The sequence below is a fragment of the Coffea arabica genome, chromosome 8c, assembly GCF_036785885.1.
Source record: "Coffea arabica cultivar ET-39 chromosome 8c, Coffea Arabica ET-39 HiFi, whole genome shotgun sequence".
NCBI classification, from domain to species: Eukaryota; Viridiplantae; Streptophyta; class Magnoliopsida; order Gentianales; family Rubiaceae; genus Coffea; species Coffea arabica.
In genome coordinates, this window is record NC_092325.1 from 33,017,129 (window position 1) to 33,083,012 (window position 65,884).

Here is a 65,884-nt window from a genome sequence, read left to right on the forward strand (position 1 = left end):
ATAACCTGTTTATTAGCGAATAATTGAAATAATTATTGCATGGATGATCAGTTGTTTGAACTACTCCTGGAGTTATTCACTTGGCTAGAGTTCGTTTATCCTTGAATTAAGTTTAATTTACTTTAGTTTAATTGTTTTTAATTTGCATTGATTGTTTATTTTTATTTTCAATTGTCCAAACTCCTCGGATTAAGTCTTACTTGGAAAGAAACAAATTTTCCTCCTAATCCCTGCAGAGATGACTCTACTTGCCATTGTACTCGTTTACATATTTGAGAGTAGAAATTTATTATTGCATAGGCCCGACACCCGTCAGTAAGAGACAGTAATTCTTTTGGCTCTTTAAACAAGTCTTCATAATTTTTCAAAAGAGCATCTATTTCATTAGGTGGAGAAGAGACTGTTCATAACTCCCTTTACATGAAAATACAATGGCTTTTGATGTTCTATGAAGAAGACAAAGATGTGCAGATTCTACAACTACACGTTTCCTCAAGATCTATTGCGTCTTCTTTCTTGACACCATCTGAATTGTTGATTGTTTGGACCCTCTCAGCACCATTTTTCTTCCTTCTTGCACAAATTCCATCCTCAAATCTACAAAATTCCAATTCACATTTCCCAAAGTGGAGAGCCACTATATTCCAAGCACTATCTCACAGCCTCCAATAGGCAGTACCATTGCTTCAACAGCAAAAGATTGGCCTTGTATTTTCCATGTGAGCTGGGAACATAGTTTCCCGTATCAGCTACTTCCATAGCCAAAAGACTCACTTCTTTAACTTGCAACCCGAAATCCTTTACAACACTTGGATGAACAAAATTGTTGAGAGCTGCCACAGTCAATGAAAATATTAATTGTTATTTTTCCCACATGACCGTTAATCCTCATAGTCTTGAAATTTGGCCTTACAGTACTGGTCATAGCACAAACAGATATATGTGTTATATTTCTTCTTCTGCATACATGTCTCTCCCTTCCTCATCTTCCACCACTTCAATTCTATATAGTTGCCTTTTCTTGTATATGTGGCCTCTTTCAAACTTCTCATCACACCAAAAACAAAGTCCCTTTGCATGTTTTTCATCCAATTTAGCAGTGCTCAGAGTTCTTGCAGATTTCTTGGTTGAATTCCCCTAAGTATCTCTAGGAGTAGGTAATGGTGGAGCTGAACTTCTCATGGAAGGTCTTCCATAAAGAGGTCCACTAGATGTAGAGGCATGAGATATGGAAGTATGGTTCAAAGTCTTGGCCAAGATCGAGAGGACTTGGCCGAGTCATCATTGGAATGGGGCTTCTCATTCTAATACCGGGACGAAATAGTTTCGAAATATTTGAATCACCGAGAACTCGGCCGAGAAGTTGTCGATAAGGATAGAAACACTCGAGTCACATCAAGTCATTCAGAGTCAACTTGAATGCAACCAAAAAAACAACAAAAAGAAAAAGCAAGAGACAAAAAAGGATGAACTGGGTGATATTGATTCTTGATTTGAACCGTTTCACAAGAACAAGTCCAAAAACCCGAAAGAAACATCAGAAAACATGTTATTCAAATCATAGACAATAAGCGAGGTATGGTTATTATCTGTGCGTGCATATGCAAGCTGAGGGAAAACAGCAAAAGATTGCACAAACCATGAAGAAAATATCATAGTTACTTGTGCTTGTTATGAGAAAATATTATGTTTGTGCATATGAAATAAAATAACTTTTCTGGAATATGATCCACGTAATGCATGTTACTTTGAGTCTTAGATGATGTTCTATCTTGATCAGTGATTTCATGAAAGCTGTGACTGCTAGGTACTGTTGTGGTCTCGATAACACTTATCAAGGATTATAGGCTGGGTATTTCGTATGTATTAAATTTTTTTTTGGATTTTCTAAATTTATTAAGGGACGCAGATAGGGTAATCTTTCTTATTCTGCAAAGTAGTTGCCAGAAGTTGTTTGTTATGATGAACTTCCAATGGAATTGTGTGAAGCTAATATTTTTGAAATATGTTAGCATAGTACTGATTCATTAAGGAACTATGTGCTCTTGTCAATTTGCTACTTCAAATTTTCATAGAGGAAGGCCTTCTGAGATTGCTGTTACTTCAACTACTACAAGTTTGAACAGGGGAAATGCAAGTGCTTCTATTGCTTCACAACCAAACCCCACTGTGCAAAATGAAGGAAGAGCAGTTGTTAGCCATGCCAATTCTCAGACTTAAGAAACTGTAAGCATCAATGCAACTACAAATGTGGACTCTCATATTCTCAATAGGTATGAATATAACAGCATGTAGCAATGTTTATTATGGCTCACCTTTCAATGTTTGTAGGTTGAACTAGTCTTTGTACAGATGAACACAAAATACTAAACTTTCATCCAATAACCTCTGCTACTACATTAAAAAAGAATATGAAACTGTGTTATGTGTTATCTTGATTTTGCAATTATTAGTTTTAAAATTGTATTATACGTTATCTTGATTTTGTTTGTGATGCCATTATATTAAATGATTAAAGATACTTATTGTGTTTAATATGTATAAAAAATAGTACATTTTACAGATTTTGTTTTGCTAAGTTTTTATTATTTTTGTTTAGCATTTTTTTTATATTATTCACAATTTTTAGAATATTAAATACTTCAAAATTTGCGTCTCGCTGATATCGCGACTGATTTGTTGAAACCGATGTGAAATGGTTTAAGTCATGACCGCGATCGCGACCGTGGCTTTGAACCATGTATGGAAGGCCTTGAAGTAGACCCTTGAAGTTGGCCTATTTTTTGAAAGTTCCTTCCAGCACCCATTATCTTGGATTCCTCCAATTTGGCTAAACCAACTGCATGTTGCAGGGTTCCAGGCATGAAGATTCTAACCCCCATCTGAATATCATCCCTTAAAGTACTTAAGAAACAACTTATTGCATATTCCTCAGATAAGTCCATCCTGTTGAGTAACTCCTCAAATCGTTCTTGGCACTCAAGCACACTTTCATTCTGCTTCAGTCTCTTCAAATCTCCCATAGGATTATCAGATAGGACATTAACAAATCGAGCTGCAATTGCCTTCACATATTCTTCCCATGAGGGTATATCTCTGGTGAACTGAGATTTCATAAAAGTTTGATGCCATTGTAAAGCTTTACCCTCCATGTGAATAGTTGCTAGTTTGACCTCAGCATTGGAAGGAGTATCATCAATCTCAAAGAATTGTTCGCACCTGTAGAGCCACCCCTTTAAATCTTCTCCTGAGAATCTGAGAAACTCCACCCTTGAAAGTTTGGTGGAGGCTTGATACCCTTGATGGGATTGAGATTCCTGATTTTATGAATTGAAGGAATTCTAATTATTGGGAATCCTCTGTGTATTTGCTTCGAGAATCAGATTCTTGAGAGCAGAAAATTCTCTGTCAACTACTCCTTTTGATCCTTGAGAATATTCTTTAGATTCTCCTTCAAGCATTTGTTGTCCTAAGACCTTGTATCTTCAGCCATTTCCAGAATTGAGCTGGTATAATCCAACTCTGATACCAGTGATGCAAAAGGTAGGAAAGTCTCAAATTCCAATCCAGAAGGATAGGGATGATGAAGAAGAATATGTTAAACTAACTATGTACATGTGAATGTACTATGCAGCGGAAATTTAAATACACTTACCTCTAACTATTGTTGTCAAGCACAAGTTGATCTCTTCTTGTGTCTTTCACTCTTTCTTGTTTATTCTAATAAAACAAAATATGTAGAAGAAGGAAAAGTAGAAGGAGAATTTAGAGTAAGAATTTTCTAACCTATGCCTAATCCAAAAGTGTACAATTGATGAAATACTACAGGCTATTTATAGGCTAGACTAGGGACCCTTACTGGCAAAACAAAAATCCCTAGGGTTTCCTTCCATTAAGGAAATCTTACCAAAATTCATAATTGAAATAATATTTTCTGACTAATTTGATTGATTGAATAAGACATCAACTAACAGATATCAATCAATCATTGACAAATGAAAGATATTAATTAATTATTGGCAAAATGTTAATCAATTAATCAGGATGTCAATCACCAATCATTATATAATGGGAGGTACTAATTAATTATTGACAAAATGTCGATCAATTAATTATGATATCATTCACTTTAAAATCAATCATGTGGATTATAATTGCCTCAAAAAGAGGCAAGTCTTACAGAATATCCCTCAAGGAGTTGGAACTGATGTTGTATTGATGACGAAAGATTACAGAAGATTGTTACAATGAAGATGAAAAAAATACATGCAGCCCTTTTTCACTACTATTCTCCTTTTATTTATTGGTTATAGGAAGTTAACTAACTAACTAAATTGCCAGCTCAACACCTTATTCCTTCCTCTGTAACTAACTAACTGCTTCTTGATCATCAATCATCTATGCTGCCCCATCAATCACCCTACATCCCACGGTCTAGATTACTTCATAAATCTTCATAATGCAGTAGAAGGGAGATTAGAATCCAAAATCTTCCTCAGCATTTGAGCGCTTTTGTTTCATGGAAAAAATGATTCTTTTTTGTTTCATAAAAATACCTAAAAATCATTTTTGCTAATAAATTTTATTTTTTTAGTAGTGTTTAGTTTCCAAGTTTGTAATCATTGAGTCTTTCTAGATTGTTCCTATGAAATTTAGGTTTCAATTGATTCAATTTTTCTATTTATCATACTGAATCTGGCTAGAGTATGTTGGTGAATTTCCTTTATTTTTCTTGAGAAATATTACAAGGTGAATTGGATGAAATGTTTGATTTGATTAATTTTGCATAACTGAAGGTCATGAAATGTTAATTTGTCCGTGTGCGTGAATTTTTTTAAATAAAATTTGCAGTAGGTCACTAAACTTTTTTGAGGTTCTCATTTCACCCACAAAACTATTTTTCATGAGCCAGCTTAACTCCTAAAAGTATTTTATTTTGAACATTCTATTAACTCTTGTTGTGAAAATGGGTGGGAGTTAACTCATGTGAGAGACGTCTATTAGAAATGGACAATTTGGATGTTTTGTACGAAATGTATCAACTTATTATATCTTATTTACATTTATTGAGTTTAAGTATTAGTTGTATAAGAGTGCAATATTTTCAAAACTAAAAGCTATGCAAATCTTAGTGTTAATTCGCGTCATTAGTACGAAAATTAATCCCAAAGAACGAAATCTCTTGTTGATTATTCAATGCAATTGGTTGAAAGAATATCTAGAAATCAACAGATTGGATTCAAAAGAAAATTCTCAAATCTTGACAATCAAACTGATAATGAGGGGGGAGGGAGTGTAAGCAAAAGGTCTCGGGTTCGAGTCCTCCTACTTACACTAAAAAAAAAAAACCTGATAATGAGCACAGAAATTCTCAATGGTTTCCTTTTCAAAGACCCCCAAAAGAAAAAGGATAACCTAGTAAGTTTCCCTAATCTAATTAGTATTTACACGGGGAAAAATGAAAATGCAAAAGAAACGATTAAGACATTGACAGAATGAGTGATATGAAGAAAAAAATGCTAAAAAGGAAACCATATCAACAAATCAGGAGCTGAAGCCTCAAAGACTGATGGTTTCATGCGAAATGTCCAAATTGTCCTTTTAGAATATGAGTTGGTAGGCTAACTTTTGTCCATCTTAACAGTGAGAGTTAATAGAACCGTCAAAATAAAATACTTTTAAAAGTTTAGTAAGCTATTTAGCATGAAAATCACTTGGTAGGTGAAAGAAGAATCTCGGGAGGTTTAGCAATTTACTACGCAATTTGCCTCTTCTTTGGGAATAAATGGTAAACATCATATCCTTCATCTTAATGAAATTTGTACTAATGGCAACCACATTTTTTTGCTACCAAATATAAATAAAATTCTGTTAGATTTTTGTACATAGTATGCTTTGATGGGGATTCTTTTGAACTAGTGTGATAATTTTTGTATGACCTAACAAAAAAGATTAATTATTTGTTTTGGAGAATTAAGTTTGAGCAACACATTCTCTTAATAGTGAACTTTTTTTCCTTAACATTGAACTTCAACTTTCCTTAATCCAAATTATTTGAAATAATATAATTGCAAATTGACTGACTATTAGTGCAATTAACATCTATTGAACCCTAGAAAATATTAGTGAATAATCTGAAGGCTCATTATAAATGAATAAGAACAATCAAGAAAATGGTTATTTTATCTTTAGGAAAATTTGCAATTTTAGTCCTTAAAGTTTAGGGTCTGGACCAAAATGTTTTGGCTAAAATAAATTTAGTCCCTAGAATATTCAACTTTAGCCGAATTAGCTCCTAATTTAAAATTTTTGATTCCTTTGACTTGATCACTTTGATTAGATTCCATGCAATTAAGAGATCAGTTAAGAAGATTACCTTCATTCAATGAATTTCTTCTTGTTTGATGAAGCCATGGATGCTGCGATCTACAAAAGCTGTTCAAGTGTCCAACCTCTAATGGTGATCCACACGAGCTCATGCACAAAACTTCATAGGTAAATTTGTTTGTAGTTAGATGAGTGCTATCTCTCTACCAAGAACAAACCTCACAAATGGATAGGAAAATTCAGCCAAGATGAGCAGAAGAGAGAACTAAATTTCTCTCTCTTGATGGCCAAATTTATGGACAATTTCTCTCTCTAGATTTTCTTTAAAATTTCACACACTCGTATATAAAGTTGTGTTTTGCCTGCTCAAACAATTAGGGTATGTATAGACAAATAAAGAACTTACTCTGATAGGAAACACTTAATTAGTTTCCAATAGGATTTTGTTTCCATCTTTCAATATAACTCTTGTTTTAGACTTATCTTGATTTGCATAATAAATCCCTCAATTTTAATTTATCTTATAAATTAAGTCATAAGTTTTACAAACTTATCATTCAAATACTTATTTGAATATCTTTTAATCTTGCACAAAAAACTCTTAATTGTGTGACCCATTAAATTCTCCACTGCATTGGCAATAAGTAAACATTAGAATTCTTAATAATAAGAAATAAGTAAATTAGATCACTTTAATTTATCGTTGATTAAATATAATCAACTAATTTATACTTATAGATCAAGATTGAATTCTAACAAAGCATCATGACCACCCAATTATAGAGAAGAGTCAAGTAGATGACTGCATTTTTTCATGCAAGTGTATCATATAATTACTATCCTTCATCATACTTTTCTCACATTAATCTAGAGTATGGAATATGTGCCAACTATAATGATTCATGACTTTCATGTTATAAAAATGTAACTCTTGTTGGATAGATACTTAGATACAACTATCCAAGATCTTTCCATTTTGCTAAGATTCCTTGAGTTATATTTCAACAAGTGGCCATCAATGAGATAACTCCTCTATTATTAGAGGTGGTCAATCATTATAAATTACCTGCTATCTTTTCATGTTTAATGTTATACCTAATCTCTAATGATATGGGCTCTATTCGGATTCCTCAATTTTTGAAAAACAAGTTTTTCGTATACAATGCTACAGTAATACACAAATAAAAATAACTCCAAAATATCACATCCATACAATATATCAAAAACAACTCCAAATATATATATATATATATATAAATACACCACCACAACTAACCACCAAAAAAACACACCACCACCCGCCGCTCTAACAGCCCCTCGACAATATTGTTCCATAGTTTAACACCCCGTGGGGCCGTGGGTTTTGTTCTTGGAGGTGCTGGACAACACAACGGCACCCGCAGCCCCACGGGGTGTCAAATTGTGGGACAATATTGTCGAGAGGCAGTTAGAGTGGGTATCAGAGCCGACTCTCGACCCCTGTGTGCTAGCGAGGACGCTGGGTTCCCTAAGGGGGGTGGAGTGCCATGCTCCCACATCGGCTAGGGAGAGAGCCTGGGCTGCTTTGATAAGCCTGTTGTGGTATCACCCACCTCGACGAGGCTTTTTGGTGAGGTAGTCTGCGGGTGCCTGTTGTGTTGTCCAGCACTGCCAAAAACAAAATTCATGGCCCCACGGGGTGTCAAATTGTGGGACAATATTGTCGAGGGGCTATTAGAGCCGCCCTTTCCCCTTCTCTCCTTCTCCCCCTCCTTCCTCCTCCTCTTCCCTCTTCCCTCTTCCCCTCCCCTTTCACCTCTCTTTCTTCCTCCCCCTTCTTCTTCCGCCCTTTTCCTCCCTCTTCCTTCCCTCCCCCCTCCTGCTTCCTCCCTACATCTCTACGCCTGCCCCCTCTCCCTTTTCCCCTTTCTGGTCACTGGCCATGGCGACCAATTAGATTGGTCGCTATGGCCGATGATGAGTTTCTAGTTGCGACTCGCAACCAGATCTGGTCGCCGCATTTTCTGGTCGCGACCCATGACCAGAAGGAGGGGTGGCAAGAGAGAGAGGGGAGGAGGGAGGAGGGAGAAAGGGTGGGGTGGGGTAGTGGTGGGTAGTTATGAGATTTTATAAAATTTTAAAAATATCCCAAACTATATTTTTAAAAACACCCCAAAAACACCATTAAAAACATTATAATAAAAGTTTTTCACCTATATTGCGACAATAAAATATTTCAAAAACACTCGCAAAAACTGTTAATGCAAATGGAGTTATAGTTATCCAATTACAGCATAATGATCAAAAGAGTTAACGTACAACAATCCACACTCAAGATACCATGATAGTGTTAAGTAATAGAATCACTTATACACATGGCACATAGACAATAAATCATTGGCATTTAAATAGTTATCCATATATATGATATTTTGTATGTGGATCGATCTAATAAATTTAATCACCCTGTTAAGCACCTACATAACTAGTTTTGATGTCATTACATCATAGTAAATTAGATCTTCTACTTCATTCAAAAAGAAGAAATATAGTATGTGCTAGTCTATCAATATTAATAGTGTATCATCTATTAATGCTATGACTAGAGATCTTTTAAGAATAAATTCTAGATAAATGTATCTCAATATCATAATATGTATGACTGCATTTATCTAGATATCTTTATTCTGGGAACTTCATGCATTTAATTGATAAAATGGTATAATTAATAAGATAAAATGCCATTCATTATACACAAATGGTTAATGTAAATCAACAAAACCCTAGATTTTAGGGTATACATACTAACAAAAAGTATAGAGCCCCATGCTTAACATATTTTTATTATAAAAAACCACTCAAAGTTAATAGGAAGAGCACATGCACAACACATACATTATTCTAGTTTGAGCTTTTATAATAACTTACACTTACTTTTTAGAGTTTTTAAAAATACACAAAAATCTTATGAAAATTCCATAAAATTAAAAAGTAAAAAAATTATAAGCTCTAATATTCTAAAAATTGTTTTTTAAAAGCCAAATAAAGCATGTGTTGTTCATGTACTCTATTAATTTGTTTTGTGTGATTTTTTAAAATAATATTATCATTTCTACATGTATTTTTTTGTAGTTTTTCATATAAATTATAAAATAGGCAGTTCTACCAATTATTTTCATTTGGCCAGAAGAGACAAATTTCTAATTGTTTTATACTTTTTAGAGTTTTTGAAATTTTTGTGATTTTTAATAATTTTTCTATAACTTTTCTCCAAATTTATAGAATTTTGTGTATTTTTGTTTCAAATTTATAGATTTTCTTAAATTTTATAAATATTGAGGACTAATTTGGTCAATTATTATATGGCTTTTGGTTGTAGTGGTCGATCAACTGGGGTTGGATTTTTTGTTGGCATTAGACAAATTAAGAAGACCTTGGGGTTAGGGAGTTAAAAGGACTCATTGGTGGTTGTGGTTTAGACAACAGTGGGCTATGGAAGTATATAGTAGATTGAGGGAATTTGGTTTTCAAATGGTTTTTTTTTTTGGAGGGGGGGGGGAGGACTATGTTTGGGATTAGTTTTGTTCACATATAGGAAAGTTTACCATTCAACATCTGTCAAATTCAAGGGGGTGATTGTTGTTTTTCAAAGTACAAAGGATTGTACGTACGAGTAGTTATTGGAAAATAGAACAAGTTAAGGGGGTGATTGTTGGTTATTGGAAAATAGAACAACAATCAGACCTCGATTTTTTATCTCTTTCCTGCCATGAAAATTATGAACTAGTGGGTAAATGATTCAAATATTTCTTCAACTTTTACCAATGATACTATTTGGCCTCATAATTTTCAAAAATATCTATTAGGTTTTTAAACTTTTGAATTTGTTCGAAAGACCAAATCAAACTATAAGAATTTACAATTTTCCCCACTAAAATTTAGTTTAGTGTTTGTTTGCACCTTTGAAGTTTATAAAGCAGTCAAATTTTCCCATTGTAGTGGCCTAGGTAAATATTGAATTGTTAACAAGTTCAACTAGCAGAAAAATGCGGTTTAACACAATTTTGCATGCTTCAATTATACCTTAATTTTCACTTTGATCCCTAAATTATAAATTTGGGACATTTTAGTCCCAAAACTTTGCAATCCGTCCTATTTAAGTACAATTGTTAACAAAATATGCAAAATTCATGGAATATTAGTCATCCATGGGAAGCAACTATAACCAAAAAAATTCTAAAATTAGAGAGAAGAAAGTAGTTTAGGGACCTAAAAATGAATCAATGTTATAGTTAGGGTTAAAGTGTCCTAATATAGAGTCTAAGATCCAGAATATGAATAATGGTATAGCTTAGGTGAACAATTCAAAAAGAAATATTTCATATATAATTATCATTAATTTAGTTATGTTAGATAGAAAGCATAAGATGAATTGATATATCTTTTTTATGTTTTTCTAGACATAATTTAGAAATTAAGGTGATTGTAACCCATAAGAAATTATTAGCCAATGCTATTAAAATGTAATCAAAATAAAAAAAAATATTGTATGATCATGCCTCTTTTACGTTTCCTATATAAAAATCAATGGTCTGTGGTAATTATTTATCATAAATTGTATCTAATCTCCCTGAGAATTGTTTCTAGACATGATTAAGCTGGAAAAAGTATAATTCTACATTGTTTTAGAATGTTTTCTGTTTGGATCATTCATTATCAAATTATTGGATGAATAATTTTTTTTCCTTCAAGAAATTGATGCACTATTTCACATTTTTAATATTTTTAGGTGTACAAGAATTTTGATCCAACAAAAAAAATTCTTCATGGCGAATTCTCAGAACACTATATATGGGACACTAAACTCAGGACATGGACAAAAAGAAAGCAAAGAAAGGTTATTGGAAGAATCAATAGAGCTAGTTCAACAGAAGGAGAAATATACTACCTAAGATTGTTGCTAAATCACATACATTACCCAATTTCATTTGCTGATTTGTCGAGTGTTAATGGTATATGATGCGCAAGTTTTAAACTTGCTACAGAAAAACACAAATTATTGGATTCAGATAAAAGCAATTTTGAATCTCTAAATGAAACAACAACTTTCCAAATGTCTCATGCATTACAAAGACTGTTTGCACCTATTTTGATTTATTGTACACCAACAAGTGTTTCGATTTTGCAGGAAAAATATTCTGTGGTAATGTCAAAGGGTTTAAAAGAGAAAATGAAATTTCAACACCACGTTTCTAGAGTGCATGGGAAAGAATCTAACACATTGTGATTTGTCTCTATACCTACTGAAGAAGATGATGTTGAAGCTGTCTATCCAAGAGAAATTTGTGCTGAGATATCCATAAAAGTTTTTACATGATGATTACTTTGTTGAAATAAATTGAATCTTGAGCAATAGATTGCATTTTCAGCCACATTGAACAGAGTGAATAAGGCAACACCTGGAATATTTTTGTTGACGGCCCAAAAGATATAGGTAAAATGCATTTATACAAGGTATTGCTTGCCAATCTATGTTTTAAGAGTAAGATAACATTAGCAACAGCAACATTTGGAGTTGTAGCTGCAATTATGCTAGAAGGATGGATTGCACATTTACGATTTAAGATACCAATAGTTGCTGATGAATCAAGTATGTGTAATATACCCATTCAAAGTGGTATTGCAGAATTAATATGAAATGCAAGTTTAATCATATGCGATGAGGCATCCATGGCCAAGCATTGGGCTATTGAAAAGCTTGATAGAAGTATGAAAGATATCATGGATAACACAAAATTATTTAGAGGAAAAGTTATCGTGTTCACTGATTTTAGGCAAATTCTTCCTGTAGTACCCAAGGGAACAATACAACAAATGATAGAAGCAAATTTGGTGAAATTATATCTTGACCTATACATAAAAAGATTGACCTTATCAAGTAATATGAGGGCAAGTGTAGGTCCTATTCAATGAGTTTCTACTATGATTCGCTTTAGAGAGGAACCAATGGATCATGAGGGCAATATCCAAGTTCCGAAAGAAATGGTTATTCTTAGGACAATGATGAAGAATCAGAAGATCACCATATCAATGCTATATTTTCATCTTTGCAAGCAAATGTTACTTCAGTCACATGCATCTCAAATCATGCCATCCTAGCAACAACTAATGAGAATATGGATAAGTTGACTGAAACACTAGCTTCAGTTTTTACAGGAGAAGTCAAAACCTTGCTTAGTTTTGACGAGGTAGTTGATGACACCAACAATTACTATCAAGATGAATTTCTGAACTCTTTGACATCAAATGATTTGCCTCCCCACAAGTTAAATCATAAGAAAAATTATCCAATTATTTTATTAAGAAACTTGAATCCATCTAAAGGATCATGCAATACAACAAATGTGGTATGCAGAAGATTTACAAATAAAGTTATATGTGCTGAAATCACTATAGGCCAACATGTTGGAAAGCACTTATTAACTCTATAGGTGTCACTTTCTCTAGCAGAGAATGAAAGCTACCCATTTCAATTGATTAGGATACAGTTCTCACAATAGTCTATTTTACCTAATAGTTTGTGCATATTTTAGCTCATTTATAGTTATTTTGGAACTCCTGAGATAATATGAGTGACCAAACAATTTGATGTCCTTGAGTAGCTTTGAGAGAACTTATAAATTCATCCCATTTTACTTGTTAAAGTTTATCACTTTTGGTATGAATGAAGGAGTAAAGACAATCCGGGCCCATTTATACAAGGGCAAATTACACTTTATCCCCTGTGGTTTAGCGATTTTCACATAACCACCCTATGGTTTCAAAAGCTAAACATAACCCCCTCATGATTTGGATTAAAGTGTCAAAGTGACAGAAATGATCGTTCGTAAAGGAACCTTTAAAATGTCGAAATTACCTTTATAAATACAAGGCACACTAACCTCGTATAGTTTTATATTTTACTATATAACCCCCTTATGGTTTAATACTTTACTATATACTCCCTCCATCGCATTGATAGTGTCATACTTTCCTTTTTGATCCGTCCCACAATGAGTGTCATTTACTAAAATTGGCAATGAAAACTTTCACACATTTCCGCTCCATACCCTTCAATGTGACAACCTTTTCTTATCCTTTAGTGGTCCCAATGTGACACATTTCCGCTCACTTACCAAGTACCAACCCTGCACTTAATAGTTTGTGACTCTCACGTGAAATGCAAATAGCAATCGTGCATGACACTTTCCTCTAAAGTAGTGTGGAGATATTTAAATCTTTTGGGTCCCACATGTCTTATCACAACTTGTGCCCCTTTTATCATTCACCCACGTATGAATATATTGAAAGTCAAGGGGACATTGCCGGAACTTAAACGCAAATCATTTAAAAGTCTTGCACTGTGATAATAATTGCAATTCCCGAAACGCGACACACTTTCTGGAACGGAGGGAGTAATACCCTTATGGTTTTCAAAATATACATATAACCCCCTTTGGTTAATAAATAATTTTCAACTTTACATAAGGATATTTTTTGACATTTTAGGTGACTCCATTACGAATGATCATTTTCGTCACTTTGACACTTTAATCCAAACCATGAGGAGGTTATGTATAGTTTTTGAAACTATAGGAGGGTTATGTAGAAAAACATTAAATCACAGAGGAATAAAATGTAATTTGCTATTTATAAAAAGTTATCATTGGATTAGATGAGAGTATCCGGAGTTGGTCAATACTAAACTCCGATCCAAATACCAAGCCAGATACTCGTCAAAAGGTTTTGAAAGAATAAGAGAGTTGAGTAATATACGGCGTCGGATAGAGAGAGTCAAGTCAGATAATCACGCCAGATACTCGTCAGAGAGTTTTCGAAAGAAGAGTGTTTAGTAGTATATGGCGCCAGATCTAATCACCACCATGTTAGATACTTGAGTAGAAAAATTTTCCAAGTTGCTCAACTTGCAGCCAACTTTTCAACTCTCTTTTCTATGATGGCTATGACGTTTTGACAACTTTTACAGCTGTTTTTTAGGTCCAAAACATCAACTTTTGTCACCTTTTTGTCAACTTTATATCATTGACTTGAACCTTTTTGACTCTTCAATACAAAAGAGTCTTCTTGTGAAAAATTGAAGAGTTTTGAAGATTATAATTAGAGAGGTTTTTAGTTTTAGTGAGAGCTTTTAGTTCTAGTTAGTTTAGAGAGGGAAAGAGCTTTGGAGCAAAAGAAAGACATAAGAGGGGCTGCATCTTGCCCTTTGAGGCAAGACACAAATCCACAATATTCATAACTTTTTTCACTTCTATTAGTTTGTAAGATTAATTTAGGACTTGTATTATGTATCCATTCATGTAAAAAATTGAGCAAGGAGGAAGATTGGGATAAAGAAAGGGCACGGTTGGAGGTTCTAGTGACAAGGGTTATTCTCTTCTCCAAACTCTTTACCTTGTATTTGACTCTATATTTAATGAATCTACTAATCTGGGTACTATGTTGTTAATGTTGTTTTAAAGTTTATGCCTTGGGTATTTGGTTACTATTTATGATTACTTTGTGTTAATTTCTTGATTATTTTGGACTATTATCTTGATTGAATTATTTAGCACTTTAGTTCTCATAATCATGATTAACTGGCCATTAATTGTGATCATCTCAAGGTGTTAGATTTGCAATGAAAATTGAAATTTGACACTAATTCATAGAAGTGCTAAATCTAGGGAGTACACTCATAAAAATAGAGGTGCACATTTGTGGCTTATTTTGTAGTAATTTCATAGATGTAAATGAGCTTGTGGTTAATTTCATAACCCGAAAGTAGGTGTAGAATAGGTATAGATTAGTTATAGGTATAATTGGTACACTAGTGACGTGTGCAGGATATACATATAACATTTAGTTCATCCACAATCAAGTTTTACATTTATAAACTTTTAAATAGCCCACACGCAATTTTTCACAAGTATACGAATCGTGAGCGAGTATAAGGTATTAAGGGTCAATCTCACAGGAAATATTCCAATTATCGGTGTTTTTTGAACTCCTTTATTATCTAGACTACCATAAATATATAAGTAATGAAAATAACACTAGAAAACTTCTAGAGACATGGAATTCCTTACTACTCTTGCAAATGAGATTACCGGTTAAGTGAAATCTATTATTTTGGCTAGTTATGGCGTAATTTCCTAATGTATGTGAAACCTACTATCGTAGTGAATCAACTATACTTGTAACTAAACCATACCTACTATCATGGTTATGAAATTAACTACAAACTCATTTTTTCTATGAAATTACATGAAACAAGTCATTAAAATCACATAGATGCTCCTCTACTCTCGTGAGTGAACTCCCTAAATTTATCACTTCCTTGAACTAGTGTTAAATTCCAATTCTCATTGCAAACTTAACACCTTAAGGTGATAACAATTAATGGCCGATTAATCATGATTAGAAAAGTAAAAATGATAAATAACTTGTTCAAAATAATATCATCAAATAACTAAGTAAATATCACTAACAACATATAGAAAGTTCATCCATAACTCTAGGCATAAACTTTAACTAAACATGAAGGAAAACAAATCCAAACTTGTATTATAGTTAAACATGAAATCAAATACAAAAGAGAAAGTGATAGGAGAGAAGTCACCCTTGTCACATGAGATCAACATCTCCATCTTGTTCCTTAATCTTCATCCAAATCTAACTATGAATACAAGAACGAAAAATTGTACTAACTATACTATACTACTCTAACTAATGAACTAAGGAAATTCTAGTGAAAGCTACATTTTTTGTAAATTTCTCTAACTTTCCAAAGTTGTGAAAATGTCCTCCAAAGACTTCTATTTATAGAGGATTTAAGAGCCAAATAAGTTGTTAAAGTTGTCATTTTTGACTCTTGAAACTCTCCAAGATTGCTTCTCAAAGTTTCCATAATTCATCCGATCATTTCCAGTCGAAATCTTTGCAGAAAAAGTGGTCAAAAAGCTTGTGTGAAAAGAGAACAAGTTGCAAAGTAAGTTGTAGCCGAAATCTACTAAACGCAGGTAGAAAACGCCGCCTATGCCCTCGTTTTGAGCCCCTGTTTTGCTCTTTTTGCAAGTTTCCTAACTCTGACCAGATTTCATTCTTGCTCTATTTTTTGTTCAACTTCTACTGATATTTTTTCGATGATGGAGGCCGAACTAGCTCCTTTGAAAACACACAAGTTGTAGCGCTTTGAGTTATCTTTCCAATGCATCAAGAATCATTGAATTTGGAGCTCTGTGGGCTACAAAATGACTAAATACCAAAGATTGGTCAGAGCTCTGTTTCAGCTTTCGACCCTGAATTTTCACTTTTGTATTTCAACTTTTTGACTAGGAAAATGACTGAATTGGACTTTGATGTCTTCATACCAAATGCAGATCTATCTTCAAGAATCATCTCAATCCGATTATTGTAGCTCAAGATATAGCCAAAATACGAAAATGTGTCAAAACTGTGAAAACTTGCTTCCTTTTGTTCTTGATTACATTTCCTCTTTTGCACTTCATATTCTCTTTTTATTACTTCAAACGATCATCAATCTTCCAATTATCTTCTCAATTCATGCCATTTAATGATTGAATCATTAAACCTACAAAAACAGGAAGTTTTCACCATAAAAATCCATAGAAATGCAATTTTTACCACTTAAATCATAAAATACATATTTTCACTAGAAACTTCGTTAATTAGCTATAAACTACTTAAAACACACCAAAACTAACTAATAAAGCATGCTAAAAACACGTAAGATATCTACTTGTCAACTGGCAAAAGCGGGTATCACAAACATTAGGAAATTATGCCATAGGTTAGCCGAAATTTTAGTACTCAATTCGTCAGAAAGTTGCTCTAGCATGAGCATATAAGGATTCCATTACTTAGGGAGTTTTCATTTGTATTTTTCTGCCCATTAGTAGCTTAAATTTGTTTATTTTAATTTGTTGATACTCTAAATAATAGGAAAACTTTAGTAGTGTCGGTAGTTGTCCATCCTTTTTGTGGATTTGGCCTTAATTAACCTATACTCTCCTATGACCCATATACTTGCCAAAAATCACATAGGGTAGTTTAGAAAATTATGAATTTAAAACTTGATTAATTGTAGATTGAGTTTTATTGTTGTACGCATACCCTGCACACATCAAGTTCTCGATACATTTTTGCTTTGCAATGACTATTAATAAAGCACAATAGTAAACAATTTTATGTGTTGGAATTTATCTATCTTAGCCTATATATTCACATGGATCATTGTATGTCGCTTTATTCAGAGGAATATTAATGTCTATTACAAAGGTTTTGATTAAACCCAAGGCCTCTTTAAATAGTTCGCTTAACAAGACTATAAATGTTATCTACAAACAGGTTTTAAATCTAGGTAAATATAAATATTATATTCCATATGAAAATAATACCTAATAACTAGCTTACTAATTTTTTTTCTTGATTGTTTAAAAACAATCCAGGTCAAGATACAATTGACATGGATAGTTTATTTGAATTTTTTTTTAACTAATCCCATTTTATTTCAAAGGTAGAAATTTACATCCTCTGGGCCAGGCCTGACCTCAGCAAAAGCAATTACCCTGAGGATGCTATTCTACGAATACAAGGCAAGTTTTGTGAATTTAAAGCAAGGTGAGCTCAAACTATTGGCGACAGCTGCTGCATATGATCAAACACCATCTCACCTAATGCACCAATAGCCACCACTCTATCCACAGAAGAATTGACTTCACGAAAAATATGCTGTAAAGAAACCGAGAAAATGCGCAATAATCGCTTAATTTTCCGTAAGATGTTACACAAAGGCCACTTAGCAAGCAACTCCAAACATAGCAGCTGTACCAAGACTTGAGAATCGACTTTAACAAGTGCCGGATAAAACCCTTTCAGCTCACAGAGTTGAAGACCAAGTAACAATGACAAACTCCCTGCCAACAGAACATCACACTCTCCAAACTACTTATAATATGCAAAAACCAACTTCCCCCAGTGATACCGCACCAAACCTGTGACTACCCTACCCCCTTCTAGGGTGTATCCTAAAAGTTAGCAGATCGTCTGCCTGACTCTCGCCAGGACTCACTTACTCACATTAACTTCAGAGATAACATTTGATAAACCCTCTTTAATCTTGCATATCTTACATTAACTTCAGAGATAGCATTACCATTGGACAACTGAACATTCACTCTTAAGTACAACTCCAATCAACTTGAAACATAAATTTATCTAATAAAAGAAACAAAATACATGTTCTAAATATCCATTCTTAATATCCAACCAACTCAAACAAAAGATTCAACCGTATAAAAATACAAAAGAAACTATGACTACACTATATACACACAGTAACGGATCTTCCCAAAATAACTTTTTATTTCACTCCAATCACTCTTCAATCTCCAACTCCTGTAAGAAAAACAAAGCTAAAAGATTGAGTTAAAGCTCAGTGAGGTTCCACACAAGCAACAACCAATTAAACACTTAAACAAGTAGTAAAATTAAACAACTAAGGAAACACTTCACTGAATGAATTAGAGAACACTTCACTGAACAATCATTTTTAAAAGGATATGGTACTCGCATTAGAGCCACTTCAATGCACTACACACTCCACTGAACTCCTCCTTATAACCTCCAAAATAATAAACACTTCCCTCACTTAGATGGCCATATCAATATCAGTAATCTGCTTCTCCGTGGTAATACTTGAGCATACCAATACACTTACCCAAAGCTACCGTCCTATCCGACCAAACCCTTTTGCTGGCTCAAATAGTCCGTTGAACAAAGGGTTTTGAGGCCTAGTTCAGCCGGTGTGGTAAAGTACACACACAGTTTATAGTCATAAACATTTACAATAACACTTGATCAATTATCAACCTTCAATCTCAAACTAAGTCGAGTGCGATAATGTACACTCCTGATTTAGAAGGCAAGAGACAATTGAGATAACTTTACAATGAATCACTAGCAATATTCCATAATAAACACACTTATCACATAATTTCACTTAAGTAACATAAACAGTTAAACACACAAATTCGGAAACACTCACCAAATATCCAAATAAATTACTCTTGAGCCTCGGGTTTGCTTCTTGGCTCACAGTTACTTCCTAGGACAAGTTAATAATTTCAAAGTAATATATAATTTGTAGGTGATCACTAATTATTCTTACCTTATTATTTAAACTATTAAAATCAAGTTTGACCTTAAAATATAAATATAACATACTCAGTATTTATTCATCATTTTATTTTAATATTTATTGATTTTATCATTTGTTACCTTATGCATTAAACGTATTAAAGTCATATTTTAGTTTAGAACAAGATATAACATATTCAATATTTATCGATCATTTTATCCAAGAGATATACAATTTTTTCCAAGGTTATAATATATAAAAATTTAAAGTAAGATTACACCATTCCCTACTCTGTATTCTAGGGTGAAAGTAAATAAACTTTTCATTCTTCCCTTTTTAATTCCGAACCGAATTCTAAGCTACCTATGATTTAAGTTTTGTATTAACTCATTAGTTTTTAGTTTTAAATTTCTTATTTGCTTATGAATGTAGTTTTGCAACCAAGTAGCTAGAATGTAAGATTTTATAAAAGTTCATTTTTCCCTTAAATATTTCCTTTCACTCTCATGTTCCAAATAGCCAGGTTAGTTACATTTATTAAGCTACTTTCCTTTCACTCTCATGTTCCAACTAGCCAGGTTAGTTACATTTATTAAGCTACAAAGTAGCCTTGTTCAGAACGTGGAAGATTTTGCAGCTGACTTAGAGGATAAGACTAATCACGCTTCCTTCTGTCTTTCGGTCATGAGGTAATTCATCAGCACCTTTCATAGCTTTCCTCCTCCTTTGTTTTAGTTTAACTCTACTCACGGAATTAGTTGTAGACACTAAATTACAGAGCACTTTAGTTCTACCCGTGGAAGTTCGCATAGTCAGATTTTAGAAGGGAGTTGAATGGAACCTCAGGTCTGCGCAGGACTGCTAAACTGACGCAGCCTGCATCAGATTCTTCTTCTCTTTTTTTTTGGCTCACGGTTTGGGGTTACAATTTGGGAAAATAAAGTTAGCAAGTGTTCAACTCTCTTCCTCACTCTCTTGGTTGCAAACTAGAACAAGGAGGAACCAAATTCCTTGAAGAAACCAACACTGACCTTAATTCCTTCCTTCGACTGCAACCATAATTTTGCAGCAGTGGTAGCAGCTTATCATTTGACGTTCCCGCATAGTTTCTTTTTTTTTTTAAATTTATGTTCTAGCTAAGCATGCTAGGGATATTTGTTTGGTTACAGGTTGTTCTTAACAAAACGTGAGACTAAGATTCGAGGACTACACAGAATCAGAACCTATTCTTAGTTACACAACCTGACGCATGATAGCATGCATCAAATTTTCTTACTTCATCTGCCCAACAGAATCTTTTCCTACCGAACTGAACCCGCGGCTTATCCATTCATTCATTTTCTACCACGTAAGCTGGACATTGCTACAAATTCTTAGCTTTATCATCCCAATTTTTCTTAAAACCGTTACAAATTCCAGTTCTGCTATTTTCGCAGTTTCTACTTATTATTCCCTCGTACCCGAAGCTAAGTTACTAGCTGAGCTCCAGTTATACTCATGTAAATAAGCAGAAAATTAGTGTAGATTCTTACCTCTTGCCTTAAGTGTTAGGAGTTCAGATGTAATCAGTTCCTTTCCAGCTTAATTCCCCTCAGTCCTTCGTTATTTGATGGCGATTCACTCTCACTCTCCTAGACTTGCTCTCGGTATTGATTTGAAGGAGGAGGTTTTGTAGTTTTTTTTTCTCCACTCAACTACCGCCCAGGTATCTTTATCAATGGTTTTCTCTTGGCTGCACTCTTTCGGTCTCTGTCTACGTAGCAATATTGGTAGTAATTTCTCCCCGACATCTGTCTCAATTGGTGTTATTCACCGCCCCAGGCACACAGCCAATTCCTACTCTTTTTTTTTCCTTCCACCGCTTAGATAGCAGATACTTGCCTAGCTTCCATTCGGTTCCAATTCCTCCAAGTATATTCCTCTTTTGGTTTTGTTTCATGAAGTACTGATAGCTTGTTTTCTTGGCTGCATGGTAGTTTAACCAAAACTCTAAGGTTGGTTTGGCCTTTTAATTTTAGTTCATTTGTTTGCCATGAGTCCATAATTTTATTGTCTCACGCGTTGACTCAAAATTTCGTTTGTTCTAATTTGTATGTACGTTGAAAAATTTTCCTTATATTGATCTAATAGATTTTCACGCATTTTGCTTTAAAAAAATTAATTAGGCATGTACTTATTCAACTATATAATAAATTAAAATGTCACAATTTGGAATATGTCTATCATATATTTATTTGATTCCTAAGTTATTGTAAACAAGAAAATTTATTTAATTTATTTAGTCAAGATTTATTTAAATTAAATTGATCTTGATTAAATTAAGTTAAATTATAGAAGTTCATTATGTTTTGAACTTACAGATTGGGCCAATATTATATGAGCTATTAAATCAAATTAAATTTGCAATACCCATTTAAGTTGAAGTGAATTAATTGATTTATTAATTTACAATGGACTATTTGGGTTGGCCCATTATTTAAGTCCAAGTTAAATGGATTTCTTGAGTAACAAGTGATCCAAAATGCAGAAAAATTCTGAGGGTTTTCTTGAAGACATAGCCTACATATTTTGGCTATAATAAAGGTCTTCCCTCAAGGCAAAAATACGAGAAAAATCCCTAATTTTCGGAGAAATTCTGTCAAATTTTTTCAAGAGCTTTCTTCCTGAAATCCAAGTCCAAATCAAGTCAAACAAATCCTCCTCCTATCGGTGTTGAAAACTTGAAATTTCAAGTGTTTGACGCCATCATCAAATCAATCGTTTTCTATGTCGAAATTGTAGGAAACACCCTTTCGATTGGAGAACAAATCTTTTCAACCATTCAATTGAAACTATTCGAAAAAAAGAATCAGGGGATTAATTTCTTTGATTCAAGAACTTTCAAAGATTGTAACCCGCTTATTATTTGATTTAATCAATTTGATATTTGTGCGAATTTTCTTGTCTTTTATTTTATGCAACAAAATTTGTGCTTACAAATTTCTGGCACACCCGGTGGGATCATCTCTGTCTCTCATCTCTTTTCTTCCAACAACTTACTAGTCTCAAAATTTAATGAAATTCAAGAAGATGAACTTTTCTCTTGAAGGTTTAGTTGCCAATGTCTCAACAATTCAAGAGGCGCAGTATACTGCACTTTTGACAAGGAGCAAGGCCAAAAAGTTAGCAGCCCATGATGAATCCATTGATAATCCAAGTGATTCGGCTGCCTCTGTGGTGATGCCCGTCATAATAACCAATACCACCACTGTGGAAGATCAGATTTCCAATCTAACCAAAATTATAGAAGGGCTAGTAGTGCATGCTCAAAGTCAAGATGCCAAGATAGTCAAATTAATGGCTATGGTGAAAAATATAGGCGAAAATAGCCTTAGTACGTCCAAACAAAAGTCTAAAGTACAAGATGAAGGTGACTCGTCATCAAGACAGAAGGAGAAAGAGGATGCGAAGTCACAAGTTACGAAAGAATTTTCAATCTCCCCTGATGGCACTATTCATGTTGATAATCTGAAAAAGTTTATCGAAGGCACAATCAAACACAAGATTGGTGGAAGTGCCAAATCATATAGTGGTTACACCAAACCTTACACCTCTAGAGTAAAAAGTTTGAAGATGCCTGTGGGATATCAATCTCCAAAATTTCAACAATTTGATGGCAACGGCAACCCTAAACAACATATTGCACACTTCGTGGAAACCTGCAACAATGCAGGCACTGACGGTGACTTGCTCGTTAAGCAATTTGTTCACTCGCTGAAGGGCAATACCTTTGATTGGTATACAGATGTGGAGTCTGGAACCATTGACAGTTGGGAACAGCTAGAACATGAATTTCTTAGTCGCTTCTATAGCACAAAGAGAACTGCCAGTATGATTGAACTCTCTAATACACGTCAATGGAAGAATGAACCTGTCATTGATTTCATCGACCGTTGGAGGAATCTAAACTTAAATTGCAAAGATCGAATTTCTGAATTTTTCGCGATCAAGATGTGTATTCAAGGTATGTACTGGGGACTTAGATACATCTTACAAGATGTACAACCAGAAACGTTTGATGGATTGTCCACTAATGCCCACAAGTTGGAAATTAATTTTGATGGACAAGAACCGCCAGTTCCTGACTCTCACAAGGCTAAAGAAAGACAAGAAACGAGGAAAGGGGACAAGCCACCATTCAAAAATGAAAAGAATGAGGCTATGGCTACAGGTATAACACCTTTTAAGGTCATTCTCAAAACTGCTAGGAGAGAAGACAGGAAAATCAATGCATATCAAGAACAAGAAAAGAGGAAACCGACTCTTAAGGAGATGCAAAATAAGGAGTACCCTTTCCTTGATTCTGATGTCCCTGGTATGTTTGACGATTTACTAAGTATAAATTTGATTACGCTTCCTGAGATGAAATGACCTGACGAGTCCAGGAACACTGATGATCCAAATTATTGCAAGTATCACTGCTTGGTTGGGCATCCCATTCAAAAATGCTTTGTCTTTAAAGACAAAGTAATAGACTTGGAGAGACAAGAAAAAATTCTCCTTGAGGAAGACAAGGCAAGTGTGAATCAAACGTCCATTGATTTTCTGCAATCCATGGAGGTTAAAAATATCAGGGTACCTGCATTGCCAACAATTCAATTTGGATCACTTGATCCCATAGAAATCAAACAAGAATGTGATCCTTTAACTTTTCAAGAACATACACATGAAGATGAGAAGGCGTCACGACCTGATGTGAATGATGAAGGATGGACTCTAGTCATGCGAAGAAGGAGGTGAAAATCTTGTCCATCTAGTAAGGCGAATAAGGCCTTAACAAGAAATATGGTGATCTGGAAGGGGAAAGAGAAAGACGTAAAGAAAAATAATGACTGTCGCAATTTTCAAGGAGGTCGAATCTTCAAACAAAAGTCGCGAACACCTGTCACTTTAAAGGAATTCATGCCTAAAGAATTCTTTGATATTGATGTAGTTACAAGTCACACAACGTGAGCAGATCATAGTGAAGAACAAAAGGATAATACTCGCGAATCTCCCTGTGAGATAGTCCGTACGCCTACCAGCAATGAAGAGGTGAACGTCATAAGTATCACTTTTACTAGTGAAGACTTGTTGCTTGGGTCAACACTGTATAACCGTCCTTTGTTTGTGATTGGTTATGCAAGGTAGCAAAAAATGAATAGAATTTTGATAGATGGAGGTTCCGCAATCAATATTCTTCCTTTAAAAACTCTAAAAGATCTCGGCATCCCGGTTGATGAACTCTCCAATAGCCGACTAATGATTCAAGGTTTTAATTAAGGAGGGCAAAGAGCTCTTGGATCACTAAATTTGAACATAGTCATTGATAACATGTCATCCAGAGCGTTGTTGTACGTAATAGATGCTAAGACAACATGCAATGTACTACTGGGAAGGCCCTGAATTCATGAAAATAGGGTTGTACCATCAATTCTTTATTAATGTTTCAAGTACTGTCAAAATGGGGTGGCAAGAAGTGTGAAAGCCGATGACAATCCCTTCACGGAAGCGGAAGCGTATATCGCTGATGTCAAATTTTACATCAAAAGGTACAATGCGAAGGATAAGTCTGAGCAACCTTTATCTGTGGATGAAATCCAGAACCCTGAATCTCCAAGTGCAAAAGGGGAGAAAGTGATGATTTCGAAATCAAAAGAGGAAATTCATGAAGAAACTAATGTTTCATTGCCAAACAATGAATCAGTTGTCTTTCATTGCCCTCCCAAGTCAAGAATGGAACAAGAACAGTCACACCTGCAATTCAGCATGAAACTCTAAAAGGTTTGACTCTTCCGGTAGTTCATCTTGATACAAAAAAGGCGTCATTTCCTCCACTTAAAAGGTCTAATCTTTTAAACAAAGAATCTAAAGTCGAATAAGATACCATACCAAAGTCAAGAACCAAAGAAGGTTTTGATCCCATTGCTTATAAGCTTTTCGCTAAGGCTGGATACGATCTCAAAGAATCTGCTGTGTTAAATGTTCCATCCAATCAATCTACTAGTGACATGATGCATGAGTTGAATCCTACCCAAAAGATGTTGAAGGAAAAAGGATATGCCGTTGAAAATCTCAAATTTGATCTTGATTATTCCTCTCCTACACCAATCCGCATCAAGATCAATAGAGCTAGTAGCCAATATATTGCTGTGGAGGATGAGTCTTCTCAAATAGCCGATAAATTTTAAACTTTTCATGAAAAAGAGAATAAAGCTCTACGGGTATCTGTTTTTAAGAGGTTAGAACCGCAAAGAAGACAAAAGTCTCAAAACTCTCATAAGAGTAAGGAAAAAATAGCAAAGTTATTGCAAAATTTTGAAAAACCTTCTGATTGTCCTCCTAAATTTGGTAGTATCATTCCTTCGACAATGAGAAGATGCACAGATCTTGTAATAAAGTGTAGGATTGAATTGAAGGTTAGGGAGCATACCATGGTGTACACAAGACCAAAAGAAGATGATGAAGAGAGCGTTGATTCATGCAATCATATAACCCTAATTGACGGTGACTCTCCTGAAGAAGAAGAAGATGCTGAAAACGCTCCACCTGAATTGGAAGAAAGTGTTAAGGCCACTGTGGATGATCTAAAGGAAATCAATCTTGGTACTTCAGAGGACCCGTGTCCAATATACATAAGTGCTTTATTGAGCCCTGACGAAGAGAAGGCATACATTGAACTTTTGCGGGAGTATCAAGATATTTTTGCATGAACTTATAAAGAAATACCGGGTTTAGACCCAAAAGTGGCCATCCACCATTTGGCTGTTAAAAAGGGAGTTCGACCTGTGAAGCAAGCACAACGGTGATTTAGACCTGATTTGATTCCGTTGATCGAAATTGAAATCAATAAACTTATTGAAACCGGGTTTATTCGTGAAGTTAAATATCCCACATCAATTTCGAGTATCGTGCCTTTGCGAAAGAAGAATGGGCAAATCCGCATCTGCGTCGATTTCAGGAATCTTAACAATGCTTGTCCCAAAGATGACTTTTCTTTACCGATCACTGAACTCATGATTGATGCAACTATTGGACATGAAGTTCTGTCATTTATGGATGGCGCTTCTGGATATAATCAAATTCGACTGGCACCTGAGGATGAGGAGCTCACTGCATTTCGTACTTCTAAGGGTATTTATTGTTATAAAATAATGCCCTTTGATCTCAAAAATGCCGGAGCCACGTATCAAAGAGTAATGCAAAGTATCTTTGACGACATGCTTCATAAAAAAATCGAGTGTTATGTGGATGATTTAGTAGTTAAATCAAAGAAAAGAAGTAATCACTTGGAGGACTTGAGACAAGTTTTTGATCGGTTGAGCAGATATCAGCTTAAAATGAACCCTCTCAAGTATGCATTTGGAGTCACGTCGGGAAAATTTCTTAGTTTTGTGATTCGCCATCAAGGTATTGAAATTGATCAGGCCAAAATTGATGCTATATTGAGGATGCCTGAATCTCGTGACATTCATGAATTGAAAAGTCTTCAAGGACGATTAGATAATCTGCGGAGATTTATCTCAAATTTAGCAGGAATGTGTCAACCATTTAGTAGTTTGATGAAGAAAGATGTACCATTTCAATGGGATGAGGCATGTAGTAACGTATTTAATAGCATTAAGTCTTATCTTATGAATACACCTGTTTTGGCTGCACCTATTTATGGGAAGCCATTACTTCTCTATATTACTGCCCAAGAACGGTCAATGGGGGCATTATTTGCTCAAGAAAATAATGAAAAAAAAGGTTGCCCTTTATATTTAAGTAGAATGATGACTCCTAACGAGCTAAACTACTCGCCAATTGAAAAGTTGTGTTTATCTCTTATTTTTGCAATACATAAGTTAAAACATTACTTTCAAGCACATAGTGTGAGGCTCATTTTCAGGACGAATCTCATAAAGTATGTGATGAGTAGGCCAGTATTATTCGACCGTTGGTATCTTCAGTTACAACAGTTTGAGATCATTTATGTGCCTCAAAAGGCTGTGAAAGGACAAGTTCTGACGAATTTTCTTGCTGATCACCCGATACCTGCTGAATGGGAGTTAAGTGATGACCTACCAGATGAGAATATACTTCTTATTGAGATTTGCCTACCATGAAAAACGTATTTTGATGGTGCTGCTCATCGTCATGGGGTTGGAGCGGAGATTGTATTCGTGACTCCTAATGAAAGGATATTGTTATATTCTTTTACCCTAAATCAACATTGTTCAAACAATGTCGCTGAGTACCAACTCTCATACTCGGACTTGAAATAGTTGTTGACATGGAACAGTTGGAACTTCAAATCTATGGTGATTCTCAATTGGTGGTTAACCAACTTTTGGAAAGTTACGAAGTCAAAAAGTCCGAATTAATTTCGTATCACAAATATGCAACGCGACTTATGAAGCGGCTTGGAGGTGCAAGTATTAAGCATGTTTCTAGAATTAAAAATAAGCAAACTGATGCATTAGCTGTGCTAGCCTCTTCACTTGCCATGCCGGATCATGAGATACAAGTTCGTCTATGCCAAAAGTGGGCAGTTCCATCACTAATGGATGATGAAAATATTGAAGAAGACGACGCTCATGTGATCTCAACCTATGAAATTGACAAAGAAGATTGGAGACAACCCCTCGTTGATTATCTCAAGTATCAAAAATTACCTGATGAGCAACGTAGAACTAACATCCGTCGTCATGCTCCTTGTTTTATCTTGTACAAGAATACGCTGTACCGAAAATCATTTGAAGGTGTACTGTTATGCTGTCTGAGCGAAGACGAGGTATATCGGGCGATGCCCAAGGCACATTCTGAAATATGTGGAGCTCACCAATCTGGTCCCAAATTGCATTTTCGAATTAAAAGGATGGACTACTATTGGCCTACTATGGTCAAAGATTGCGTAGAATATGCTCAAAAATGTCAAACTTGCCAGTTTCATGCAAATTACATTCATCAATCACTTGAGCCGTTACACCCGATCGTTGTTTCTTGGCCTTTTGATGCTTGGGACCTTGATGTTATGGAGCCATTACCAAAGTTGTCCGGTCAACACTTATATATATTGGTTGCGACCGATTACTTTTCTAAATGGGATGAAGCCATACCACCGCTCAAGCAAGTTAGAAAGGAAGATGTAGTGAATTTTATTCGTGTGAATATTATTTACCGATATGGAGTTCTCCGGTACATTATCACTGATAATGAAAAATTCTTATCCAATAGTTTGATGGATAAGTTGTGCGAGAAATTTAATCTTAAGCAACGCAAGTCCTCCATGTATAATGCCCCTGCCAATGGCCTCGCAGAGGCATTCAACAAAACTTTGTGTAACTTGTTGAAAAAGGTGGTGGTCAAATCAAAGAAAGATTGGCATGAAAGGATAGGCGAAACTCTTTGAGTCTATCGCACCACATACCGAACACCAACGCAAGCCACACCATATGCCTTAGTCTATGGTGTAGAAGCTATTCTCCCCCTTGAGCAACAAATTCCTTCTTTGAGAATTGCTATTCAAGAAAGGCTCATGGAGGAAGAAAATGTTCGCCTGCACCTTGAAGAATTGAAAACTTTAGATGAAAAAAGATTGGAAACCCAACAAAATTTCGAATGCTATCAAGCTCGTCTCTCTAGAACTTTTAATAAGAAAATTCGGCGTCGCTCCTTTCAAGTCGAGGACATGGTACTCGCCGTTCGAAAGCCAATAGCTATGACTCATCGCACTAAAGATAAATTCGTCTCCAAATGGGATGGCCTATATGTTGTGCGAGAAGTCTACACAAATGACGCGTATAAACTGGTGGACAAAAATGGAAAATTCATGAAGTTATACATGCCATAAAAAAAATGAAGCACTCCATGACGTAAGAGTCTAAACTGCTTGTTGCTCCAGATCCGCATGAGCTAAAATTGTGGATAACAACCACCAATAGTGTAACACGTCGTTAAACTGTTGAAACACTCCACCAAATCTAAGGGGGTAAACAAAAGGGTACTCCTGACCCGCAAGAGTTTAAACTGTGAATGGTAGGAACTACGTGTGACTTGATTCCCTTTTGAAATACATAGGTAGCTAAGAAGATATCTTTTAAGTTCAGTTACAATCCTATAAAACTAAAGTTTTTGCCCGGATGATTTCTTTGATTAAAAAAAAAAATAGAGAACGTTCATCTTTAGGACAGTTCGAATTATTTTACGACATATACCTGAAAGTGTATTATTCAGATTACTAAATTATTTGGATAATTACCTTGTCAAGTGTGATCTAAATTATGCAAAGATGGAATTGTTCATACTACTGTTGATAGTCTAAAATGGTGGCTATCGAAAGAGTAAATAAAGATGAGGACGTCTGCAAGAATGGATGAAAAAAAAATCAAGTTTCATTATGAAGTGTTTGTACTCATAGCTACACGCTTTGAGCAATTAACAAAAAATGAAATTTGAAACAAAGTAAAAGATTACAACTATTCATAGAATTCAAAGGAGGACAGCTCCTTTCGATTGTTTTCAAGTAATGCTTGCACCTTGTCCAAAGTTTGATTCTCCTCAGCAAGTAGGGGCGGGAAATTCTCAATCTTTCGAACTTTATTTTGTAAGTCGACTATCACGCCTTGCACTTGGATAAACTCATCTTGTTTTTCTCGTACTAGTAAAAGCGTCTCCTTCCTGTGAATATTCAAGAACTCAAGTCACTTTCTCAACTTTACTTCCTCGCGATCAATCTCCTTAAGTTTCAACATGTGCGTTGAGATCTTTTTCGCTTGTTGTTTCTCCTTACTCCGAGCATCTTTAAGATGTTGGGTGGCCGTAGAAAGCAACTCATCATATGATTCAGTTGAAATTTTATTTGAGAGAGAAGATTTCACTGCGACGTAACGAGCTGCATTTGCAAAGAAAGCCTTTAAAAGGTCTTACAAATTTGAGATATTCGTGGCATTGAAACTTTGCATTTCCTCCATAATTTCATTGCTTTCATTTCAAGAGCAGGCATGCGCTCCAAAACTATTTGAGATATCATCACCCTTAAGTTATTCCACAATATTTGGATATAGTTTCGATGGCATGTTGAGATCACATTTTGGGGGCAAAATTCAGACACTTGAGGTGCCCTTGGCCACGATGGTGGATCGAAAACTTTGAGTTTCTTTTTGACCGATAGAGTCATATGTTCCGCCTTCTGTGGCGTGATTTGCTAAATCATATTTTCATCCTCTATTGCCTTTTTGGAATTCTCACTAGCACCCTTTTGTTAGGTAGAACTGACCACTTGTTTGACTAAAAGTTCAAATGTAGTAGGTCCTTCAACTGATACTTGACTTGGTTCTCCATCATCAATAAGATCAAGTCTTGATCATCCAATTGTAGGAAAAATGTTGTGAGACAAATCATGAATATGAAATTAACAAGCAAATTTCAAATGCTAAATTAAAGAAGGTAAGGAGGGTCCTTACAGTATTGGCACGGCTTATACCAGGCACAGATATATCCGGAATGTCTTGAAAGAGTTCTTTAGGATCTAAACCAATATAATCCAAAGGGAGAGTTATTACCTTGGATTTCTTGCGTTTCCAATGCTGGTCCGTGCTAGTGGATTGCTCATCCTCCTCATTAAAAGGCTCGCTCCTCTTCTTCTCATGTGAATTGCAAGAATCATGATCAATAACCTTCACAATGTTTGAAAGAAGATGAAATGAAATATCCTTCGAAAATTCTTCATTAGGAGTAAAGTCTTCAGGAGTAGTTGCCTTGTTGTTCGAACTCTTCAAAATTTTCTTCTTATTTCTCACAGTCTTTTGCTTCATCTCAAACTATTGCCAACCTTGGAAGGATTGTTCAGATATGCAAGTTCCTTCCATTTCGACTTCTTCTACTCCCCATTCGATTGGACACTCTTAATCAAAACATCACGCCCTTTGAGAAGATGATCATCATGCACCATAGACCACCATGTTTGAAACCCTGAAGATGTGTGCTTGTTAGCATTCAAGGGATAGTTAGAAAAAAATACCTTTGACTCTGTTTTACTGCGAATAGCAGTGCGCCAGAGTATTCGACTTAAGTCATAATTTTTGGAATGAACATCTGCCCTGAGTTCTTATGGAGGAACTTGATAAAACTCGAATTGCCGCGCGAATCTATATGGACTATATGGCTCAATAAGGAAATCCCCTTCAGCATGCAAAACTAAGTAATTTGAGCAAACGCTTACAAAATAACTTAGTTCGAGATTCGCTAATTTGCCATTGTCAATAAAAAGTTCATTGCGGTTCTTCACAAGAGAAGTGATTCTCCAAGTTGTTTTGTCTCCCTAATGAATGAGGTCGCGAGCACTATTTTCATCAAAGTATCGTGCGCCATCCTTTCCAAAATAGTTGGTCATGGTGGGTCCAGACATGATATTTGGAGTCGAATAATGGGCAGAGAAATAACTCGTTAACCAAGCATATACGTAGTGCACCGGAAAAGTCGCATGTACACACCCTGGGGTAGCTGAGTTTAAAATTTTATGGAGCCCACGGTATATGTTTAGCAGGACAGGAATAGCAAGGCAAGTCTTACGACTGACAACCATCATACTAGCCATTTTGAAAGTAAATGGTTTAATATAATGGAGGTTCTCATCTGGTAAAGCAAAGACACAGAGCCAGCAAGATATAAATGCTGCAAGAAAGGTCTCTTCCCGCAAGTCAAATTTAACTCTGATGGTATCAAATACATCATTGTCTTGATTTGAAAATTTGCGTGGTTGTCCAATTTCGCTATCCGAATTTTGAGTCGCTTGAGTACAAGATGCCCTCTTTATCCTTCCCTGCTTTGGCTTTGAGTACCTGATTTTACCTTTAAACTAGAACTTAATCCATTGGGCAGCAGAAACTCCAACTTTGTTGGATTCCCCATGTTGAAGATGATGTAAGGCTGCAAACAAATACTTACAACTTTGTGAAATATGCCTTAATTTCTTTTCATTAACTCCAATTAGCTCCTCCGCGCATGGAATTACCTCCTCATAGATACCCCCGATGATTGGAAGTTCTCCTAACTTGTGTAAGTCCCAAAGTGAGAGAGACAATTTCTCGACAAATGTATGCAAGGTATTAGTGTCCGAGCACCACGCCTCGCAGAATACCCTATGTATATGAGGATTCCTATCATATGTGAAAAGTGAAGCATATAAGGCGTCAAACAAGTAATTTTCACGGAGCACTTGTTTGTTCCTGTCGAGAATATCCTCCAATCACTCCCAGTAATTTTCGATGTAACTGAATGCACCATTGAGTCTCAAGGAAGGATCCCAATGTGCATCTTCGTCTATGATCCGCCTGCCAAGAGTTTGAAAGGGAGTGGTTCTTGGCTCCTTACTATGAATAAAGGACCTCAAGGAGTGGACTTTCGTGCCATCATCTTGAGAAAGTTCAAGTGACCAGTCCTTCAATTCTGGGTACTGGTGAGAAGGCCACTTACCAGAGTAAGTTCCTTGTATAGGGGGATGCACCAATAATTTCATTCCTTTGTCACCAGAGTCACCATCACTGTCAGCGATAAGGAGATACTTTTCGTTTGAAATGTGACTTCCTTGAACACCATCATTGCATCAAGGCTAACCTGCAACAAAAGCAAGAAAAAAGAAAATTTGGTTAAAATGGCATGATCGAAGATAATAAAAGGTTTCTTGAATTTTGGGTGAGTTTTTATTGAAGTGGGTAATCGTATCTCATTCTTTATGTACTGTTCAAACTATTATATGGCTCTCGTGGGAGTTTGCGGTTGCGCTTTCTTCAAATTTTGGTTGCACAAATTTGTATTGTACTCCTCAAGCCATTATATGGCTCTCGTGGAAGTTTGCGGTTGTGCCTTCTTCAAATTTTGGTTGCGCCATCTCCTTGGTACTCCTCAAGCCATAATATGGCTCTCGTAGAAGTTTGTGGTTGCGCCTTTCTTCAAATTTCTTGATTGCACCTTCTTCATGTACTCCTCAAGCCATAACATGGCTCTCGTGGGAGTTTGTGGTTGCACTTTCTTCAAAGTGAGGGTCCACCGTGTATGTTGTAGCAAGGGATCCTCCTTTCACATCACAAAAAAAAAATTGGCATTTACAAGATGTGAGGACCCGGAAATTTTCTTATTTTTATAGAATATTACTGGAATATTTAAATGATTATTCACTTATTTTCTCTGATTTATTTATTTCGACCATTTTAAATCCATTTATATGGAACGACGTCTCTTCCAATTTTTAAAGCGTTTTGTTGGAAAATTCGCTTTTCGAAAATTTGTTTAGTCCGGAACGACGGGTGCACGTTTTTCTAGGCTATACTTGAATCGGGAGTGTATTAATATTGGAGAATTAAGAATGATCAATAATAGATTAAGAAAGTTTAATTGAGGAATTAATACTCAATTCACGTGAGGACTCGTAAAATTATTATTTTTAAACCCCTAATTTTGGCTCAATTAATTATCTATTTGGATTTTTGCCCCGAATATTATTTTCTATCCTTATTAGACCTAAATATATGGAATTATAGTTTCATTATATTTTTAAAGTGACTTGTTTCAAAAATTAAATTTTGGAAGCTCGTTTAGTGAAAATAGCGAAAACGTGTCTGGAAATTTTAACCGATTGAGAGTACAATAAGTTTGAAAATTTGGAGACATATACAATGGTCTTAAAATAGGTAAATTTAAGTTTAAGTACTCAAGTGATAGTTGGTGGTACGATCGTTATAAGAATTTCTCGAAAGTTTAACTTTATCGCGCCTAAATTGGAAATACGCGTTTTCACACGCGCGCTTAATTGTGGGACTTTAGATCATTATTTTGGGACAATTAAGAGTGAATAATATTTGTATAAATATAAGTGTATTAGAGATTTAGTGCACTAGTGAAACAAATGCAAGAGAAATCGAGCACAAAACGCGAGCATATGCGCACTATTTGCGGTTGACTTTTGCGCATCTAAACTCTTAATCCTTAAGTTTCCTTCGTAAGCCAAAAAGTCAGACCAAACCTCTCTTTCTCCTAGCTCTCTTGGCCGGCCATCAAGCTGAAAAAAAACAACCAAAGTTCTTCAACTTTTCACTCTAAAATCTTGCTCAAATCACTACCAAATCCTCTCAAATTTTAACACTACTTAGCTTAAGACTTGGAGATTTCATCTAGCTAAAAAGGGGGAGCTTTTCACGGTTCACTTAGGAGCAAGGAGGGGCCGAAATTTCTGACTTGTTCATCAACCAAAGTAGGTAATGATCCACTCTAAAATTCTTGTCCTATGGAAGTTAAATTACACTTATGAGCTTGAATTTTCATACGGATTGTTGTTGTTGTTGGAAAAATTAGAAGGTGGGCTCTATGAACTCCCACCCTTTGTCTTGATGGCTGATGTGATGATTAATGTTGGGTTTAATGTTGGATCAGTGCCTAAATTAGTGGTTTCTTGGTGGAAAATTGATGGAAATTCATGAAGGGTGCAAAGGCCAAATCTGACCATTTTGCCCCTGCTTTGTTCGGCCACTTTAATGATAACATTTGACGATTTAATGGTTTGATTGTGTTGTTTACATGTTGTAGTAGTTGTATAAAAATTTTTTATTAAAAAATACTGAGTTTTGGCTGGTCAAATGAATTTATTTCCCAAAGCTAGTAATCTGGAAACTGATTCCGTAATGCTCAGACCAGTGTTTGTATTTTGTCCATAACTCCGTTCTCTGACGTCGAAATCAAGTGCCGTCAGCGGAATTTGAAACTAGACATTCCCACCTTTCCAACGGTATAAAATGCACATTCTGGTTCTATGTGTGTGAGCCGCACCACTCTTCTGAATTCAGCTGTTCTGTTTCTCTATTCTGCTGGAATGAAATACAGAAGCTGTGATTTGAAGCTCGATTTCGAGCTAGTTGTACACCGAAATTCAAAATGATTTCTTCTGTGAAATTATAACTCTATGAATCTATTTTCCAACGCCACAAACCATGTCCAATTCTGAGTTAAGTTGAGTGATTTATGATCAAAATACAGAACCTGCCCTGCTCTTGATAACCCTCACTTTTGGACAGATTTGATGCAAGGCTTGGTGTAGACTTGCTAACTGAATATTTTGGTGCTAAACACTTATGAAATGTGCCAAGAATGTTCCTTAGGCTTTGCCTACACTAATGAGCCATGTTTGAGGAGTTTTTCCTTGACCGAATGTTTGGAATGGAAAACAAAAGGCTCAAGGCAGTTTTGTCTTAGGATTTTTGAAACTTTGGTTGTTTGATTGACGACCTTCCCGAAGGTATTTTTCCACGAAAATTGATAGAGAGATACCCTTCATATAGGAGTATTATACTGCAAAATTTGGTACCAATTCAAGTCCGTTTCGACACTTAACTAAAGGTCCGAAGTCGGAAACCCAAATCTAGAAATTGTTCAACAGTCTTGAATTTTCCCCAATTTTGAGCTACCATATCTTGGTGCTTGAAACTCCGATCCTTGATCCGCTTTTTCCGTTGTATACCTTACTTGCAACTCTAATTAAGTTACGAATTTCAGAGGCTAACTCGCAACGTGAGAATTCTGCCGAATTTCCAAAGTTAGCGAAAAACCAACCCCGGCTCAATTCTGAGTGTTCTGGAGCAGTAACTTTACGCTCATTTTTGAATACCTTCCACTTAGATTCATGGAAAACTGTTTTCTAAGAACTTTTAGTACTTTCAAAGAGGTTTCCAACGGTACCAAGTTTTCTAATTTTTGACATGTAGAATGTGAGATACAATTTTTTAAAATATCGTATCAAAACTGAAAATTTTCCGAATTCCAAAGGAAGTGAGTTTGCAAGCACTCCTTATCCCTTCAATAGTACTTGAATGTCTTATACTTGATTTTCTAAAATGAAAACTCGATCACCCTTGTACTTTAAGAAACTCCAGTTGAACCTCGATTTACGAGTAATTGAGGTTTGTTTTCGTGAAATTTCCTTAGATTGTACTAGTGTACAATCTTCCTTGATAATTGGGATATATGAATGATAACACATTATTATTTGTTCAGGCACACACGAGGACCTTCAAGAGGATCCTACCGTGCACACTTGAACTTCCAGAAAATATTTCTTCTTGATTTGCTCGGTGAGTGTCAAGTGTATGACTACTTGAACTCTATGGACTTGATTCATGCTTGGCTTACCTGATTACATGCTTAGCCTACTTGATTTTGAAAAATGGAGTCGAGTGTGTACTTTATCGCACTCGTTCTCATTTGAAACAAATGACTCATGCTTGACATGGGGTGCCTGGTTTACATGACCTGAAATACATGTTTAAACCTGTCAAATGCTTGAATACATGGCACGGTATACTATGGCTGCATACGTCGTTGGAGTGAATCTCCTCGACACTTACATGATACATGGGGGACGCCCAAACTCATAGGCCGACCTTGGAACTCGAGCCGGCATGGACTTGGTCGGGAACCTTGGTGAGTCATGAGAATCACATGATAAGCTTGATCTATTTGAGAGATCTTGTTTGTCATACTCGTGGAGTATAGCCTTATAAATGTCGTGCGGGCCCGAAGCGGTGTAGGGTGGACGGATGAGAAATAAGTGGTGATCTACGGTTTGAAAATATCAACCCGGTTGACGGAGAGTCATCGTGGGAAGATATACGAATGAATTGGCAAAACAAGTGGAACTTAACTCCTGAGAGCTACCATATCCTTGAATTGTTTTTGTTTACATTTCGTTGGCTTTATGAATTACTTGTAATTTATCACTTGAACTGTTATTTGGGCTTGCTACCTGAACAACGTGCTTGCATGTGTGTTCTTGGCCTCACGAGCGTTTTGCTCACCCTGTAGATTTGTTTTCCTTAACAGGTTTGAACTCGGAGGTGTATTGGAGAAATCCTCCTGATGTGCTTCTGTTTAGGATTTCTATTATATTTTGGCTATGCCCTTGGTTTTGGATTGTACTTTTGGAATTGAAATGTAACTTTTGGGGCGTGATGTATATTTGGAAAATTATGATGTATTTTGAACATCCGACGTGCGGGCTGGATAATGGATAATTATTGTTAAGTTTGAACGCTTCCGCATTTATTGTATTTAAGTTTTACTTGTGTTGTATAGATCGATAATAAGTTTGAATGGAATTGCTTGAGTACTGGCGAGAGTTAGGCAGGCGTCCCGCGGATACCCTTTGGTTCGCCTTAGGGAGAAGTGGGGGCGTCACAGTTGGTATCAGAGTATAGGCTCCAGATCTTGTAGTGTATCCTAGGTTTAACGTTTAGAATGCCTGATTGTGGGATTAATTTGAATATTATGTGAATTAGAGGATCTATTGCATCCTACGGGTTAAAGAAATTGGTTACTTGAGAGTTTCTTACTTGGGACTTGCAGAAATAAAAATTGAGGAATTAGGTGATGTTATATTGAAGGAAAATATGGGATGAGAGATTAGTAGTGAAAGATTGGACGAATTTGAATTATTATTATACTTGTAAGTGTGGAAAGAAGTGAGGCAATTATTAGTGCTGGCTAAAGAGGATAAGAGACCGAGATTTGCTGGTCAAACTCCATGTATCGTGATTGTGAACCCAGATAAAATAGTTTCAAAGGAATAAAATGCATTTTCCTGCTCATTTACCTCCTAGAGAATTTATGCTTTGAAATTCTAAAGGAAAAATGAGGATGTACTAGTTTTATTTTCAAACGATGATTGGAAATAATATATATATATGCTTTAAGTATGTGTAATTCTTCGATTTTGGTAAATATGTGAATTTTACTTGAATTTCAATTTAAAAATTTGTAAATAATTGATGAGTTTATTGAAATTTGGTATGTGATGGGCTGATACAAGGTTAAAATTTTCTAAACTAGATTTTCCCCCTTGATTGTATACTGGTGTATTCTCACACTTGAATTCGTCTATGCTTTACAAAAAATATATATATATAATAATAATAATAATAATAATAATATCTTGAATTTTTGGAAGAACGGCGAACTTATGTTTTTATAATGAAAATCTTGAACTTGATAAGATTTTTGTTACTTTAAATACTCTTCTTATGTTTTAAAATTCTTGGTTTTCAAGAAGGGTGAGCCTATCTTTAGGTGTACGGATTGAGAGAACTTTGAGATATAGAGTAACCGCATTCAAGAACACGCAGTTAGTGTGAACTGACTTGGTTTCCATTTGACACGTAAGTTAGCAAGTTGTACTTATTTCTTGGGTTTGAACTTGGAGCTTGAAACTTTAACTATAAAACCTTAAGACTGGTTATTTTTGGAGATGATGGTGCTCTGGTTGGTGGCTTGCTTATTAAAGATTTTGAATTTCGAATGGATAACCTTTGGTTTCCGCTTGTGTTATGGTTTGATTGGATCTAATTTCGTGAAGGCATGTGATCTAACTGGAATTAGTGATATTTGGACCCTTTGGTTTAATTAAGGACTTAGAAAGGGGTGGTGCACGCCGTGAGACCTTTCGTATCCCACTTGCATATACTTCTACATTTTGTGACCCTTAATTGCCTATATACAGTATTTGACAGATTGGACTTGTTTTGTGACTTCTTAACTCGTACTATAACCTTCGATACATGTAAAGAATCATGTCTTGATTCTAAATATTTTTGTAACTTGTATATGCATTAAGTTCTTTTATGATTAATTATTCCTTTTCTTGCGCTTATAGACTCCTATTAAGTATGGTAGCAGGAATAGAAAAAAGGGGTCGTGGCCGAGGGCTTAGACAACCTTGTACTCATGAGAAAAATTGATGGATAGTCTTATATAATTTAATGAGATCCTAGTACTGAATATGAATCGAGAATAAATCAAAAGATTAGATCTACCAGTGTATAATGGATTAACCTAGTTGGGAACTTAGTGAGATTTTCCTGTGTGAAATTTTAATAGCTGCTTTATACGTATATTATGATTGGTCATGTGGCCATATTTTAACTTTTGTGAAAGTTTGAACTCCAAAAGTATTTCGTGGGTTTGGTGAGATGGCTTGAACTCATTACCAATTTGTTCTACTTGAACAAAAGCGCTTTCAATTTTACTTGACTAATACTATACCCAGATTCACTTGTTTTACATTTCACAAAATTTATATATGTATATACATTTTGAACTCGTTTGAGACTCGAAATCAAATAGAGTTCAAGTTCGAATCTTTCTTAGGAACATGAATGCCTATTTGTTATGAATCAGAGATTAGAAATGATCGGGTTTTATGTACCAGTAGAGTTAACTCTTGGTTGGATAAAAGGGTGGTAAAGGTATTGGATCACAGGTTATGCGAATATGAACCTACATGTTTACCTATCTTTTTAAAGGTATTTTGTAAAATATACGCCTTACTCGAGCATAGATTTAACTCGAAACTTTGAGGAAAAGTGTTGGAACACCCTCCATGTATATGTTATGATTATTATGTATATGTTTTAAAAAAAATCATGCATTAAGTTGCATGATTAATATTCTTAAATCTATTTGAGAGATTTTAAATATGTATTGATGATTGTGGTTAAACATTATTTGAAATCTCTTACTAAGAAAATTTAGTTTTGGGTCATGAAGAAATTTATATCTTTAACTCTAATTTTGAAAATTTTGAATTGCATTTTGCCACAAATACATTCAAAATACATCTAAAGTCTTGACCTTATCTTGTAAGTCATGATTGGTTTGATTTAGACAAAATTTTGAGGAAAGGGATTTTGGTCCTGCTAGTGCGTAACAGTTTTTTTTGTTAGGATTTGGAACTTGTTTCATATGGCGTGTAATTTATGGTTTCACTACACACGTGAGTAAGACCTTAGAATGGAAGTACATATCATTATATCAAGAAGTATTACTTTAGTCGTGTGCGTAGATTTTCTTAAGTATCATTCGAGGAGAGAGAAGAGTAAATATACTTGGATGACTTAGATGCGTGAGAATTTACAGGTTGTGGATAGTTGAGCTTCAAATTCTGATTTGCTACTTATTTAGATGCTTGAGCTGTTGATAGGCTAACAGTCAGGATTAAGAAAATGGATGAATAAAAAGTTTGGAAGAGATGCGTATAGAAATAGAAGTTCTTCACAAGGAGTTGGAATTCCAAACTAAATTGGCTGAATTCTGGGAAGAAAAAAAAAAGTCGAGAACTTAGGGTTGAAGATGGGATCCAATGTTTGACCGCCAATTTGAGATATTAAAAGTTGTGAGATTTGGGTGAGTGAAAGGAAATATTTGATGGCTTGAATGAGCCTAACGATTAAGGACCGGATGTTATATTTGGAATGGATGCTTGAGGCTCTATATACATAGATTATTGAGATTTAAACGATGAGACTATTAAGAACAAATACTCCATAGTCTCACATAAACGAGAATTATAATCAAGGGTCAGGAGCAGCGAATAAGGGATTTAAAGTAGAATTACTACCAACCGGAAATCCTAGAAACTGATGTGCTTAAAGCCACTTCCAATTCAAGATGGGGATGCTTGAATTTTCAGTTATGCCAATTGGGTTGACTAATGTATTAGCAGCAATTATTGCATTAATGCATCAAGGTTTTAAATCGTAATAGGATTAATCTGTGATGGCATTTATTGATGACGTATTGATATACCCTAAAGTTGGAGAAGGTCATGAAAAAAAATAAAAATAATACCTGATGGTAGTTTTACAAATGCCGAGAGAACGCTAACTTTTGTTAAATTCAATAAATGTGAGTTCGATGGGAAGAAATAGCCTTTCTAAGTTGTATAATATCTAAGGAAGAGATTGTTGTTAACGCAGCAGCTTAAGTGGAAGCTATTTAAGAGGAAATGACTAGAAAATCTTACCGAAATTTGGAGTTCTTCGAGGTAGTTGAATATCACCTTGGTTTGATCAGGGACTTCTAAGGATACGAGACTTGGCAAGTTATTTGAGATTCTAAATGTGAGGAAGAATTTGAAGGTGAAAATCGTTTAACCAGTGCACTTGTGTTGGCTTTACCGAGTGGATGAGGTGATTTTGTGATTTATACAGATGGTTCAAAGGATGGTTTAGAATGTATATTAATAATATATGATGAGGTGATTGTATATGCCTTCTGAAAGTTAAAATCTCCCGAAAGAAAGTAATCAACTCATGATTTGGAGTGAGTTGGAAAACGTAAGTCAATGATTGATCTGATAGGCTTAACCATAGTTATTAAACCCGGCCCGGCCCGGCGGTCGAACCGGTGACCCGGTCATGAAACCGGGCCGGATTACTAGTTAGATCGGAATTGCAAAGAACCCGCCTAGACTCGTTCGACTCGGACGGTTGAACCATGGAACCGCTAGAACCGGCGGTTATTGATAAATCCGGTGGGTTTTGGCAATTTTTTTGAAGTTACCATTTTACCCAATTCTTTTATTTTGACCATTCACAGTACATGGGCATTATCATCTTTTCGCTACACTTTTAGCCAATTAGAAGAGAAAATCAGAAAAATTGAAGAGGGATTCGGGCATTTGGGCATTCGGCCGTCATTGGGGATTTAGGCATTTAGGGATTCTTTTCTTCTTTGTTTCTCTTGAGAAGTGAGAACGAATTGAGATTTGAGAACTTCTTGAGCATTTAAGGATTCGGCAAGCAATGTTCCAATTTTTCGGCTTTCAATTTTTCAGGGCTACAGCTTTCAATTTTTCTTTCCTTTGCTTTGCTAATTGCTCTAGCCTCTGAGAGTGAAGTTCGAACTTGCCGCAGCCGCTGCTAGAATTCTTCTAGGAAGCGCCGCTGCCACCGAAGCTGCCATTGAAGGGTGAAGCTTTGTTGCCGGTTGCAACTGGACACACACCACGGCACCTTGGAAGTTCGAAGTTGCCGCAGCCGCTGCCGCCTGCCAGAATTCTTCCAGGAAGCGCCGCTGCGACCGAAGCTGCCATTGAAGGGTGAAGCTTTGTTGCCGGTTGCAGTTGGACACACACCACGGCACCTTGGAAGTTCGAAGTTGCCGCAGCCGCTGCCGCCTGTCAGAATTCTTCTAGGAAGCTGCCGCTGCCACCGAAGCTGCCATTGAAGGCTGAAGCTTTGTTGCCGGTTACAGCTGGACACAGACGGACAGACCACAGCACCAGTGAAGCCTTGAAGGTAACTAAAACGGAAATTTAACTGATGACATGCTTCAAGAAAGTGGAAATTTAACCTTTGACATTTTAATTACGTCTGTTGCCGAAGGCCACGAACCCATTCTGTTAAAAAAAAGAGGTTGAGCCATATTTCACCTTGCAAATACCTCAAGCCCAAGTTTAACAGCTAATTCGAGAGTATTTGAAGCTAAGTATTCAAGAATATCCCTAATCCATAAAAAAAAAATTAAATCTCAGCTATTCCTCAATATTGGCTCAGCTGAATTGCAAAATGTACCACCAAAAAAAAATGACAGATAACTGATGCGACATAGATTCTTGCATTAGCATGTGACTATATTTTATTTGAGTACATACATCGAATTTCTGCTCTAAATTAAACCATGCCAAATAATCTGAATTGAGTTTTGTTTCAACGTTGATTTAGATCAATTGCATGTGAATTGGTCTTGCCAAAAATAATTAGGATACGTGAACATTAGCTATTCGATAGATTATGTTTAATATTATCCAACAAAAAATTTAAAAAGAAAGGCATTGGGAAAGGTTGTGTAACTTGTGTTACAAAATAAAATCTATATAAGTTTTTTTTAATTATTAGTCTTGCACAATTAAATTAGTCGAGACACCTTGAATTACCAAAAAATTTTATGATATTAATGGCTAATATGCAGCTCGGGGCAAATATTTTTTGATTGCATATACAAAGGACATTCACTTCTTATAATATTTGTAGTAATAACTCATAGTACCTTCTTTTCTCTTTTCCTTTTTCATCTTCTTCTATATGTAGTAAGGGAATGCCATATATAATTTAGTAGTTTTTCTTTCCAAAAAAAAAAGTGATATAGAGAAATCAATATACAAGATACAATAAACAAAGGTTGTTTAATTCTTCTTGTGATTCCTCCCATAGCTTGAATCTTGATACCATATTTCATTTCATTCCCCAAACATCAAAATCATGAATAGTGATATGGATCCATCTCAATCGAACTTTCAAGGGATAATGACAGTAAGGCATTTAGCTTTCCATTATGTTTGCATTTAAGTTTCACTTTTTCGTTTCTGAATTAGAAAGCATATATAAATGTCATTTTCCTAGCTATAAATGTTATTTTTTTAAATAAAAGATATGTTTTATTACTTTTCAGATAGCTTGTAATGGACTCTATTGGAGAAACACCGTCTCAAACACCAAGTGCAGAACCAACACCTAGTACATCAAATTCTCAAAATCAACCTCTAACAAGGGGAAAGACAGACCCTGCATGGTCTCATTGTAGAGAAGATTCTGTGTCCAACAAAAAAGTTAAGTGCTTGGTATGTATTCATTGTGGAAAAAGAATTCGAGGAGGTGGTATCAATCGATTCAAACAGCACCTTGCAGGCTTAAAAGGGGAGACAACACCTTGTCTGAAGGTTGATGAACAGATTAGATTTGAAATGCTAGAAAACTTGAAAGCTGTGGAAAGCAAGAAAAGAAGCTTGAAAGAACGCTCAAGGGGAAGTGATTTATATGGTCAAGATCTAAGACAACATGAAGAGGAGGTATACATGCAAGATGTAGAAGATATTCAAGAGATTCAACCACCTCCCACTAGTGAAGTTTCAAAAGGAAAAAAAGTTCTTCAACAACACAAAAAAGGAAAAACAATAGGGACTTTTTTTATGCCAAGAGCTACTCCAGGAGGTCAACCATCCATCAAAAGTGTGATGCAAAGCAAAGAAACTAAAGAGAAGGTTGACTTGGCAGTTGCGAAGTGGATGATTGATGCTTCCATTCCCTTCAATGCAGCAAACTCTGCATATTATCAAACAATGTTTGATGCTGCTTGTTCTTTTGGGGCTGGTTACAAAGCGCCTAATTTCTATGACTTGCGTGGCTATTTATTGACAAAAAATGTTGAGCAAGTTAAGAATTTTGTTAATAGCTTTCGTACAAGTTGGAAAGAAACTGGATGTACTATTATGGCTGATGGATGGACTGACCAACAAAGGAGAACTCTCATCAACTTTCTAGCTTATTGTCCTAGAGGAACTATTTTTCTGAAATCAGTTGATGCCTCGGATGCTTCTAAGACTGCAGAGATGTTGTATAAGTTGTTTAGAGAAGTGGTTTTATTTGTTGGGGTGGAAAATGTGGTACACTTCGTCACTGACAATGCTGCCAATTATGTTGCTGCAGGAAGATTATTAGAAAGGGAATTTCCAACACTTTATTGGTCTCCATGTGCTGCTCATTGTCTAAATTTGATGCTACATGATATGGGCAAGTTAGATGAGGTTAGTAAAGTGGTTGGACATGCTTCAAAAATAACAAAATACATTTATAATCATTGTTATCCATTGCATTTGATGAGAAAACACACTGGTGGAAAAGAAATTATTCGGCCTGCTCCTACACGTTTTGCTACTAATTTCATTGCATTGCAAAGTATTTTAGTGCAAAAAGATGCTTTAAGAGCTATGGTGACTTCAAAAGAATGGACTCTTTCAGCATATGCTAAGGAGAGTAAAGCAAAAAAATTTGTGGATCTTGTGCTAGATTCTATATTCTGGAAAGAATGTGCTATAATAGTTCAATTAACTGAGCCTCTTGTTCGAGTTCTAAGAATTGTTGATAGTGATGAAAGGCCTGCTATGGGATACTTGTATGCTGCCATGCATAGAGCCAGAGAAGAGCTTTTGAGAAGATTCACAAGAAAAAAAAAAACAGTTGATCCTTATTTAAGAATAATTGATTCAAGATGGGATAGTCAGCTTCACAAAAATCTTCATGCTGCCGGTTATTGGCTCAATCCTGCTTATCAATATAATTCTCTTGATTTGGAAAAGCACAGGCATGCAACATCAGGACTTTTGGATGTGATTGAGAGATATTCTTATGCAAATCCTGATTTGATGAGTAATTTGACCGGAGAGATGAGATTATTTCGTAAAGCTGAAGGTGATTTTGGTAGAGTCTCTGCTATACGAGATCGTGATGTCATGCTTCCAGGTACCCAAAAATTAACTTCATTTTTATTGATGATTTGATTTTAATTGTAAAATATTATATTCTGACTTTTTTCCTTTATTTATTGCAATAGATGAATGGTGGACATGTTATGGTAGCACTGCACCTAATTTGCAAAAACTAGCTATACGTGTTCTAAGCCAAACTTGCAGTGCTTCTGGCTGTGAAAGGAATTGGAGTTTATTTGAGCATATCCACTCAAAGAAGAGAAATAGATTGGAGCATCAAAGACTAAATGATTTGGTTTATGTACACTACAATTTAAGACTACAACAAAGGTAAACTACATTTTGCAATCTGATTTTTGTTTTAATATGACGACATTTGTTATTTAACTAGTTTTAATGTTTTGTATTATTAGAAATGCAAGGGGTAGAAATTATGATCCTATTGATTTTGAGGACTTCAGCGCCAATGAAACTTGGATTTTGGATGATGAACCTTCACAATTAACTCCAGTTGAATTAGAAAGCTTTAGGAATGAAATAGCTACATTTGCTATCAACCGACAAAGTGGTGAGTTATTCTATTTGAGCCATATGCTTGCTTATTCTTTGTTAGTTTGTTTTTCGTTTTTGGCTAAATATTATCTAAATTTAGAGAATAATTCATTGATTTTTGTACTTATGTAGATGAAACTCTAAATTTGGATGATTTGGACACTGGAGATGAAGATGAGACCAATAATGAAGAGAATGTTGAAAGAAATGATCTTAATGTGGGCTGTGATGTAAATGAATTTGGTGGTACTGAATTTGGCAGAAGTTGGGAACCATGGGCATGAATAATAGATGGAGTGAACTACTCAAGTGATAATTGTGGTGTTGTTTATGTTCATGACTTTATGTTTGGTTGTATTGAATTGGTCGTTTATGACTTATGTTTCATGGTTTGATACTTATATTTATCATTTATATTTGTGTGTAATTTACTGATTTTAGTTTGAATTCATGAATTGTTGATCACATATGGTTATGGATTATGTGTGTGAAATGAATTATGAACTATGAACTATGAACAGGTTATAACTTGTTGGGATTTAAGAATTTCTGTAATTATATTATAATTTACATGATTATTTAATTATATTATATATTTTTTTATTATATATTGTGACCCAACGGTTCAACCAGTGATCCACCGGTTGAACCACTGACCCGTCAACCCGGTCCTCTTGCCGGGTTGATGTCCGGGTTGGTTTTAATAACTATGGGCTTAACCATGAAGGGAATGATATTGTTCTAAGTATGAATTTCGAGGACGAAATTCCTTACAAGGAGGGGAGGATGTGAGGACCCGAAAATTTTCTTATTTTTATAGCATATTACTGGAATATTTAAATGATTATTCATTCATTTTCTTCGAATTATTTATTTTGACCATTTTAAATCCATTTATATGGAACGACGCCTCTTTATATTTTTAAAATGTTTTGTTGAAAAATTCGCTTTTCGAAAATTTGTTTAGTCCGGAACGACGGGTGCACGTTTTTCTAGGCTATACTTGAATCGGGAGTGTATTAATATTGGAGAATTAAGAATGATCAATAATAGATTAAGAAAGGTTAATTGAGAAATTAATACTCAATTCACGTGAGAACTCGTAAAATTATTATTTTTAAACCCCTAATTTTGGCTCAATTAATTATCTATTTGGATTTTTGCCCCGAATATTATTTTCTATCCTTATTAGACCTAAATATATGGAATTATAGTTTCATTATATTTTTAAAATGACTTGTTTTAAAAATTAATTTTTTGGAAGATCGTTTAGTAAAAATAGCGAAAACGTGTTTGGAAATTTTAACCGATTGAGAGTACAATAAGTTTGAAAATTTGGAGACATGTACAATGGTTTTAAAATAGGTAAATTTAGGTTTAAGTACTCAAGTGATAGTTGGTGGTACGATCGTTATAAGAATTTCTTGAAGGTTTCATTTTATCGCGCCTAAATTGGAAATACGCGTTTTCACACGCGCGCTTAATTGTGGGACTTTAGACCATTATTTTGGGACAATTAAGAGTGAATAATATTTGTATAAATATAAGTGCATTAGAGGTTTAGTGCACTAGTGAAATAAATGCAAGAGAAATCGAGCACAAAACGCGAGCGTATGCGCACTATTTGCGGTTGACTTTTGCGCATCTAAACTCTTAATCCTTAAGCTTCCTTCGTAAGCCAAAAAGTCAGACCAAACTTCTCTTTCTCCTAGCTCTCTTGGCCAGCCATCAAGCTGCAAAGAAACAACCAAAGTTCTTCAACTTTTCGCTCTAAAATCTTGCTCAAATCACTATCAAATCCTCTCAAATTTTAACACTACTTAGCTTAAAACTTGGAGATTTCATCTAGCTAAAAAGGGGGAGCTTTTCATGGTTCATTTAGGAGCAAGGAGGGGCCGAAATTTCTGACTTGTTCATCGACCAAAGTAGGTAATGATCCACTCTAAAATTCTTGTCCTATGGAAGTTAAATTACACTTATGAGCTTGAATTTTCATATGGGTTGTTGTTGTTGTTGAAAAAATTGGAAGGTGGTCTCTATGAACTCCCACCCTTTGTCTTGATGGCTGATGTGATGATTAATGTTGGGTTTAATGTTGGATTAGTGCCTAAATTAGTGGTTTATTGGTGGAAAATTGATGGAAATTCATGAAGGATGCAAAGGCCAAATCTGACCATTTTGCCCCTGCTTTGTTCGGCCACTTTAATGCGAAACTTTGAGGATTTAATGGCTTGATTGTGTTGTTTACATGTTGTAGTAGTTGTATAAAAATTTTCATTGAAAAATACTGAGTTTTGGCTGGTCAAATGAATTTATTTCCCAAAGCTAGTAATCTGGAAACTGATTCCGTAATGCTCAGACCAGTGTTTGTATTTTGTCCATAACGCCGTGCTCCGATGTTGAAATCAAGTACCGTCAATGGCATTTGAAACTAGACATTCCCACCTTTCCAACGGTATAAAATGCACATTCTGGTTCCATGTGTGTGAGCTGCACCACTCTTCTGAATTCAGCTGTTCTGTTTCTCTGTTCTGCTGAAATGAAATACAGAAGCTGTGATTTGAAGCTCGATTTCGAGCTAGTTGTGTGCCGAAATTCAAAATGATTTCTTCTGTGAAATTATAACTCTATGAATCTATTTTCCAACGCCATAAACTATGTCCAATTCCGAGTTAATTTGAGTGATTTATGATCAAAATACGGAACCTGCCCTGCTCTTGATAACCCTCACTTTTGGACAGATTTGATGCAAGGCTTGGTGTAGACTTGCTAACTGAATATTTTTGGTGCTAAACACTTATGAAATGTGCCAAGAATGTTCCTTAGGCTTTGCCTACACTAATGAGCCATGTTTGAGGAGTTTTTCCTTGACCGAATGTTTGGAATGGAAAACAAAAGGCTCAAGGCAGTTTTGTCTTAGGATTTTTGAAACTTTGGTTGTTTGATTGATGACCTTCCCGAAGGTATTTTTCCACGAAAATTGATAGAGAGATACCCTTCATATAAAAGTACTATACTGCAAAATTTAGTACCAATCCAAGTCCGTTTCGACACTTAACTAAAGGTCCGAAGTCGGAAACCCAAATCTGGAAATTGTTCAACAGTCTTGAATTTTCCCCAATTTTGAGCTACCATATCTTGGTGCTCGAAACTCCGATCCTTGATCCACTTTTTCTGTTGTATACCTTACTTGCAACTCTAATTGAGTTATGAATTTCAGAGGCTAGCTAGCAACGTGTGAATTCTGCCGAATTTCCAAAGTTAATGAAAAACCAACCCTGGCTCAATTCTGAGTATTCTGGAACAGTAACTTTAAACTCATTTTTGAATACCTTCCACTTAGATTCATGGAAAAGTGTCTTCTAAGAACTTTTAGTACTTACAAAGAGGTTTCCAATGGTACCAAGTTTTCCAATTTTTGACATGTAGAATGTGAGATACGATTTTTCAAAATATCGTATCAAAACTGAAAATTTTTCAAATTCCAAAGGAAGGGAGTTTGCAAGCACTCCTTATCCCTTCGATAGCACTTGAACGTCTTATACTTGATTTTCTAAAATGAAAACTCGATCGCCCTTGTACTTTAAGAAACTTCAGTTGAATCTCGATTTACGAGTAATTGAGGTTTGTTTTCGTGAAATTTCCTTAGATTGTACTAGTGTACAATCTTCCTTGATAATTGGGATATATGAATGATAACACATTATTATTTGTTCAGGCGCACACGAGGACTTTCAAGAGGATCCTACCGTGCACACTTGAACTTCCAGAAAATATTTCTTCTTGATTTGCTCGGTGAGTGTCAAGTGTATGACTACTTGAACTCTATGGATTTGATTCATGCTTGGCTTACCTGATTACATGCTTAGCCTACTTGGTTTTGAAAAATGGAGTCGAGTGTGTTCTTTATCGCACTCGTTCTCATTTGAAACAAATGACTCATGCTTGACATGGGGTGCCTGGTTTACATGACCTGAAATACATGTTTAAACCTGTCAAATGCTTGAATACATGACACGGTAGACTATGGCTGCATACGTCGTTGGAGTGAATCTCCTCGACACTTACATGATACATGGGGGACGCCCAAACTCATAGGCCGACCTTGGAACTCGAGCCGGCATGGGCTTGGTCGGGAACCTTGGTGAGTCATGAGAATCACATGATAAACTTGATCTATTTGAGAGATTTTGCTTGGCATACTCGTGGAGTATAGTCTTATAAATGTCGTGCGGGCCCGAAGCGGTGTAGGGTGGACGGATGAGAAGTAAGTGGTGATCTACGGTTTGGAAATATCAACTCGGTTGACGGAGAGTCATCGCGGGAAGATATACGAATGAACTGGCAAAACAAGTGGAACTTAGCTCCTGAGAGCTACCATATCCTTGAATTGTTTCTGTTTACATTTCGTTGGCTTTATGAATTACTTGTAATTTATCACTTGAACTGTTATTTGGGCTTGCTACCTGAACAACGTGCTTGCATGTGTGTTCTTGGCCTCACGAGCGTTTGGCTCACCCTGTAGATTTGTTTTCCTTAACAGGTTTGAACTCGGAGGTGTATTGGAGAAACCCTCCTGATATGCTTCTGTTTAGGATTTCTATTATATTTTGGTTATGCCATTGGTTTTGGATTGTACTTTTGAAATTGAAATGTGACTTTTGGGGCGTGATGTATATTTGAAAAATTATGATGTACTTTGAACACCTGACGTGCGGGCTGGATAATGGATAACTATTGTTAAGATTGAACGCTTCCGCATTTACTGTATTTAAGTTTTACTTGTGTTGTGTAGATCGATAATAAGTTTGAATGGAATTGCTTGAGTCCTGGCGAGAGTTAGGCAGGCGTCCCGCGAATACCCTTTGGTTCGCCTTAGGGAGAAGTGGGGGCGTCACACAAGAAGTGAAAATCATGAGGCATGTGAGTTACCTTAGTGTTTTGAATTCCACGAGCTATAAAGTGTCAAACACAGTTGGAACGTTAACTCGCTTCAATGGGTGTCAATACAAGCTGCAACTAAAAAAAAAAGGAAAAAAAGACAAAAAAAAGAAAAAAAAACTCATAAGAAGGATGCATTTCCAAGAAAGTCGCAATGCATGTGCTGGTGAGCATTTCATGTCAGTTATCAATTAAATTGATATGAAAAGCAAAAAAAAAAAAAGTGAAAAAAAAAATCATCATCAACGACAAATTTTGCCTTGCTTCACAAGAAAGACATGCAAGACAAAGATTTGGAAGCGTACCATGGTAAGAGAAAGGAGTGACCCAAAAAAAAAATCTCAAAAAAAAAAAGAAACATTTTTTTCTCTCTTTCCAAGGTGGAAATAAATCAAGTTTTGACAGATCTCAATGAAATTTGGCGGACATTTATTACTCGACCAACATGTAGTTTTCAAAAGACAGTAAAGATGATTACCTTCAGGGTGCACGTGTGAAACAGGTTTCTTCTTCAAATATTGTGGTAGTCTTCAGTAAAGATGTTTGTCACAGCTTCAAGACAAAAACATGTCTTGTGCGGCTTTATAAGAGGTGCTTGGATGAATCATTTTAAGAAGTTTTAAATTTTGGACAGCTACTAAATTCAGTGATTACCATTTAATTTTTTGGAATCACATGAATTTGGTTCCTAAGATTAACTTCAAAAGCTGAAAGTCGGTTTAGGAAGCTCTTGAAATTCGGCAGTCAGAGGTGCTTGGATGAATCATTTTAAGAAGTTTTAAATTTTGGGCAGCTACTAAATTCAGTGATTACCATTTAATTTTTTGGAATCACATGAATTTGGTTTCTAAGATTAACTTCAAAAGATGAAAGTCGGTTTAAGAAGCTCTTGAAATTCGGCAGTCAAAGGTTGCCAACATTTGTTTTGGAAGTACATTTTCGATTTAGGAAGTGTTGAAACTTTGCGAATTCCATATTGCCAAGTGCCAAAAGCAAGATTTGGTAGTCAGCGACCTAAGAGCAAACTCCAAATTTCGGCATATAGTTTTCACGCAGAAACTCACATCGCATAACGAGATGGGAGTTTCTAATTTTGACTGGTCAAAGCTGTGGTCTGGTATTGCGGGGCGGCATTTCCAAAGACTACTAAATTAAGAATTGAAAGATTCAAAGTGGAGACTCGTGACCATTGCCTATTCAATTGGAATTTGAGATGCAATTCTTCAATTGATATGAATGATTCTCTGCTAGACAAAGAATGGGTCACCCATATGCCGAACGCTTGAAGCATCTAATTTGGTTTGACTTTAAGTCAACAGTAAAGAGATTGATACTTCAAGTCTTGCCTCCAGCGATTGCATGCAATGCTTCGCCAAGTCTTGAAGTGGGGGCATTTGTAGACAAAGAAAATTTATTTAATTTATTTAGTCAAGATTTATTTAAATTAAATTGATCTTGGTTAAATTAAGTTAAATTGTAGAAGTCCATTATGTTTTGAACTTGCAGATTGGGCCAATATTATATGTGTTATTAAATCAAATTAAATTTGCAATGCCCATTTAAGTGGAAGTGAATTAATTGATTTATTAATTTACAATGGACTATTTGGGTTGACCCATTATTTAAGCCCAAGTTAAATGGATTTCTTGAGTAACAAGTGATCCAAAATGCAGGAAGATTCTGAGGGTTTTCTTGAAGACCTAACCTACATATTTTGGCTATAAATAGAGGTCTTCCCTTAAGGCAAAGACATAAGAAAAATCCCTAACTTTCGGAGAAACTCTGTCAAATTTTCTCAAGAGCTTTCTTCCTCAAATCCAAGTCCAAATCAAGTCAAACAAATCCTCCTACTATCGGTGTTGAAGACTTGAAGTTCCAAGTGTTTGACGCCATCATTAAATCAATCGTTTTCTACGCCGAAATTGTAGGAAACACCCTTTCGATTGGAGAACAAGTCTTTTCGACCCTTCAATTGAAACTATTCGAAGAAAAGAATCAGGGGATTAATTTCTTTGATTCAAGAACTTTCAAAGATTGTAACCTGCTTATTATTTGATTTAATCAATTTGATATTTGTGCGAATTTTCTTGTCTTTTATTTTAGGCAACAAAATTTGTGCTTACAATTATTTCTACATCATTCTATCATTTTGCTTATTGTTTTATTTATTTATTTATTTTATTATTTTTTTCCCTAATTTTTCAATTTTATAGGAATTCAATTATGTATTTAATTTAACCATTTATTTGTTATATAGAATATTTCTAATAACAACTTAAATGTAATGATATAAATTCGAAGTGTACCCATAAATTTCCCGAGTTCTCACAAAACCTCCTCCCGACGCTTTGCCATGTTTCATGCTAGCATCTGATTTGTTAAACCGGCCAGAAGCTCCCAATTGCTCAAAAAACCTGCCCACATGCCACATTATATTGTCAGCGCTCCAAAGCATATTCCGAAATCGCACGTGGTTTCTTGCTAGCCAGAGAAACCAGCACACCACTATTGTGTTAAAACCCAGATATGATCCTTCGATGCTTTAGAATTCGAAAAAAAACCATGTGATGAACAATAAAGCCAAACTTATACTACTATGCAACATAAACCGAAATCTACTTGAGAACCTGCCCCAAACTGCCGTTGCAATCAGCCCCTCAAAAAACACGTGCCAAGCAAATTCCTCCGCAGCGTAGCAACAACGACACGTTGAAAGGAAGCTTAAGCCTTGTGAACGTAATGTAACCTCCAAAGGAAGAAAATTGTGTACCAACCGCCATGCAAAAAAGGATATTTTTGCTGGTAAGACTGAACCGCATAGCAAAGAATCCATGAGGGACAAGTTCCTTTTTTGCCACACCAGCTCCCAAGCGGATTTAATGGTGAAGATACCTGATTGTGAAGGAACCATACCATTCTGTCTGCCTGGTCAATTTGAGAGTAGACATCTTGGATAGGCCGAACCACGTGAACTAGAACCCACTGCAAAAGACGTTGCTCATTCCATGCCTCACTTGCACAGAACTCTGATACTAAAAAATATGATGGATTAGGCTTGTCCAAAATGTTACACAAAGGCTCATCAAATAGCCATCTATCCCTCTAGAAATCCACAAATCCCTCTCCCAATGACCATTGAATATTCTCCTCCATCAACCGCTAAATCTTCATGAGGTGTCTCCATAAAGCTGTGGGTCGAGGGTAAGAGGCCAAGAATGGAGGAAGACCCCTTATGTATTTTTCATGCATAAAATCAGCCCACATTGAGTCCTGTTGCCGAAGTTTCCACCAAAGTTTACACGCAAAAGCTGTAGACATATCCTCAAATGATCGAAAGCCCAGACCACCATCCTATATCGGGAAACACACCTTATCCCAAGATCACCAGCGTATTCGTCGATTCTCCGAATTTTGGTCCCATAAAAAGGTGTTACAGATCCTACCCAGCCGAAGTAGAATAGCTTTTGGCGGTTTTAAAACCTGAAGTAAGTACATTGGCAATGATGCTAGAACACGTTCAATTAACACCAATTTTTCCCTTGCTGAAAGCAATTTTGTACTCCAATGCCACAGTCTCGCCATCGTCTTGCCAAGAATGCCATCAAGCAAAACACAACGTGACCGACCCCTATAGATCGGAGCGCCCAAGTATGTGAAAGGGAGATCATGCTTTTGAAACCCTAGCATTTCTGACACCAATTGCACCTGTTCGTTACTCACCCTTGAGGAAATAAAAAAGAAGCTCTTGTGTACATTCACTTGTTGGCCCGAAACTGCTTGATAATAACCCAAAAAAGTGTTGACAGCACTCAAAAGAGTCCGGCGAACTTCTAGTAAAAATCAACATATCATTTGCAAAATCAAGATAAGGAACTCTGGTAGCTGCAGAGACATAAAAACGATTTTCCTTGAGAGCGAGTGTATGTTGAAGGCCACGACCTAGGTATGCCACGACCAGAACAAATAAAGCCGGTGATAAAGGATCACCCTGCCTCATTCATCGAGTTGACTTGAAGAAACTCGCTAGCTCCCCATTGATCAAGACAGAAAACTAATTGTTCGAAACCACTCGAAAAATAACATCAATCACTTGCTCCCGAAAGCCAAAGTTGCATAGCATAAATAAAAGAAATGGCCACTCCACCCTATCATACGCTTTCTCCATATTTAACTTCAGCATGATATTCGAGTACCATAACTTCCTGTCCAGTTCCTGAACCAATTCCTGGGCAAGCAAAATATTATCCGTTATACCTCGACCTGGTACGAATCCAGTTTGCCAAGGGGACATGAGCTTAGACCAAAAAACCCCATTCGATTAGATAAGATTTTAGAGATAATTTTAGACTTCACATTGCACAAACTAATTGGTCTAAAATCCTTCCAAAGAGTTGCTCCTTCAATCTTAGGCAACAACACAATGGAGTTGCATGTCCTATAACTGGTTTATCTGATGTATGATAAAGGTGATGTAATTTCTTATCTTATACTTACATTAGATTACTTATTGTAACATGCATTACTTGTCATGTATTAACTATATCAACCGACAACATTGGTGTTTCAACTCATTTTATGACTGTTAAGTATCAAGTGCATTAATACCATAAAGTCTGTAGGATTTCAAGCAATGATTGTTTTTGTTTCAATTTCATATTTATAGACTGTCCTTTTTCCTTTATTTAACTCAAGTTTAGTAATAAAATATATGTTTCCTTTTTTTTTAGTGTAAGTGGGAGGACTTGAACCCGAGACCTGTCGCTTACACTCCCTCCCCCCATACCACCCAACCCATCCCTCCCCCCCAAAAGGTTTCCAATTTCTTGACAACATTTTTGTTTGCTTACCTATCAAAATTATTTAAGTTATGTAGACAAATATTTATTCTATAACTTAAACTATTCATTAATTTAGTTTCAACAAAGATCAATACACAAATTTGTCTTTGATATTGAAAAAGTACTAAGATACTCCATAGCAAAATCCATTACAAAAATATGGCCATTATGAATAAGCCAGAATGAGTCACTAGAATACATTAAAAGTAAAAGAAAAATAAACTACAAGTTCTTCTACTATCTTTATTTTTTAATTTCTTTTCCAATAGAAAATAGGTGAGATTATTGTTGAATACTTCCACCTTTCCTTTCCAATAGAAATAACCAACTTTAAAATTCTGATAAAGCATTTTATGTTAAAGTATTAGTACCTCAATTGTGAATCCATCATCAAGTGAAATACTTCTACAAATGAAATAGATATATCAAATACAATCATACAAATCTGAATCAAGATATACCATCTATAAAAGACAGAACAAACTGACTTGAGGCACCAAACTTTCACCAACCACTCTTCTTCCAATCGATCCCATCTGAAATCCAAAATATTCATGAGTTAATTTTCAACATTTGAACTTGACTCTATAACATTTGAACCTTGACAAAATGTAGAACCTGTCCATAGTATATAAGCTTTGGATTTTGCTAAAAAGAATCAAACTTGAAAGTAAAGATACCTATTTGAAACTTTAAAATGCTATCACATATTACTCAGATATTCAATTCAAATAATTAGGACTTATTCTCCTTCTTCTTCCTTTTCCTTAAAAGGGTTTATTGTTCTTCTATGGTTCACAGTGTAAAGAATGGCATTACGTAATTTTTTGCACATTAAAGATTTTATCTTTTAAAAAAGGGAATTTCGCCATTTTCATCCCTAAATTTTACACTAAATTCAATTTCGTCCTTTATGATTTGTTTTAGCCAATTTAGTCCTCCAACTATTTTGAAGTCTCCAATGTAGGACTTTTGAGGCGGCGGCACCATATTTTACATATTCTGTACAACCGATAATGGGCATATCTGTCCTTTTAAATTAGATTTTTCAATTTAGACAGACCTTTGACCATAATTCTTCTTCTCCGATGAATTTCACTGAAAATTTCATCTGGATTTATTGGAAACTTGTAACGCCCCCACTTCTCCCTAAGGCGAACCAAAGGGTATCCGGGGGACGCCTGCCTAGCACTCGCCAGGACTCAAGGAATTCCATTCAACTTATATCCGGACCACACAATACAAATCGATAACTTAGATACAATAATTGCGGAAGTGTTCAAACTTAATAATAGTTATCCATTCTTCAAACCACCCGTCAGCATACATAATACATTTCGTCCAAAGGTTACATTTCCATACCAAAAGTACAATCCAAAGCCAAAGGCATAAACAAAAGTAATAGCAACCCTAAAACAAAAACACATCAAGAGGACTGCTCCATTTTACCTCCGAACTCAACCTGTTAAGGAAAACAAATCTACAGGGTGAGCAAAACGCTCGTGAGGCCAAGAACACACATGCAAACACATAGTTCAGATAACAAGCCCAAATAACAATTCAGGTATTAGCTTGCAAGTAATTAATAACACCAATAAACTGTAACCAGAAACAATTCAAGGATATAGAAGCTCTCAAGAGCTAAGTTCCACATTTGCCGATATCATTTATATATCTTTCCGTGATGACTCTCCGTCAACCGGATTGATATTTTCATATCCGTAGTTCACCACTTACTTCCCATCCGTCCACCATACACCACTTCGGGCCCGCACTACATTTATAAGGCGATACTATACGAGTATGCCAAGCGAGATCTCTCAATAGATCAAGCTTATCATTTGAGTCTCATGGCTCACCGAGGTTCCCGACCAAGCCCATGCCAGCTCGAGTTCCAAGATCGGCCTATGAGTTTGGGCGTCCCCCATTTGTCACGTAAATGTCGAGGAGATTCACTCCATCGACGTATGCAATCATAGCATACCATTTCATGTATTCAAGCATTTGATAGGTTTAAGCAGACATTTCAAGTCATGTAAACCAAGCAAATCATGTTAAGCATGAGTCATTCGTTTCAAATGAGAACGAGTGCGATCAAGTACACACTCGACTCCATTTTGTCAAAATCAGTTAAGCTAAGCATGAAATCAGGTGAATCAAGCATGAATCAAGACTTTAGGGTTCAAGTAGGCATACACTTGACACTCACCAAGTTATGCAAGCAAGTAAATTGGAGGAAGAGTTCAAACTTCCACAGTAGGGTCCTCTTGGAGGTCCTCGTGCGTGCCTGAGCAAATAATAGTGAATTATCACCCATATCCCAAATATCGAGGAATAATTCGTTCACTAGTATTACTATAGGAAATTCCGTGAAAATGAACCTCAATTACTCGTAAATCGAGGTTCGAGAGAGGTTTGATAACATTCAACAATATTTAAGTCTTTATCTAAGAAATCGGGGATAAAACGTTTAGATAATATCAAAAGAATAAAGAGTTCTTGAAAAACTCTATTTCCTTGAAAGTTGGAAAATTTTCAGTTTTGTTATGAATCTTTGAAAAATCGTAACTCACTCGTTATAAGTCGAGAATTGGAAAACTTTATACCGTTGAAAACCTCTTAGAAAGTACTGCAAGTTCCTAGAATACACTTTTCCATGAATCGAAGTGGAAAGTGCTCAAAAATGAGCCTAAAGTTGCTGTTCCAAATCACCCAGGATTGAGCCGGGGTTGGTTTTTCGCTAACTTTGAAAATTCGGCAGAATTCACTCGTTGCAAACCAGCCCTTGAAATTTATAGCTCAATTAGAGGTGCAAGTAAGGTTTAGGTCAGAATAAACGGATCGAGAATCGGAGTTTCGAGCACCAAGATATGGTAGCTCAAAGTTGGGAAAAATTCAAGACTGTTACAAAATTTCCAGATTTGGTTCCAACTTTCGACCTTTAGTTAAGTGCCGAAACGGACTTGGATTGACCCCAAATTTTGCAGTATAATACTTCCATATGAAGGTTATCTCTCTATCAAATTTCACGGAAAAATACCCTCGGGAGGGGGGTCATTCAATCAACCAAAGTTTGGAAAAATCCTTAAGGCAATCTGTCCAAATCTAAGATTTTCAAAACGAGCAGTCGCCGTATTTTGATCATAACTCTCTCAATTTAACTCAGAATTGGGAATGGTTGATAGTGTTAGAAAATAAATTCATAGGGCTACAACTTCACAGAAGAAATCATTTCAAGTTTCAGCATGCAACTGGTTCAAAATCAAGGCTCAAGTTGCAGCATCATCAAATCATTTCGGCAGAACGGAGAAACAGGACAGCCGACTTCAGATGAATGGTGTGGCTCACACACATAAAACCAGGACGTGCATTATACACCGATAAAAACATGGAAACGTCTAGTTTCAAATGCCGCTAACGACACTTGATTTTGACGTCGGAGTACGGAGTTATGGACGAAATACAACCACTGGTCTGGATTACGGCGAAACCGTTTTCCAGTTTACTAGTTTTTGAAATAAATTCGTTTGAGCAACCAAAACTCAATATTTTTCAACGAAATTTTGTACACAACTTCTACAGCATGTAAAAAAATATAATCAAGCCTTTAAATCCTCAATTATCTGCAGTAAAGTGACCGAACAGAGCAGGGCAAAATGGTCAAATTTGGCCTTTGCTCTCTGCGTGAGTTTTCTAGCAGTTTCCTTCAACAAATCCATAACTTAAACACTAATCTGATATCATAAACTTCATCACGCACAGAATCAGCAACAACCCAAGAGTGGGAATTCATAGAGCCCACTTTTTCCAACAATACCAGCTACTAGAGTGACGATTCTAGCTCAAATGCATAAATCAAACTTCATAAAACAAGTTTGAGGAGTTAGATGGCTACCTACTTTGATGGCTGTTCAGATCAGAAAATTTCGGTCCCTATGAAGCCTGAAGACAGCCGTGAAACTCCTCCCTTTTCCAGCCTAAGTTGTTGTTCGAGTGAAAAGCTAAACGAATGTGAAGTTTGGTGAGAATCTATGGAAGTTTTGGTAGGAATTTGGTTGAGTTTTAGAAGAAAAGAAATGGTGACTTTGGTTGTTCCTTTGCTGCAGTCTAGCCGGCCATTGTAGCAGAGGAAAGGAAATGAATTGCGGTTCCGAAGCCTTTGCGTATAAGAGACGCTTGACGTCAAATCTTTTAATACGTCAAATCAATTATAACTAGTATCCTACACGCGCGTTTTGTGTTCGATTTCTCTTACGTTTGTTGCACTAGTGCATTAAACCTCTAAGGCACTTACATTCATATAAATTTTTATTCATTCTTAATTGTCCCAAAATAATGGTCCAAAGTCCCTCAATTAAGCGCGCACGTGAAAACACGTATTTCTAATTTAGGTGCAATAAAAATTGAAACCTTTGAGAAATTCTTATAACGATCGTACCACTAGCTATCACTTGTATACTTAAACCTAAATTTACCTATTTTAGTACCATTGTACATGTCTCCAAAATTTCGAGCTTATTGTACTCTCAATTGGCTAAAGTGTTTAGACACGTTCTCACTTTTTCGCTAAACAAACTTATAAGAAAATATTTGTTTATTTATCTATATTTTTATTTTATTTATTTATTTATTTTTTTGAAATGAGACACTTTAGAAATATAACGAAACTATAAAACCATGTACTTAGGTCTGATAAGGCTAAAAAATATTATTTGGAATAAATGGCAATTAAATATACAAATGAGCTCGAAATAGGAATTTAAAATAATAAATTTTGCGAGTCCTCACAGGAGTCTAGTATTAATTCCTCAATTAACCTTTCTTAATCTACTATTAATCATTTTTAATTCTCCAATATTAATACACTCCTGATTCAAGTATAGCCTCGAAAACGTGTACTTGTTATTTCGAACTAAACGAATTCTTAAAAAGTGAATTTTCCAACAAAACGTTTTAAAATATAAAAGAGGCGTTGTTCCATATAAATGGATTTTTTTTAAATGGTCGAAATGAATAATTCGGAGAAAATGAGTAAATAAATGTTTAAGTAAACTTGTAATATCCGATAAATAAGAAAATTTTTGGGTCCTCACAAAACTTGCACAAACTCTCTCTCACACACTCAAATCGAGAAACAAAATCCATGACAAAAAAAATAGAAAACCAAGAACCAAAAGGAAAATTGAAGCAAATTTTGAAGGAGAAATCTCTCTCATACAGAATTTTAGATCTACTCACTGGCAAACTCATTTTGTTTGGTTCTGATTCTTCGATCCTCCATTCATGGTTGCTAGTAAAGACACCACCAATAAGGGTGGGCATGGGTCGGATACCCGCCCCTAACAAGATATGGCTGACCCGACCCTCAAATATCGGATCAGCCATTTTTCGACTCTAACCCGCTCCTAATGTTTTTGGGTACCCGCTATTTGGGTACCCGAAAAAAAGGGGCCGGTCATGGGGTACCCGCCCCTAAAAAAAAACTATTTTCCAATAAAAAATATTTTTCACTTAATATCAACATGTTTTCCAATAAAAAAAGTATACTTTCCAATTAACATTGGTAGATATATTATAATCAAAATCCATGCATCACCATTCTCACACATTTCATCCAATAATCAAATCGATTTCATAAATTTAGTACATATTAGAATTATAATATCTAATAGATAAAACGAAATTTTATAATAATTTTGAGTACATCACCATTCTCACTCATTTCATCCTTCTATAACATAACAAATACAAGGATAATTAGTATATGGTAACTTTTCCAAGTATAACAAACACAAGGATAAAACGAAATTTTATGATAATTTTAAGTACATCACCATTCTCACGCATTTCATCCTTTTACAACATAACAAACACAAGAATAATAAGTATATGGCAACTTTTTCAACTTCCTTAAGGATATTATGGTACAAGATTGCATCCAAAATGAGTTGATTGTGGAATCAAGTCTGGAAAAGAATTGAACAGAGCTAATAATTTTTGAAGAAAGCATAACCAAAATAATCTTGAAAAATTTTCCCCAACTTTCTTACATCTTTGGAATAGACCTTGTTGCATTAAAGGTGATGAAAAAGAAAAATAAATTTCGTGCACTAAAATAAAGGAAACAAATTTAAGAGACACAATTGCAATAAAATAAATAAATAAATGAAAGACACAAATGTTTTAATTATCTAGCTAACAGAAAATTGGAGCTCCAAACACAAATTTTTGATTGATTTGATCAAAATTTTGCAAAAAAGATCGATGGAAGTAAAATAAAAATGAAAATGGATGAAAGAGATGAACAATTTTTATGATAGAGTTTCACAAATTTTTCTTTGTTTTATTCATTTGGTTCAAAATTCACCAAGAATATTCACTTTTTTTAGACAAGATGAGGAGAGGCGGATCATATGAGATTAAAATATGAGATTGTGAACCACTTTACTTACACTTAGGATTAAAAATTATAAAATTATATAATGAACCCATATTTTTTTAATATTTATAAAATATACCCTGCGGGTCGGGTACCTGCGGGTTTTTATTTTGCTGATCCGTATCCGTATCCATTTTTGCGGGTACCCGACCCGCATCTGCCCTGCCAAGAAAAATCAGATCGGATATCCTATTTTTCGGGTCGGATCGGATAGGGTTGGTCGGGTTTCAGATCGGATCGGATTTTTTGCCCACCCCTACCAATGACCATTGAATATTCTCCTCCATCAATTGCAGCAAGATTTTGAGTTTGATATCGGTCCACCAATTGCAACAAGATTTTGAGTTTGATATCGGTCACCTGAAAAGATTTACATTCCGTGAACTACAAATTGCAACAAACAATTTCAGTTCCAAAAACATACTCAGTCAAGGTCGATTTGGAGTTGTCTATAAAGGATATCTCCCAAATAGGACAATTGTGGATTGCGAGATCCTAATTTCACGGGGGAGGTACAGTTTCAAACTAAACTTGAGATGATCGGTCTTGCTGTACACTGGAACCTTCTTCGGTTATATGGCTTCTGCATGACACCTGAGGAAAGATTGCTTGTTTATCCTTACATGCTAAATGGAAGTGTTGCAGATAGATTAAGAGGTTTGTCTTCAATTTGTTTATGAGGAGTTGATCTCTACAATCTCTGCACCTGTTTGTCTTCTCTTTTGGAGACGCACATTTAGCCATTTCCGCAAACTATAACACAACCTGTAACTTTATACAGGGGCAGAAGCGTAGGGGAAACATGGTCAAGAAATCTGGAAATGGTTTTCTATTTTGTGGTGATGACAAAAGGATGTTAATAGTTCATCACTTGGAAACTAGCTTACATTGCTTAATCAAAGTTTGATTGATTCTGAATATTATAATTGCGGTGAAAATAGAATATGCTTCCAATGTTTCTTTCTACATGAACACTGAAGAGATTTTGAATGACAGAGTCGAGTCCTTCTTTGTGCCACTTAACGACGCTTCTTTGTTGCTTGATAGACACAAGTCAAGAGAATCCATCCTTAGACCGGAGTAAACGCATACACATTGCTCTTGGAGCTGCTGGTGGCCTTGTATATTTACACGAATAGTGTAACCCAAAAATAATCCACAGGGATGTCAAAAGCAAATCATCATGAAGAACACATTGTGAGGTTTCCATAATCCTTTTTTTTTGTTTTAATCTCCAGGTTGAGATGATTTTTTTGGCTGTTGAAATTGCTATCTTCTTCCCGTATGCTTTGCTTTGTAGCTGAATGAAATTGGATGATGATACTTGCTGCAATTTTGTTGTTTCTTTTTCACCTTTTCTACTTGAATGAGGCTTGACAAGATATTTTTCGACTCAGCCATAGTCAAATTTCATACTAAATATTCAATTTTTGTGATGACCTTAATCTGTTTGACAAAATGCCCAAACGAAATGAGTTTGTGAGTAGACTTGAGAGTATGTTTGAGAGCCATTTCTCCTTTAAAATTTGCTTCACTTTCCTTATGGTTCTTGATTTTTTGTTTTTTATTGTGTATTTTGTTTCATGATTTGAGTGTGTGTGAGAGAGTTTGTGCGAATTTTTGGTGAATGGGATGAGATTTCTATCAAAGAAGAAGAATTATGGCCAAAGGTCTGTCTAAATTAAACAATCTAATTTAAAAAGGATAGATATACCCATCACCGGTTGTAACTGAATATGTAAAATGTGGTGTCGCCGCCTCAAAAATCCTACATTAGAGACTTCAAAATAGTCGGAGGGCTAAATTGGCGAAAAAAATCATCAAAATTGGTTTTAGTGAAAAAGTTTAGGGACGAAAATGGCGAAATTCCCTTTAAAAAACAGCGAATTCTACATTTTTACTTTTCCACTTGCAGTGTTTTGTTTCTTTCAATTGACTTATAGACCACAATTGAGATTTCAAAACATAACATGCATCAATTTGCAAGTACATCCATGTGAAAAATAGATATCAAATGTCTAAAAAACCTCCATATATTAGCCATGTTCAATTCAAATAATAAAATTCCAATTTTTTTAAAAAAGTATTGTGTTAAAACACTTTTGTATGTATAGGCCATATTCGATAACTGAAAAAAATTAAATACCTTCATGCAGGAAAGCCTACTAATATAAACATGGAACTAACTCGGTATTGATTTTTAGGCATGTATATAGCCAAAATATTATTGGAATATCACTAAGAAATTTTCCTAAAAATAATATGACTAACAAAATTTTATGCTACTTGTGATTTACTAACTTCTATTTGATTGCCAATGTGACAATTATTTATTTAAGCCATTATTATTTATTTATATTTTTAAGCTACTTATATTAGTATTTCCCATGCATATTAACACGAGATTACTAGAATTATTCTAATAAAGACAATAACAATGATCAACTCTTTGAAAATTAACAACAAACCCACATTTACGACACTTAAGTTGACAATTTTGCGGCCTAGAATAGCACAAGGCTTTTTAATGAGAGCAAAAAGGGAATAAGGAGAGTGATATGTATGGACAGATAATAATATTTTATGTCTATCAATAATTCCTCACCAATTATGTAACCAAGAATCACATGATTACTTTTGAGTTGAGCAGGAAAATTCAGTTTATTGTTTTGTTTACCTCTAAATTGGTTTATATCAACAAGGTATTATTTCAAACATAAATACTAAGATACTTCCAATGTCAAGAATACATGAAAGGCCTAGTTGCTACTCCTTGAAACTAACCCATTTAATATCTTCTGTCATGTTTTCCTTAAGGCATTAGGTTTTTTTTTTTTGTCCATGTCTATAGTATCCTTTTGTCTCCATAATCGCTAAATAAAATTACTACTTCATTGTTGTGTTTGTTTCTCTTCTAAGTTCATATGATCTCACATGTCTAATATATGTTGGTCTTTATTTGTGACATTAGTTTTTCACATATGCGTAATAAGATACACACTACCTTCCGTATATCTATGATTTAATTTGTTGTGTAGTAATAGTAATGTAAAAAATTATGGAAAGTATATCATAGATATTGATAATTCTATGACGTACAAAAAATTCTTAAAGTAAAGCGATATAACAAATGGTAGGCGTGCAAATAACAAAATATGGAGTGCAAATAACATTTCCCATATTATATGGTTTAAATAAATATTACTAATTTATGATCACATATGCTATTGGTATAGATTAAAAATAAATGTTAAAAATGATGGCTGCAATGCAATAGTTATTGTATTTGAAGACACAGCAAATGTCTATGTAGGATATCTAGCTACAAAATACAAAAAATTGATAGAAAATGTATGCATAAAAAGCAACAATATTTACTTCATTTATATTTTCATGAATCTTATACAATGCATCCAATATAATTTAACATGATAACACAACATCAAAATAGTACATCGACTTGGAGTTGGTTAAGTACAACGAACCAGAGTACAAATTCTTATTCAAGATGAATCAAAGAGTTGAGT

The 65,884-nt window shown here is 35.4% G+C and overlaps 1 protein-coding gene and 1 long non-coding RNA gene across 2 annotated transcripts; one reads left to right on the top strand and one right to left on the bottom strand.

Moving 5' to 3' along the window:
- Positions 1-40,990: 40,990 nt before the first annotated feature.
- LOC113705933 (uncharacterized) lies at positions 40,991-46,423 on the top strand. Its single transcript, XM_027227834.2, has 8 exons — positions 40,991-41,069; positions 41,396-41,460; positions 42,207-42,292; positions 42,447-42,621; positions 43,779-45,621; positions 45,713-45,917; positions 46,001-46,155; positions 46,272-46,423. The coding sequence occupies exons 1-8, from the start codon at positions 40,991-40,993 to the stop codon at positions 46,421-46,423; spliced, it is 2,760 nt and encodes a 919-aa protein (XP_027083635.2).
- Positions 46,424-58,033: 11,610 nt separating this feature from the next.
- On the bottom strand, positions 58,034-60,063 carry LOC140013255 (uncharacterized). Its single transcript, XR_011820338.1, has 2 exons — positions 59,814-60,063; positions 58,034-58,205 (listed from the first exon to the last, which is right to left on the bottom strand). It is a non-coding gene; the product is annotated as an uncharacterized lncRNA (long non-coding RNA).
- Positions 60,064-65,884: the final 5,821 nt, after the last annotated feature.

Coding starts and splice junctions, on each gene's coding strand:
- LOC113705933 (XM_027227834.2), top strand. CDS start 40,991: ATGGGGATGCTTGAATTTTCAGTTATGCCAATTGGGTTGACTAATGTA. Junction 41,070..41,395: donor TATTGCATTAATGCATCAAG/GTTTTAAATCGT, acceptor TGGTTTGATCAG/GGACTTCTAAGGATACGAGA. Junction 41,461..42,206: donor ATGTGAGGAAGAATTTGAAG/GTGAAAATCGTT, acceptor TAATTGCTCTAG/CCTCTGAGAGTGAAGTTCGA.